The sequence below is a fragment of the Eptesicus fuscus genome, chromosome 21, assembly GCF_027574615.1.
Source record: "Eptesicus fuscus isolate TK198812 chromosome 21, DD_ASM_mEF_20220401, whole genome shotgun sequence".
NCBI lineage: Eukaryota > Metazoa > Chordata > Mammalia > Chiroptera > Vespertilionidae > Eptesicus > Eptesicus fuscus.
The window spans coordinates 49,710,144-49,781,026 of record NC_072493.1 but is presented as its reverse complement, the minus strand read 5'-3'; the positions used below and the strand labels follow the sequence as shown (position 1 = coordinate 49,781,026).

The window sequence follows — 70,883 nt, the reverse complement described above, 5'->3', positions numbered from 1 at the left end:
CATCCTCTAGCTCCCTCACCACCCCACCTCAGAAAAGATACCAGGCCTTGGTCCAATCAAAGTCATTCTCTCCTTCTGTTCCAGTTGATGCTGTGTATTCCCCCACAATTAAGGGCAAATAATCTTGTAGATAATACCTCTGCTCTGGATCTCACATGTAGACCACACCCCTCTTCAATACAGTGGGTGTCATGAACATAGGCAGGGAGAGATGGTGTGCATAAGGAGACTGTGAGTGACCTGACACTGTGCTTGACATGCAATCACCTTGTTGTCCCCCGATTCAGGGTATCACAAGGTTACGGTATCATTGTTCAACCTTTTGAACCCAATCCCAGGATATTGAGACCAACACTCTGCACTACCTGCTGCACATGTTCTTTGAACCACACTTCTCTCACAGCTGCATTCCCAGAGGCACAACTTCAAAGGGAACACAAATGTGCTGTGATGAGCAGTTTATTTCCTAATCATCTTCTTTCCCAGAATTCCAATGCACTTCATCGGTAATGTATTTCCCTCTCCCCTCTCCATGCCAGTGGAGATTTCCAAGCCCAGAGGACACTGAGGTGTGCTACCTCCTTCCTATTGATCACTGTAACAGCCCTCACCAACAACAGGCAGGTGTGCACATAAATTTCACCGAAGCTCTGGACCAGGAATGTAGCACCTGAACACACCCTCTTTTCAGGAATTAATGAGAAATTCACCATATCATATTTCCAGACATCACCGGGAATGGACTCAAACTCTATTCCCTCTTATGTCAATGTCAGGGCCCTTTAACTATGAAGGCAAATGTCTACTCCAAGGGCACGTCACTCTTTCTCCCACACTCATCTCACACCTGCAATCCCACAGCCCCCATGGTGATCTCCTTGACTTTCTACTCATTACTCAGCATGTGTGGTGTAGTGACTGCTTGGAAAATTCAAACAGGATTAAGTTCTACACCAACTCTGAGAGTCCACTCTCATTGAGGCAGCCTTGAATCCTGCTATGGAGGCCTCCCGCCCTGATTGGGTTTTCCTTCAACCTCACCAACTGAGAACCACATCAGATCTCAGATATCCAGACGCCACCTCCACTGGTGCTGCACCTGATCTCCCCTCACCAGTCACAGCCTTCAGCACTCAAGTCCCATCACCTAAGGCCCTCTACCCGACGCCCAGTGAGTCTCACTGATGCCCACTCATGCCTCTAAGCTCGAGAGTCACATGGGGCTCTTTGGCCCCTTGAGTGTGGCTCTTCCACAAAATACCACATGCAGGCATCCACATATACTGCGATTGAAACTTCATGGCCCATGCACAGAAGTCTGTTTTCAGCTCTCAAAAGAAATTTCAATCGTACTGCTGATATTTGGCTCTGTTTACTAATGAGTTTGCTGACCACTGCGCTAAGCAAATCAGCCAGACTGAGGACAACACCCCAGACTAAGGCTCACAACACTATGCTGGTGTGTGTTTAACAAGTAAATAGGCAACAGCTGCAGTCTCATCGTGTTTGAATCACTCTTTGGTCTCCAATTAAAAGAAAGAAAGTAATCTACAACCCCAACCTGGTCCCTACATCCCCAACAACATTTTAGAGAAGTTTTTATTCTGAACGGCTCCTCAGAATCTCAGAGTCTCATGAACTGCTCCCTGAATTGTCAGAAACCCTAACAGGTAAAATATAGAAGTTTTGGTATCCCCAAATAACATTACTGTTCCTTATAGGAATATCTGCATCTCAGCTGATGGTCCTTACATACCTCAGGCTGCCAAATGCAAACCTTCACATCATCCCTGACTCTTACCTCTCTCTCAACCTCCAAATTAGGTAATCCAGGTGGCCACACCTAAAACACTAATGCAGAATTCAACTGCTTATTTCAGCTCCACAACCACCATCATGGGCCAGTTACCATCACATTCACCAAGGCTAACACAGCGGCTTCCATCCTAGTCTTATACCACCTCCACCCCATCTATATTATTCATGATGCTGCAGCCATGGAGAGTCCAATGAGACCTCCGTCACATGACTTGCGGCTACTGCTCCGAACCTCCCATTGTTCCCATCACCTGCAGAACACACTTCCAACATGTCACAATTCCTGTCCTTTGTTACCAGTTACTAATTTTAAAAAATAAAGAGACTCTTTCTGGTTCCTGAATGAGCAAAGTATTCAATCAAAGTTGTTACATATACAGGACGCTATGCCTGGAAAAACAAACAAACAAACAAAATAGACACTCACATGCCATTCCACTGGTTACCAACAAAAGGAACCATTCATATGATACTTGACCTGGACTTAGAATTCTGGGCTTGGTGTGTCACCAAGGTCCCCAGGTCCCAGGTGTAGAAGAGTGGCTGGATAGTTCCAGGACCCCACTACCTCAGAGGACACAAGAGTGTGAGGACCTGAAATCAGCACCACAACCCAGTCCCCCTAAGCGCTTCTGCATGTGCAGAAAACTTAGGGCCTGCACCCACGGCCTGGACCCAGGGGCTCAGGCTCCTCAGGGCCCTGGCCCAGCCCCGGGGCCGGGTGATGCCTGCATCCTTCAGGGCTTTCATAGAATTTCTCCTTCCCGTCCCTGAATACTATCCTCTCTCTTCTAGTCTGTTCTTCGTCTGGGAAGTTTTGAGAAAATTTAGAACCCTAACTCACACTTGGTCTCACTTTAGTTCACAGCCATTGATGGCAGCAGCTTCCTGAAAATGAAGTAAAACTCCTCACACAAAACTGAGCTTCATCTTCTTTGTTGCCTTTACGCATAAAACAGGCCAAGGTTTCCCCAAATCTCCCTCCTCAGTCGCACCACCACGGCCTCACAAGGTGGCTTTTCAGCCTGTCACCCTCTCCAACCGAGTCACACCATGAGGCACCTTCAAGCAACTCACTGTTCTGGTGGCCCTGAGACCTGGGCTGCCGGACGGGACAGGCACCCACACCCAAGACTGGTGGCCAGATGAGGTGAGGCTGGGTTGAAATTTGGAAGCAGAAAGTAGTTTGGGGGGCACGGAGTACTCAATCCCAGCCTGTTGTAACTCAACCAGCCTCAGACACTGCGGGGACACTGCCTCTGAGGCCTCGTGATTCTGGAGCCTCTGATTCTGTGAACACACTGCAAAGCTCAAATTCACCACCAAGTCAAGATCCAACCAATGAGCCCAGTGATCAGGCTCCTGTCCTGGGCTTTCATTGGATGAATCCAGCCTTCCTTAGCGCATGGCCCTTTGGGTAATGTAGCAATCTAGTCTCCCATGGGGCACTACGATCCCAATTACTCACTGCCCATTGCGAATATTGTTCTGGGGCATCCAAGTGACACTGGGAACTGGCAACATTAGGTTTTAGAGGCTGGTCAAAAGTTTCTGGGGAGTGTAGTCTACAAAACTAAACTCTTGTTTGGAACCATTATTTCAGAATCTGCAACGCTTAGAATGCTCCCTCAGGTGAAAAGTATATTTCAATTATTCCTGAAGACTACAAATGTAATGGATAAATATATGTAAAAGCATTTTAACTGACTTTTAATGTGAGAAGAAGGAGAGTAATACAGATTAGCTGCCTCTGACATGACCCCTAATGGGATGCAGCTCATTACCGTAGCAGGTGTCCTCAAATAAGCACTGAACTGGCAAACATTCCGTGCATAGCACTACGATCAACAAACTGAGCCACTCAAGACTGGCTATCATTCTTTTAACCTGAAAATATGACATTATTAAGAGAAAAAGCAGGCTATGAGAGAATATACATAATCTTATCCTACTCATTTAAAAAGAAAATTTAAAAGCACATGTAGGCCAACACATTGACATTTCCTACATTGTTTGTATGTCTGCGGTCAGTACACAATGTCAAGCTCAGCAGCTAACAGTTACTGAATGTTTTACTACAGGTGCCAGGCCTTGGATTCAAGGCTTTACCTTCATTATTGTTTCATTTAATTCTCTCTGCAACCTGAGATGGTTCAAACATCGATTTAATGGGGAGGAAATCCAAGCTCTGAGACACAATGAAAATTGACTGATTGTAGAGTTAATAAAGGCAGAGCTGGAAGTCAAACCCATGTGTCTCTAGCAGAGCTCTGGCTTCTAATGTTAGGCTCTGCTTCCTCCTAGAGGGTAGCATACGGGATGGGGTACCATTAGGACCGGCTAGATGTTATAATGTGTTACAATCAGTCCCAAATTTTAGTGGCTTAAAGTAAAGACGATATCTTTCTTGTTCATAGCACATGAATACCCTGGTTCTTCTGGAAGCAGCATAAAGAAGCATTGAACATGTGGTTCCTGCTGGGTGTTATCAGAGATGGACAGAGAGGGCGGCCATCTCACTGGTCCCAGACTCTTCTCTGAGAGGTGACAGGGTGGACTCCCACCACATTTCATTGGTCAAAGCATATCACTGGCTGCAGCCACCATCAGGGTGTCAGTAGCAGAACCTGACCTACTTGATGGGCCCCAGTAAGGTGACCCCGTGGTGCCAGCCTCTTTTGGGGGACTGTGCAGGGGCAACAGAGGGGAGTGGGAATTGGTAGGGAATGACAGTGGAAGTTAAGATGGTTTGCATCCTCCTCATCCACCGAGACTTTGTCCAAAAGCTGCCCCAAAGCCAATATTTACTGGAGTGAACTTCAGGAAAGGGAGTTTGGTCAGATGTCATTGGCAGAAAATTCAGAACCCACTTCTGACTGTGACCCTGGGTAAATAAATCCCTGCTGTCTCGCTTCCCCCACTGCGGAACCCACATGTTAAAAGAGCATATTGGGAAGAGGACAGGAGTGAACGAATCCTGGCACCTATATTAAATTCACATCAGTAACGACCTTGCCTCCAAGCCTCTTTGTCACTTGAAGTGCCCAGGTGAGTGCGCCATCAGGTGGGGCTGATTGGGAAAACGCTGACATTAACATCCATGGTGATCCTGTGTTTTCCTTTCATCCTGTGCAGGAACCGGTGCTAAATGTGGTCCCTTCAGGTTTTCCCCATCCCCACTGCAGAGAGCACTGAGTCTGTATTGCCTCGTGGCCCCATGCACACTCAGTAGATGACCATAGATTGGAGGTCCGGGAGTCATGGTCCCAGCAGCCCAGGCACCTTCCTCTATTAGGTGGCAGCTGAGATTTCCCAGGGTAAGGGGGTGACCTGCTCTCCAGGGATTAGGAACCCAATGGACCCTCAGTGCTCTCCAGGGCTATCCAGTTCCTCATTCGCAAAGGGAACTCAGGAGCCCAGGAACTTGCCCCCTATACTATCTCTCATATGCATCCACCCATTTATTCATTTCTAGGAAACTTGGATCCTCCATCATCCTCAAAGGCCTAGAGTCCTCCCAAAACAGCACCTCCACACTCTATAAAACAATTGTCCTTCAGTACTCAAAACCAATGGTTCCATGTGGCAAAGTAGTCACTTGAGTCACTGAGGAATGTGGGAAGTTGAAGCAGATGTCTTAAATGCTGCACAGTCCTCCTTCGGTTAAAATGATAAATTTATTTAAACAATTTGAAAAAGATTCTCAGCAGATAATTTCAAAAGGCAGATAAATACAGTACAAAGAAATGTATAAAAAATGTTCATCATAAAATATTACTCAGTAGATGGAATTTAGAGTTAACATGATATGCATTTCTGGGGTTACTATTTAAAAAGGTTAACCATTGTTTGCCCTTGCAGGGTAACAGAAAATTTGTGATTTTTATATACTGTGGCTTAGTGTAAGCCAAAGAGAATGACCATTTTGGGTCACAGTTCTGCATATCTTAAATGAAAACATTCACCTACACAACAGTGTGATAAGCAAAACATATGTCTATATAGAGAACTGAGTGCAAATATTCCCAGAAGAGTTATGTATAATACGCCAAACCTGGAAATAACAAAAAACAGAGCAACTAATAAACTGGTAATTCACAGAATCCAGTACTACTCGGCAATAAAAAAATTAACTCTTCACCCAAGCATTTGTATGGAATCTCAAATGATTGTGTGGCATGGAAGAAACCAGTATCTGTTAAAATGTACACATCAAATAGTGCCTATTAAACTATGAACAGTATGAACTATTCTATTTAAAGAATGGAAAATTCCTGAGTGCATGGAGGGCCAAGAAAGGCAAAAAGAGAGATTATAAGAGGCATGTAGGAAAACAGTGGGTGTGCCAAAAGAAGGTATAGAGTTATTGGTATGGAATATAACACAATAATTAATAATAATACAGGAATATACTCTGACCCAGCCAGTGTCCTCAGTTGGTTGGGTGTCATCCCATTCCTGGAGAGGTCTCTGGTTTGATTCCAGGTCAGTGAACATCCCTAAATGGATTTCCAGTTGTGGCGTGCAGGAGGCAGCAGATCTATGTTTACCTCTCTCTTCAATGGTCCTACTTTTTCTCTCCCAAAAAATGGATAAAATTATTTTCTAAAATAATTTCTTAAACAATCTCTGTTTTCCAGACATACAACTGTGATCACATTATTGCCCCACCCTGTGTGTGAGTTACAGGTGGTTTAAGTCACATGTGACAGTTTCACAGCTTTATCTCTAGGTCAGGGCTCACCAAATAGCACACACGAGAAAGGTGCCTTTTGTTGCAGGTCAGTTCTCATTTCCTGGGAGGACAAGCCTTGTCTCAGTGGCAGCAAATGCTGTCAAGCAGGGAAGACTATTGGCACTGGAATCAACAGGAATGCTGACTGGTTACAACAGACACATCCTGGGACTGATTACAGCGTTAACCTTCCTCTAGCTTTGAGGTCTTGCCTGTTGGGAAACAACCTTGAGATGAATATGCTAAGGGGCCAAAGAAAATCACAAAACCAGGAGTTTATTTTGTCTGCTAGTGATGCCAGCTTCAAGAAGTCGTGATGGAAGTTCTCTCAGAACATACAAGCCACAGGACATGAAAAAATTTGGATTTATGTCCAATAGAGGCACTTTTATCCAGCTTAACTACAGTGTCTACCATGAATCTGAAAACAGTTTTTATCTCCCAAACTAATTCCACCTCTGAGTCTTACAACAAATAACACCAGCCTATGAAATCACATACATCATGACACATGGCCTCTTCAGAGCACGTGGAGTGTAGTTCCATAAAACATCGCTGATACTTATGTAATACATACTGTGAACAGAGAATGTAATTCATATTGTTCACAGGAGCACAATAAAGGCCACCTGTTCAGGGCGACCATTGACCTCTACAATAAGAGGCACCAGACAGCACATTAGACCCACAAAGTCATGCACACTTTCTCTCAAGGCCTCGGTCGGCAATACAAAATCAACCAATATTGAACAGAGTGATTTTATGACATCAAGCTGTGCCTTCCAAAGTACAGTAAATTTGACATCACACCATAGTATTCACCTGTCCATGCTGACAGAACACAACTTTCCTTTCAATCATCCCAGGGAGAAAATAGAACCAATGAAATTAAAGTACAAAAAAAAAAACACAAACAAAAAACACACAGCTTTACATAGAGATCATAAACCACAGCAAAGGATAGCCAGAGGTTTGCAGTCTGATGAATTGGAACCTGAAACACTTCATCACAGCATAATGTGAGACCCACAATGTATCTGAAAGAGGTCGCAGTTCTTAGTGGATGAAGTGGGTTCCGGACAAAACCTGGATCAGGTCAATTCTCTGGTCAGAAATAAAGGAATGAAGATTCATCCAGGAGCTCAGAATATTCATCTTTTTCTCAAGCACATGCAGGGGTGGGGACAGATTCACACTCGTCAGGTGAGCCAGGGGATATGGGTGAAATATCTTCCAGACAAATTCTTCTACTGACATCAGTTTCTATTTCTAAGAAGACTAGCAAGTGCAATCTAGTTTCTGAAAGTGTCACTTATACCTTAAACTTAGGAGGCATCTAGCACAGTGTATGTTCTGATAAAGGGGTTTGCATTCAGGTAAATTGGGTAAAATTTTCTCCTCTGGGGTTGTTATTCTGAGTGAGAACGTAAAACATTCCCTGCACATTTAAAGCTTTTTTCCAGTGTGTACTCTCAAATGTTGAATGAGGAAAGATTTATAGCAAAAAGATTTCCCACATTGAATACACTCATAAGCCCCTTTGCCAGTGTGAACTCTGTGGTGTCGAATGAGATTAGAGCTGCTGCTGAAGGACTTCCCACAGTCACTACACTCATACGGCTTTTCTCCAGTGTGCATTCTCTGGTGTTGCATGAGATTGGAATTTTGCCTGAATGATTTTCCACATTCATTACACTTATAAGGTTTTTCTCCAGTGTGAACTCTGTGGTGGATAAGGAGGTAATTCTTGCGACGAAAAAATTTCCCACATTCACTACACCCATGTGGTTTTTCTCCATTGTGAACTCTCTTGTGGGTAAAGAGGTTTTGATTGCTCCCAAATGATTTTCCACATTCACTACATTTGTAAGGTTTTTCTCCAGTGTGAACTCTGTGGTGTCGAATGAGACTAGACCTACGACTGAAGGACTTCCCACAGTCAATACACTCATATGGTTTTTCTCCAGTATGAACTCTGCGGTGTCGAATGAGAGTCGAGCTACTGTTGAAGGACTTCCCACAGTCACTACACTCATATGGTTTTTCTCCAGTGTGAACAATCTTGTGTTTAGTGAGTTGAGAATTTCCATGAAAAGATTTCCCACATTCACTACATTTGTAGTGTTTTCCTCCAGTGTGAACTCTGTGGTGTTGAATGAGATTAGACCTATTGCTGAAGGACTTCCCACAGTCAATACACTCAAACGGTTTTTCTCCAGTGTGAACTCTCTTGTGGATACAGAGCTCATAATTGCGCCTAAATGATTTCCCACATTCACTACAGTTATATGGTTTTTCTCCAGTGTGAACTCTCTTGTGTTTAGTGAGTTGAGAATTTGCATGAAAAGATTTTCCACATTCACTACACTCGAATGGTTTTTCTCCAGTGTGAACTCTCTTGTGGATACAGAGCTCATAATTGCGCCTAAATGATTTCCCACATTCACTACAGTTATATGGTTTTTCTCCAGTGTGAACTCTGTGGTGTTGAAGGAGATTAGAGCTACTGCTGAAGGACTTCCCACAGTCACTGCATTCATAACGTTTTTCCCCAGTGTGAACTCTCATGTGGGTAAAAAGGTCATGTTTGCCCCTAAATGATTTCCCACATTCACTACATTTGTAAGGTTTTTCTCCAGTGTGAACTCTGTGGTGTTGAATGAGAGTCGTGCTACTACTAAAGGACTTCCTACAGTCACTACCCTCATATGGTTTTTCTCCAATGTGAACTCTCATGTGGATACAGAACTCATAATTACGCCTAAATGATTTCCCACATTCACTACATTTGTAAGGTTTTTTCCCAGTGTGAACTCTGTGGTGTTTCATGAGGGAAGACCTTTGATTGACAGCCTTCCCACAGTCAGCACATAGATAGGACTTTTCTCCAGTGTGAACTTTCCTATGTCTATTGTGGTTAAAGGTACATCTGAAAGCGTTCTCATATGTATTATATTCATATTTTACTTCTCCAGAGCTGAAGTCCTCATGTTGAACAAGGTTCTGGTTGGGGCTGTCAGCTTTGTCACATTCATCCCATTGGTGATGCCTTTTTCTATTGAGAAATTCCTCTGAAATCTCACTACCACTGTGTGACTCCTCAGTGTTGAGGGGGGCCTGGTGCTTGAGAAACCCTGACATGGCTGGGAAGTGTCCCCCAACCTCCTCAGTGGTGGAACACAGCTGTGATAAGTAGAAGATGAACCTGGTCACAAACGAGGCCCTGTCCACAATTCCTTTCCAGAGCTTCTCTCCATTGGCTTCCCCCTGTTGCTGATGAGGGTTTGCACTGAAACCGAAGTCTCTCACACATGCATTGGAGAAGAAGGCTTTCTGCTCAAAATCTGATGCTTGAGACTCCGTCAGGTGCAAAATCTCTTTGAACACAGAGAAACACCTCCTGCAGAGATGGGTCCTCTGGGTTGCTGGAGTTGTCTTAGAAACACTGACCTGTGAGTCTCCTTCTATTGATACACTCTGCTCAGAACACACCTCCTCATCATCCGTTTTATGCCCACAACCTGAAAACAGAAAAATCGTGATGAAATGAATGTCGACTACGGTGACAGGGAGAAGTCTCATTACAAAAGTGTGTCGCACATAACATGTTGGTGCCATGAAATTGTCAGACAGTAAAATATCTGAAGGAGATATTGATAAGATGCTGCTCTGAAGATCAGGGCCTCTGAAGATCACCATACAGGGAAGACCTCAAACAAAACATGAAGCAATCATGGCAAGCACCACATGGAACAGATCCTGGATCATCTGCTCAAGAGTCTGCTAATAGTGTTCAACAAGGCTTGTCTGATGGTGACATGCGCCAACTGTTCAGAAAGTTGGCTACAACTTATTCCAGCTAAAATTCAAGAAACGAGAATTTTGTGTCAACGTAGAGTGAAACACTCTGTGAACCTCAAAGCACATATGCCGGCCAATATTTAAAAATACTGCAGCCCTAACCGGTTTGGCTGAGTAGATACAGCATTGGCCTGGGGACTGAAGGGTTCCAGGTAGATTCCGGTCAAGGGCATGTACCTTGTTTGCAGATACATCCTCAGTACGGAGTGTGAAGGAGGCAGCTGATTGATTTTTCTAACTTTTCTATCCTTCTCACCTTCTCTCTGTAAAAAATTCAGTTAAATATATTTTTAAAAAAAAAGAAAGGAAAAAACTGCATATAGAGTAGTTCAGAGGAACACGTGATGGAAAAGGGAAGATGGTGATGGTGGCCAGAACCCAGGAAGGCACAGATTAAAAGATATGTCAGGGAAGTGTTAAACATGGGAATTTAAAGGTAGAAAAGAGCTGCTGCCAGTCGAACCTCAACCGAAACTTGTTGGACATGAACACATTCCTGGTATGATCTAAACACCATCCTTATGTCATACCTCCCCCAGCTGCAACTCAGGAGGGCCAGGCAACCCTATGTCATCCTGTATGTTCACCTTGTGAAAAAACAGGGTTCTCCTTGCACCTTCCACAGTACAAGCACATAGAACAACAATATTCTGAGTTGTATTGAAACACAACAGAGGTGAGTAGCCAGCACTGACCTGAGTAAGACAGCATGCAGTAGAATTCAGGGAACAGAATATTACAAACAATGGAAGGAGGTCTTACAAGAACCGCCCATGGTTCATGCAAGTAAAGACCATCACCTGGCACAGGCAGTCACAAAGAGCCTTTAGCTGGAGGAATGGTGCAGAAGTGGAAGCCATGCATGTGGACATAGACAAGCTTGGGCCCATTAAGCTTTTTGCAACAATCATGACTCCCAGACACTTCCTGCACCATTTGAGGCAATGGGTGTGAGGGATATCATGGAGTCCTTTGCTCAGGTCTCTCCAAAACTCAGCACTCGCAGCCACAGTACAATTGACAGGGCAATGAGGAAAACAGGTACAGCCCATGGTTTGGCTGTGAAAGCTACATCCTGGCAAGAAAGGAAGAGAGGACGTCACCTCAGGACACTAGGAGAGATGTGAAGGTCTTACCTACAGATGAGACCAGGGCAAAAGCTTCTACCATCATCTTGCAGTAGAGAAGTCTCTGAGCCTCATCAAGGAGCCGCCACTCCTCCTCAGAGAAGGTGATGGCCACGTCCTCAAAGTTCATCTCCTGTCACAATTGGCACAGTTCAGTCCATCATGAGCACTTCTCCTAGGATTTCATGTTCATAAAATTCCCTAACGTCCACATCCATCTGCTCCCTCACCACCCCACCTCAGAAAAGATACCAGGCCTTGGTCCAGTCAAAGCCATTCTCTCCTTCTGTTCTAGTTGATGCTGTGTATTCCCCCACAATTAAGGGCAAATAATCTTGTAGATAATACCTCTGCTCTGGAACTCACATGTAGACCACACCCCTTTTCAATACAGTGGGTGTCATGAACATAGGCAGGGAGAGATGGTGTGCATAAGGAGACTGTGAATGATTTGACACTGTGCTTGACAGGCAATCAGCTTGTTGTCTCCCGATTCAGGGTTTCACAACATTATGGTATCATTGGTCAAACTTTTGAACCTAATCCCAAGGTGCTGAAGTCATCACTTTGCACTACCTGCTGCACATAATTCTTTGAACCACACTTCTCTCACACAGCTGCATTCCCAAAGGCACAACTTCAAAGGTAATATCAATGTGCCATAATGACCACAGTTTATTCCCTAATCATCTTCTTTTCCAAAATTCTACCCCACCACCTCTGTAATGTAAATCTCTCTTACCCTTCTGCCCTCTCCATGCCAATGGATATTTTCAAGCCCAGAAACATTGATGTATGCTACCTCCTTCCTATTGATCACTGTAACAGCCCTCAACAACAAAAGGCAGGTGTGCACATAAAGCTCTGGACAAGGAATGTACCACCACAACATGCCCTCTTTACAGAAATTCATCTGACATTCCCCATATCATATTTCCAGACATCACCAAAGATGGACTCAACCTTAATTCCCTCTTATGTCAATGTCAGGGCTCTTTAATTATGAAGACACATGACTACTCCAAGGGCACATCACTCTTTCTCCCACACCTATCTCACACCTGCAATCCCACAGCCTCCATGGTGATCTCCCTGCCTTCCTTCTCATTACTCAGCATGTGTGGTGTAGTGACTGCTTGGAAAAATCAAACAGGATTAAGTCCTACACCAACTGTGAGTGTTCACACTCACTGATTGAAGCAGCCTTGAGTTCTGCCATGGAGGCCAACCTCCCTGATTCTGTTTTCCTTCAACCTCAGTTACCGAGAACCTCATCAGATCTCAGATATCCAGACGCCATTTCCACTGGAGCTGCACCCGATGTCCCTTTACCAGTCACAGGCTTCAACCCTCACATCCCATCACCTAAGGCCCCTTAGCCCATGCCCAGTGAGTCTCACAGATGCCCATTCATGCCACTCAACAAATCTGCCAGACTGACGACAACACCCCAGACTAATGCTCACAACACTATGCTGGTGTGTGTTTAACAAGTAAATAGGCAACAGCTGCAGTCTCCTCTTGTTTGACTCACTCTTTGGTCTCCAATTAAGAGAAAGAAAGTAATCTACAACCCCAACCTGGTCCCTACATCCCCAACAACATTTTAGAGAAGTTTTTATGCTGAACGGCTCCTCAGAACTTCAGAGTCTCATGAACTGCTCCCTGAATTGTCAGAAACCCTAACAGGTAAAATATAGAAGTTTTGGTATCCCCAAATAACATTACAGTTCCTAATAGGAATATCTGCATCTCAGCTGATGGTCCTTACATACCTCCAGCTGCCAAATGCAAACCTTCACATCATCCCTGACTCTTACCTCTCTCTCAACCTCCAAATTAGGTAATCCAGGTGGCCACACCTAAAACACTAATGCAGAATTCAACTGCTTATTTCAGCTCCACAACCACCATCATGGGCCAGTTACCATCACATTCACCAAGGCTAACACAGCGGCTTCCATCCTAGTCTTTTACCGCCTCCACCCCATCTATATTATTCATGATGCTGCAGCCATGGAGAGTCCAATGAGACCTCGGTCACATGACTTGCCCCTACTGCTCCAAACCTCCCATTGTTCCCATCACCTGCAGAACACACTTCCAACATGTCACAATTCCTGTCCTTTGTTACCAGTTACTAGTTAAAAAAAAAAAAACTCTTTCTGGTTCCTGAATGAGCAAAGTATTCAATCAAAGTTGTTACATATACCGGACGCTATGCCTAAAAAAAAACACAATCACATCCCATACCACTGGTTGCCAACAACAGGAACCATTCATATGACACCAGACCTGGACTTAGAATTCTGGGCTTGATGTGTCATCAAGGTCCCCAGGTCCCAGGTGTAGAAGAGTGGCTGGATAGTTCCAGGACCCCACTACCTCAGAGGACACAAGAGTGTGAGGCCCTGAAATCAGCACCACAACCCAGTCCCCCTAAGCGCTTCTGCATGTGCAGAAAACTTAGGGCCTGCACCCACGGCCTGGAACCAGGGGCTCAGGCTCCTCAGGGCCCTGGCCCAGCCCCGGGGCCGGGTGATGCCTGCATCCCTCAGGGCTTTCATAGAATTTCTCCTTCCCGTCCCTGCCTGCTATCCTCTCTCTTCTAGTCTGTTCTTCGTCTGGGAAGTTTTGAGAAAATTTAGAACCCTAACTCACACTTGGTCCCACTTTAGTTCACAGCCATTGATGGCAGCAGCTTCCTGAAAATGAAGTAAAACTCCTCACACAAAACTGAGCTTCATCTTCTTTGTTGCCTTTACGCATAAAACAGGCCAAGGTTTCCCCAAATCTCCCTCCTCAGTCGCACCACCATGGCCTCACAAGGTGGCTTTTCAGCCTGTCACCCTCTCCAACCCAGTCACACCATGAGGCACCTTCAAGCAACTCACTGTTCTGGTGGCTCTGAGACCTGGGCTGCAGGACGGGACAGGCACCCACACGCAAGGCTGGAGGCCAAATGAGGTGAGGCTGGGTTGAAATTTGGAAGCAGAAAGTAGTTTGGGGGGCACGGAGTACTCAATCGCAGCCTGTTGTAACTCAACCAGCCTCAGACACTGCGGGGACACTGCCTCTGAGGCCTCGTGATTCTGGAGCCTCTGATTCTGTGAACACACTGCAAAGCTCAAATTCACCACCAAGTCAAGATCCAACCAATGAGCACAGTGATCAGGCTCCTGTCCTGGGCTTTCATTGGATGAATCCAGCCTTCCTTAGCGCATGGCCCTTTGGGTAATGTAGCAATCTAGTCTCCCATGGGGCACTACGATCCCAATTACTCACTGCCCATTGCGAATATTGTTCTGGGGCATCCAAGTGACACTGGGAACTGGCAACATTAGGTTTTAGAGGCTGGTCAAAATTTCTGGGGAGTGTAGTCTACAAAACTAAACTCTTGTTTGGAACCATTATTTCAGAATCTGCAACGCTTAGAATGCTCCCTCAGGTGAAAAGTATATTTCAATTATTCCTGAAGACTACAAATGTAATGGATAAATATATGTAAAAGCATTTTAACTGACTTTTAAAGTGAGAAGAAGGAGAGTAATACAGATTAGCTGCCTCTGACATGACCCCTAATGGGATGCAGCTCATTACCATAGCAGGTGTCCTCAAATAAGCACTGAACTGGCAAACATTCCGTGCATAGCACGACGATCAACAAACTGAGCCACTCAAGACTGGCTATCATTCTTTTAACCTGAAAATATGACATTATTAAGAGAAAAAGCAGGCTATGAGAGAATATACATAATCTTATCCTACTCATTTAAAAAGAAAATTTAAAAGCACACATAGGCCAACACATTGACATTTCCTACATTGTTTGTATGTCTGCGGTCAGTACACAATGTCAAGCTCAGCAGCTAACAGTTACTGAATGTTTTACTACAGGTGCCAGGCCTTGGATTCAAGGCTTTACCTTCATTATTGTTTCATTTAATTCTCTCTGCAACCTGAGATGGTTCAAACATCCATTTAATGGGGAGGAAATCCAAGCTTTGAGACACAATGAAAATTGACTGATTGTAGAGTTAATAGAGGCAGAGCTGGAAGTCAATCCCATGTGTCTCTAACAGAGCTCTGGCTTCTAATGTTAGGCTCTGCTGCCTCCTAGAGGGTAGCATACGGGATGGGGTACCATTAGGACCAGCTAGATGTTATAATGTGTTACAATCAGTCCCAAATTTTAGTGGCTTAAAGTAAAGAAGATATCTTTCTTGTTCATAGCACATGAACACCCTGGTTCTTCTGGAAGCAGCATAAAGAAGCATTGAACATGTAGGTTCCTGCTGGGTGTTCTCAGAGATGGACAGAGAGGGCGGCCATCTCACTGGTCCCAGACTCTTCTGTTAGAGGTGACAGGCTGGACTCCCACCACATTTCATTGGTCAAAGCATATCACTGGCTGCAGCCAACATCAGGGTGTCAGTAGCAGAACCTGACCTACTTCATGGGCCCCAGTAAGGTGACCCCGTGGTGCCAGCCTCTTTTGGGGGACTGTGCAGGGGCACCAGAGAGGAGTGGGAATTGGTAGGGAATGACAGTGGAAGTCAGGATGGTTTGCATCCTCCTCATCCACCGAGACTTTGTCCCCCAGCTGCCCCAAAGCCAATATTTACTGGAGTGAACTTCAGTAAAGGGAATTTGGTCAGATGTCATTGGCAGAAAACTCAGAACCCACTTCTGACTGTGACCCAGGGTAAATAAATCCCTGCTGTCTCGCTTCCCCCACTGCGGAACCCACATGTTAAAAGAGCAGATTGGGAAGAGGACAGGAGTGAACGCATCCTGGCACCTATATTAAATTCACATCAGTAACGACCTTGCCTCCAAGCCTCTTTGTCATTTGCAGTGCCCAGGTGAGTGCGCCATCAGGTGGGGCTGATTGGGAAAACGCTGACATTAACACCCGTGGTGATCCTGTGTTTTCCTTTCATCCTGTGCAGGAACCGGTGCTAAATGTGGTCCCTTCACGTTTTCCCCATCCCCACTGCAGAGAGCACTGAGCCTGTATTGCCTCGTGGCCCCAGTGTTACCGGGAGGCCATGCACACTCAGTAGATGACCATAGATTGGAGGTCCGGGAGTCATGGTCCCAGCAGCCCAGGCACCTTCCTCTATTAGGTGGCACCTGAGATTTCCCAGGATAAGGGGGTGACCTGCTCTCCAGGGATTAGGAACCCAATGGACCCTCAGTGCTCTCCAGGGCTATCCAGTTCCTCATTCGCAAAGGGGACTCAGGAGCCCAGGAACTTTCCCCCTATACTATCCCTCATATGCACCCACCCATTTATTCATTTCTAGGAAACTTGGATCCTCCATCATCCTCAAAGGCCTAGAGTCCTCCCAAAACAGCACCTCCACACTCTATAAAACAATTGTCCTTCAGTACTCAAAACCAATGGTTCCATGTGGCAAAGGAGTCACTTGAGTCACTGAGGAATGTGGGAAGTTGAAGCAGATGTCTTAAATGCTGCACAGTCCTCCTTCGGTTAAAATGATAAATTTATTTAAACAATTTGAAAAAGATTCTCAGCAGATAATTTTAAAAGGCAGATAAATACAGTACAAAGAATTGTATAAAAAATGTTCACCATAAAATATTACTCAGTAGATGGAATTAAAAGTAGAGCAAGTTAACATGATATGCATTTCTGGGGTTACTATTTAAAAAGGTTAAAAATTGTTTGCCCTTGCAGGGTAACAGAAAATTTGTGATTTTTATATACTGTGGGTTAGTGTAAGCCAAAGAGAATGACTATTTTGGATCACAGTTCTGCATATCTTAAATGAAACATTCACCTACACAACAGTGTGATAAGCAAAACATATGTCTATATAGAGAACTGCGTGCAAATATTCCTAGAAGAGTTATGTATAATATGCCAAACCTGGAAATAACAAAAAACAGAGCAACTAATAAAATGGTAATTCACAGAATCCAGTACTACTCAGCAATAAAAAAAATTAACTCTTCACCCAAGCATTTGTATGGAATCTCAAATGATTGTGTGGCATGGAGGAAACCAGTATCTGTTAAAATGTACACATCAAATAGTGCCTATTAAACTATGAACAGTATGAACTATTCCATTTAAAGAATGGAAAATTCCTGAGTGCATGGAGGGCCAAGAAAGGCCGAAAGAGAGATTATAAGAGGAAGGTAGGAAAACAGTGGGTGTGACAAAAGAAGGTATAGAGTTATTGGTATGGAATATAACACAATAATTAATAATAATACAGGAATATACTCTGACCCAGCCAGTGTCCTCAGTTGGTTGGGTGTCATCCCATTCCTGGAGAGGTCTCTGGTTTGATTCCAGGTCAGTGACCATCCCCAAATGGATTTCCAGTTGTGGCGTGCAGGAGGCAGCAAATCTATGTTTATCTCTCTCTTCAATGGTCCTACTTTTTCTCTCCCAAAAAAATGAATAAAATTATTTTCTAAAATAATTTCTTAAACAATCTCTGTGTTTTCCAGACATACAACTGTGATCACATTATTGCCCCACCCTGTGTGTGAGTTACAGGTGGTTTATTTACATGTGACAGTTTCACAGCTTTATCTCTAGGTCAGGGCTCACCAAATAGCACACACGAGAAAGGTGCACTTTGTTGCATGTCAGTTCTCATTTCCTGGGAGGACCAGCCTTGTCTCAGTGGCAGCAAATGCTGTCAAGCAGGGAAGACTATTGGCAGTGGAATCAACGGGAATGCTGACTGGTTACAACAGACACATCCTGGGACTGATTACAGGGTTAACCTTCCTCTAGCTTTGAGGTCTTGCCTGTTGGGCAACAACCTTGAGATGAATATGCTAAGGGGCCAAAGAAAATCACAAAACCAGGAGGTTATTTTGTCTGCTAGTGATGTCAGCTTCAAGAAGTCGTGATGGAAGTTCTCTCAGATCATACAAGCCACAGGACATGAAAAAAATTTGGATTTATGTCCAATAGAGGCAATTTTATCCAGCTTAACTACAGTGTCTACCATGAATATGAAAACAGTTTTTATCTCCCAAACTAATTCCACCTCTGAGTCTTACAACAAAGGACACCAGCCTATGAAATCACATACATCATGACACATGGCCTCTTCAGAGCACGTAGAGTGTAGTTCCATAAAACATCGCTGATACTTATGTAATACATACTGTGAACAGAGAATGTAATTCATATTGTTCACAGGAGCACAATAAAGGCCACCTGTTCAGGGCGACCATTGACCTCTACAATAAGAGGCACCAGACAGCACATTAGACCCACAAAGTCATGCACACTTTCTCTCAAGGCCTCGGTCGGCAATACAAAATCAACCAATATTGAACAGAGTGATTTTATGACATCAAGCTGTGCCTTCCAAAGTACAGTAAGTTTGACATCACACCATAGTATTCACCTGTCCATGCTGACAGAACACAACTTTCCTTTCAATCATCCCAGGGAGAAAATAGAACCAATGAAATTAAAGTACAAAAAAAAAAACAACACACAAAAAACCCCACTTTTACATAAAGATCATAAACCACAACAAAGGATAGCCAGAGGTTTGCAGTCTGATGAATTGGAACCTGAAACACTTCATCACAGCCTAATGTGAGACCCACAATGTATCTGAAAGAGGTAGCACTTCTTAGTGGATGAAGTGGGTTCCGGACAAAACCTGGATCAGGTCAATTCTCTGGTCAGAAATAAAGGAATGAAGATTCATCCAGGAGCTCAGAATATTCATAATTTTCTCAAGCACATGCAGGGGTGGTGACAGATTCACACTCGTCAGGTGAGCCCGGGGATATGGGTGAAATATCTTCCAGACAATTTCCTCTACTGACATCAGTTTATATTCATGAGTAGATTAGCAAGTGCAATCTAGTTTCTGAAAGTGTCACTTATACCTTAAACTTAGGAGGCATCTAGCACAGTGTATGTTCTGATAAAGGGGTTTGCATTCAGGTAAATTGGGTAAAATTTTCTCCTCTGGGCTTGTTATTCTGAGTGAGAACGTAAAACATTCCCTGCACATTTAAAGTTTTTTTCCAGTGTGTACTCTCAAATGTTGAATGAGGAAAGATTTAGAGCAAAAAGATTTCCCACATTGAATACACTCATAAGTCCCTTTGCCAGTGTGAACTCTGTGGTGTCGAATGAGATTAGAGCTGCTGCTGAAGGACTTCCCACAGTCACTACACTCATACGGCTTTTCTCCAGTGTGAACTCTCTGGTGTTGCATGAGATTGGAATTTTGCCTGAATGATTTTCCACATTCATTACACTTATAAGGTTTTTCTCCAGTGTGAACTCTCTGGTGGATAAGGAGGTGACTGTTGCACCGAAAACATTTCCCACATTCACTACACCCATATGGTTTTTCTCCAGTGTGAACTCTCTTGTGGGTAAAGAGGTTTTGATTGCTCCCAAATGATTTTCCACATTCACTACATTTGTAAGGTTTTTCTCCAGTGTGAACTCTGTGGTGGTGAATGAGATTAGACCTATTGCTGAAGGACTTCCCACAGTCACTACACTCATATGGTTTTTCTCCAGTGTGAACTCTCTTGTGGATACAGAGCTCATAATTGCGCCTAAATGATTTTCCACATTCACTACAGTTATATGGTTTTTCTCCAGTGTGAACTCGCTTGTGATTAGTGAGTTGAGAATTTCTATGAAAAGACTTCCCACATTCACTACACTCATATGGTTTTTCTCCAGTGTGAACTCTCTTGTGGATAAAGAGGTCATAATTGCGCCTAAATGATTTTCCACATTCACTACATTTGTAAGGTTTTTCTCCAGTGTGAACTCTGTGGTGTTGAATGAGATTAGACCTATTGCTGAAGGACTTCCCACAGTCAATACACTCATATGGTTTTTCTCCAGTGTGAACTCTCTTGTGGATACAGACCTCATAATTGTGCCTAAATGATTTCCCACATTCGTTACAGTTATATGGTTTTTCTCCAGTGTGAACTCTCTTGTGTTTAGTGAGTTGAGAATTTCCATGAAAAGATTTCCCACATTCACTACACTCGAATGGTTTTTCTCCAGTGTGAACTCTCTTGTGGATAAAGAGCTCATAATTGCGCCTAAATGATTTCCCACATTCACTACATTTGTAAGGTTTTTTCCCAGTGTGAACTCTGTGGTGTTTAATGAGGGAAGACCTTTGATTGACAGACTTCCCACAGTCAGCACATGGATAGGACTTTTCTCCAGTGTGAACTCTCCTATGTCTATTGTGGTTAAAGGTACATCTGAAAACATTCTCACATGTATTATATTCATATTTCACTTCTCCAGAGCTGAAGTCCTGATGTTGAACAAGGTTCTGGTTGGGGCTGTCAGCTTTGTCACATTCATCCCATTGGTGATGCCTTTTTCTATTGAGAAATTCCTCTGAAATCTCACTGCCACTGTGTGGCTCCTCAGTGTTGAGGGGGACCTGGTGATGGAGAAACCCTGACATGGCTGGGAAGTGTCCCCCAACCTCCCTACTGGTGGAACACAACTGTGATAAGTAGAAGATGAACCTGGTCACAAACGAGGCCCTGTCCACAATTCCTTTCCAGAGCTTCTCTCCATTGGCTTCCCCCTGTTGCTGATGACGGTTTGCACTGAAACCGAAGTCTCTCACACATGCATTGGAGAAGAAGGCTTTCTGCTCAAAATCTGATGCTTGTGACTCCGTCAGGTGCAGAATATCTTTGAACACAGAGAAACACCTCCTGCAGAGATGGGTCCTCTGGGTTGCTGGAGTTGTCTTAGAAACACTGACCTGTGACTCTCCTTCTATTGATACACTCTGCTCAGAACACACCTCCTCATCATCCGTTTTATGCCCACAACCTGAAAACAGAAAAATGGTGATGAAATGAATGTCGACTATGGTGACAGGGAGAAGTCTCATTACAAAAGTGTGTCGCACATAACATGTTGGTGCCATGAAATTGTCAGACAGCAAAATATCTGAAGGAGATATTGATAAGATGCTGCTCTGAAGATCAGGGCCTCTGAAGATCACCATACAGGGAAGACCTCAAACAAAATATGAAACAATCATGGCAAGCACCACATGGAACAGATCCTGGATCATCTGCTCAAGAGTCTGCTAATAGTGTTCAACAAGGCTTGTCTGATGGTGACATGCGCCAACTGTTCAGAAAGTTGGCTACAACTTATTCCAGCTAAAATTCAAGAAACGAGAAGCTTGTGTCAGCGTAGAGTGAAACACTTCTGTGAACCTCAAAGCACATATGCCTGCCAATATTTAAAAATACTGCAGCCCTAACTGGTTTGGCTGAGTAGATACAGCATTGGCCTGGGGACTGAAGGGCTCCAGGTAGATTCCGGTCAAGGGCATGTACCTTGGTTGCAGATACATCCTCAGTACGGGGTGTGAAGGAGGCAGCTGATTGATTTTTCTAACTTTTCTATCCTTCTCACTTTCTCTCTGTAAAAAATTCAATTAAATATATTTTTTTAAAAAAAGCTAAGGAAAAAACTGTGTATAGAGTAGTTCAGTGGAACAGGTGATGGAAAAGGGAAGACGGTGAAGGTGGCCAGAACCCAGGAAGGCACAGATTAAAAGATATGTCAGCGAAGTGTCAAACACGGGAATGAAAAGGTAGAAAAGAGCTGCTGCTAGTGGCACCTCAACCGAAACTTGTTGGACATGAACACATTCCTGGTATGATCTAAACACCATCCTTATGTCATACTACCCCAGCTGCGACTCAGGAGGGCCAGGCAACCCTATGTCATCCTGTATGTTCACCTTGTGAAAAAACAGGGTTCTCCTTGCACCTTCCACAGTACAAGCACATAGAACAACAATATTCTGAGTTATATTGAAACACAACAGAGGTGATTAGCCAACACTGACCTGAGTAAGACAGCATGCAGTAGAATTCAGGCAACAGAATATTACAAACAATGGAAGGAGATCTTACAAGAACTGCCCATGGTTCATGCAAGTAAAGACCATCACCTGGCACAGGCAGTCACAAAGAGCCTTTAGCTGGAGGAATGGTGCAGAAGTGGAAGCCATGCATGTGGACATAGACAAGCTTGGGCCCATTAAGCTTTTTGCAACAACCATGACTCCCATCACTTCCTGCACCATTTGAGGCAATGGGTGTGAGGGATATCATGGAGTCCTTTGCTCAGGTCTCTCCAAAACTCAGCACTCGCAGCCACAGTACAATTGACAGGGCAATGGGGAAAACAGGTACAGCCCATGGTTTGGCTGTCAAAGCTACATCCTGGCAAGAAAGGAAGAGAGGACGTCACCTCAGGACACTAGGAGAGATGTGAAGGTCTTACCTACAGATGAGACCAGGGCAAAAGCTTCTACCATCATCTTGCAGTAGAGAAGTCTCTGAGCCTCATCAAGGAGCCGCCACTCCTCCTCAGAGAAGGTGATGGCCACGTCCTCAAAGTTCATCTCCTGTCACAATTGGCACAGTTCAGTCCATCATGAGCACTTCTCCTAGGATTTCATGTTCATAAAATTCCCTAACGTCCACATCCATCTGCTCCCTCACCACCCCACCTCAGAAAAGATACCAGGCCTTGGTCCAGTCAAAGCCATTCTCTCCTTTTGTTCTAGTTGATGCTGTGTATTCCCCCACAATTAAGGGCAAATAATCTTGTAGATAATACCTCTACTCTGTTACTCACATGTAGACCACACCCCTTTTCAATACAGTGGGTGTCATGATCATAGGCAGGGAGAGATGGTGTGCATAAGGAGACTGTGAGTGACCTGACACTGTGCTTGACAGGCAATCAGCTTGCTGTCTCCCTATTCAGGATATCCCAAGATTATGGTATCCTTGATCAAACTTTTGAACCTAATCCCAAGTGCTGAAGTCATCTCTTTGCACTACCTGCTGCACATAATTCTTTGAACCACACTTCTCTCACACAGCTGCATTCCCAAAGACACAACTTCAAAGGTAACATAAATGTGCCATAATGACCACAGTATATTTCCTAATCATCTTCTTTTCCAAAATTCTACCCCACCACCTCTGTAATGTAAATCTCTCTTACCCTTCTGCCCTCTCCATGCCAATGGATATTTTCAAGCCCAGAAACATTGATGTAGGCTACCTCCTTCCTATTGATCACTGTAACAGCCCTCAACAACAAAAGGCAGGTGTGCACATAAAGCTCTGGACAAGGAATGTACCACCACAACATGCCTTCTTTACAGAAATTCATCTGACATTACCCATATCATATTTCCAGACATCACCAAAGATGGACTCAACCTTAATTCCCTCTTAAGTCAATGTCAGGGCTCTTTAACTATGAAGATACATGACTACCCCAAGGGCACATCACTCTTTCTCCCACACCTATCTCACACCTGCAATCCCACAGCCTCCATGGTGATCTCCTTGCCTTCCTTCTCATAACTCAGCATGTGTGGTGTAGTGACTGCTTGTCAAAATCAAACAGGATTAAGTCGTACACCAACTGTGAGTGTTCACACTCACTGATTGAAGCAGCCTTGAGTTCTGCCATGGAGGCCAATCTCCCTGATTCTGTTTTCCTTCAACCTCAGTTACCGAGAACCACATCAGATCTCAGATATCCAGACGCCATTTCCACTGGAGCTGCACCCGATGTCCCTTTACCAGTCACAGCCTTCATCCCTCACGTCCCATCACCTAAGGCCCCTTAGCCCACGCCCAGTGAGTCTCACAGATGCCCAATCATTCCACTCAGCAAATCTGCTAGACTTACGACAAAACCCCAGACTAAGGCTCACAACACTATGCTGGTGTGTGTTTAACAAGTAAATAGGCAACAGCTGCAGTCTCATCTTGTTTGACTCACTCTTTGGTCTCCAATTAAAAGAAAGAAAATAATCTACAACCCCAACCTGGTCCATACATCCCCAACAACATTTTAGAGAAGTTTTTATTCTGAACTGCTCCTCAGAATTTCAGAGTCTCATGAACTGCTCCCTGAATTATCAGAAACCCTAACAGGTAAAATATAGAAGTTTTGGTATCCCCAAATAACATTACAGTTCCTAATAGGAATATCTGCATCTCAGCTGATGGTCCTTACATACCTCCAGCTGCCAAATGCAAACCTTCACATCATCCCTGACTCTTACCTCTCTCTCAACCTCCAAATTAGGTAATCCAGGTGGCCACACCTAAAACACTAATGCAGAATTCAACTGCTTATTTCAGCTCCACAACCACCATCATGGGCCAGTTACCATCACATTCACCAAGGCTAACACAGCGGCTTCCATCCTAGTCGTTTACTGCGTCCACCCCATCTATATTATTCATGATGCTGCAGCCATGGAGAGTCCAATGAGACCTCGGTCACATGACTTGCCCCTACTGCTCCAAACCTCCCATTGTTCCCATCACCTGCAGAACACACTTCCAACATGTCACAATTCCTGTCCTTTGATACCAGTTACTAATTTAAAAAAAAAAAAACTCTTTCTGGTTCCTGAATGAGCAAAGTATTCAATCAAAGTTGTTACATATACAGGACGCTATGCCTGAAAAAAAAAAACACTCACATCCCATTCCACTGGTTGCCAACAACAGGAACCATTCATATGACACTAGACCTGGACTTAGAATTCTGGGCTTGGTGTGTCATCAAGGTCCCCAGGTCCCAGGTGTAGAAGAGTGGCTGGATAGTTCCAGGACCCCACTACCTCAGAGGACACAAGAGTGTGAGGCCCTGAAATCAGCACCACAACCCAGTCCCCCTAAGCGCTTCTGCATGTGCAGAAAACTTAGGGCCTGCACCCACTGCCAGGACCCATGGGCTCAGGCTGCTCAGGGCCCTGGCCCAGCCCAAGGTCTGGGTGATGCCTGCATGACCTCGGGGCTTTCACAAGATTTCTTCTTCCCGTCCCTCACTCCTGTCCTCTCTCTTCTAGTATGTTCTTTGTCTAAGAAGTTTTGAGACAAGTTTAGAACCCTAACTCACACTTGGTCCCACTTTAGTTCACAGCCATTGATGGCAGCAGCTTCCTGAAAATGAAGTAAAACTCCTCACACAAAACTTAGCTTCATCTTCTTTGTTGCCTTTACGCATAAAACAGGCCAAGGTTTCCCCAAATCTCCCTCCTCAGTCGCACCACCACGGCCTCACAAGGTGGCTTTTCAGCCTGTCACCCTCTCCAACCCAGTCACACCATGAGGCACCTTCAAGCAACTCACTGTTCTGGTGGCTCTGAGACCTGGGCTGCAGGACGGGACAGGCACCCACACCCAAGGCTGGAGGCCAAATGACGTGAGGCTGGGTCGAAATTTGGAAGCAGAAAGTAGTTTGGGGGGCACGGAGTACTCAATCCCAGCCTGTTGTAACTCAACCAGCCTCAGACACTGCGGGGACACTGCCTCTGAGGCCTCGTGATTCTGGAGCCTCTGATTCTGTGAACACACTGCAAAGCTCAAATTCACCACCAAGTCAAGATCCAACCAATGAGCACAGTGATCAGGCTCCTGTCCTGGGCTTTCATTGGATGAATCCAGCCTTCCTTAGCGCATGGCCCTTTGGGTAATGTAGCAATCTAGTCTCCCATGGGGCACTACGATCCCAATTACTCACTGCCCATTGAGAATATTGTTCTGGGGCATCCAAGTGACACTGGGAACTGGCAACATTAGGTTTTAGAGGCTGGTCAAAAGTTTCTGCGGAGTGTAGTCTACAAAACTAAACTCTTGTTTGGAACCATTATTTCAGAATCTGCAACGCTTAGAATGCTCCCTCAGGTGAAAAGTATATTTCAATTATTCCTGAAGACTACAAATGTAATGGATAAATATATGTAAAAGCATTTTAACTGACTTTTAAAGGGAGAAGAAGGAGAGTAATACAGATTAGCTGCCTCTGTCATGACCCCTAATGGGATGCAGCTCATTACCATAGCAGGTGTCCTCAAATAAGCACTGAACTGGCAAACATTCCATGCATAGCACTACGATCAACAAACTGAGCCACTCAAGACTGGCTATCATTCTTTTAACCTGAAAATATGACATTATTAAGAGAAAAAGCAGGCTATGAGAGAATATACATAATCTTATCCTACTCATTTAAAAAGAAAATTTAAAAGCACACATAGGCCAACACATTGACATTTCCTACATTGTTTGTATGTCTGTGGTCAGTACACAATGTCAAGCTCAGCAGCTAGCAGTTACTGAATGTTTTACTACAGGTGCCAGGCCTTGGATTCAAGGCTTTACCTTCATTATTGTTTCATTTAATTCTCTCTGCAACCTGAGATGGTTCAAACATCGATTTAATGGGGAGGAAATCCAAGCTTTGAGACACAAAGAAAATTGACTGATTGTAGAGTTAATAAAGGCAGAGCTGGAAGTCAAACCCATGTGTCTCTAACAGAGCTCTGGCTTCTAATGTTAGGCTCTGCTGCCTCCTAGAGGGTAGCATACGGGATGGGGTACCATTAGGACCAGCTAGATGTTATAATGTGTTACAATCAGTCCCAAATTTTAGTGGCTTAAAGTAAAGACAATATCTTTCTTGTTCATAGCACATGAACACCCTGGTTCTCCTGGAATCAGCATAAAGAAGCATCGAACATGTAGGTTCCTGCTGGGTGTTATCAGAGATGGACAGAGAGGGCGGCCATCTCACTGGTCCCAGACTCTTCTGTTAGAGGTGACAGGCTGGACTCCCACCACATTTCATTGGTCAAAGCATATCACTGGCTGCAGCCAACATCAGGGTGTCAGTAGCAGAACCTGACCTACTTGATGGGCCCCAGTAAGGTGACCCCGTGGTGCCAGCCTCTTTTGGGGGACTGTGCAGGGGCACCAGAGAGGAGTGGGAATTGGTAGGGAATGACAGTGGAAGTCAGGATGGTTTGCATCCTCCTCATCCACTGAGACTTTGTCCCCGAACTGCCCCAAAGCCAATATTTACTGGAGTGAACTTCAGTAAAGGGAATTTGGTCAGATGTCATTGGCAGAAAACTCAGAACCCACTGCTGACTGTGACCCTGGGTAAATAAATCCCTGCTGTCTCGCTTCCCCCACTGCGGAACCCACATGTTAAAAGAGCATATTGGGAAGAGGACAGGAGTGAACGAATCCTGGCACCTATATTAAATTCCATCAGTAACGACCTTGCCTCCAAGCCTCTTTGTCACTTGCAGTGCCCAGGTGAGTGCGCCATCAGGTGGGGCTGATTGGGAAAACGCTGACATTAACATCCATGGTGATCCTGTGTTTTCCATTCATCCTGTGCAGGAACCGGTGCTAAATGTGGTCCCTTCAGGTTTTCCCCATCCCCACTGCAGAGAGCACTGAGCCTGTATTGCCTCGTGGCCCCAGTGTTACCAGGAGGCCATGCACACTCAGTAGATGACCATAGATTGGAGTTCCGGGAGCCATGGTCCCAGCAGCCCAGGCACCTTCCTCTATTCGGTGGCAGCTGAGATTTCCCAGGGTAATGGGGTGACCTGCTCTCCAGGGATTAGGAACCCAATGGACCCTCAGTGCTCTGCTGGGCTATCCAGTTCCTCCTTCGCAAAGGGGACTCAGGAGCCCAGGAACTTGCCCCCTATACTATCCCTCATATGCACCCACCCATTTATTGATTTTCAGGAACCAGGATCCTCCATCATCCTCAAAGGCCTAGAGTCCTTCCAAAACAGCACCTCCACACTCTATAAAACAATTGTCCTTCAGTACTCAAAACCAATGCTTCCATGTGGCAAAGGAGTCACTTGAGTCACTGAGGAATGTGGGACGTTGAAGCAGATGTCTTAAATGCTGCACAGTCCTCCTTCGGTTAAAATGATAAATTTATTTAAACAATTTGAAAAAGATTCTCAGCAGATAATTTTAAAAAGCAGATAAATACAGTACAAAGAATTGTATTAAAAATGTTCACCATAAAATATTACTCAGTACATGGAATTAAAAGTAGAGCAAGTTAACATTATATGCATTTCTGGGGTTACTATTTTAAAAGGTTAACCAGTGTATGCCCTTGCAGGGTAACAGAAAATTTGTGATTTTTATATACTGTGGGTTAGTGTAAGCCAAAGAGAATGACCATTTTGGGTCACAGTTCTGCATATCTTAATTGAAAACTTTCACCTCCATAACAGTGTGATAAGCAAAACATATGTCTATATAGAGAACTGAGTGCAAATATTTCCAGAAGAGTTATGTATAATACGCCAAACCTGGAAATAACAAAAAACAGAGCAACTAATAAACTGGTAATTCACAGAATCTAGTACTACTCAGCAATAAAAAAAAAATTAACTCTTCACCCAAGCATTTGTATTGAATCTCAAAATGATTGTGTGGCATGGAAGAAACCAGTATCTGTTAAAATGTACACATCAAATAGTGCCTATTAAACTATGAACAGTATGAACTATTCCATTTAAAGAATGGAAAATTCCTGAGTGCATGGAGGGCCAAGAAAGGCAGAAAGAGAGATTATAAGAGGAAGGTAGGAAAACAGTGGGTGTGACAAAAGAAGGTATAGAGTTATTGGTATGGAATATAACACAATAATTAATGATAATACAGGAATATACTCTGACCCAGCCAGTGTCCTCAGTTGGTTGGGGTGTCATCCCATTCCTGGAGAGGTCTCTGGTTTGATTCCAGGTCAGTGAACATCCCCAAATGGATTTCCAGTTGTGGCGTGCAGGAGGCAGCAGATCTATGTTTACCTCTCTCTTCAATGGTCCGACTTTTTCTCTCCCGAAAAATGGATGAAATTATTTTCTAAAATAATTTCTTAAACAATCTCTGTGTTTTCCAGACATACAACTGTAAGCACATTATTGCCCCACCCTGTGTGTGAGTTACAGGTGGTTTAAGTCGCATGTGACAGTTTCACAGCTTTATCTCTAGGTCAGGGCTCACCAAATAGCACACACGAGAAAGGTGCCCTTTGTTGCAAGTCCGTTCTCATTTCCTAGGAGGACCAGCCTTGCCTCAGTGGCAGCAAATGCTGTCAAGCAGGGAAGACTATTGCCATTGGAATCAACAGGAATGCTGACTGGTTACAACAGACACATCCTGGGACTTATTACAGGGTTAACCTTCCTCTAGCTTTGAGGTCTTGCCTGTTGGGCAACAACCTTGAGATGAATATGCTAAGGGGCCAAAGAAAATCACAAAACCAGGAGGTTATTTTGTCTGCTAGTGATGCCAGCTTCAAGAAGTTGTGATGGAAGTTCTCTCAGATCATACAATCCACAGGACATGAAAAAATTTGGATTTATGTCCAATAGAGGCACTTTTATCCAGCTTAACTACAGTGTCTACCATGAATCTGAAAACAGTTTTTATCTCCCAAACTAATTCCACCTCTGAGTCTTACAACAAAGGACACCAGCCTATGAAATCTCATACATCATGACACATGGCCTCTTCAGAGCACGTGGAGTGTAGTTCCATAAAACATCGCTGATACTTATGTAATACATACTGTGAACAGAGAATGTAATTCATATTGTTCACAGGAGCACAATAAAGGCCACCTGTTCAGGGCGACCATTGACCTCTACAGTAAGAGGCACCAGACAGCACATTAGACCCACAAAGTCATGCACACTTTCTCTCAAGGCCTCGGTCGGCAATACAAAATCAACCAATATTGAACAGAGTGATTTTATGACATCAAGCTGTGCCTTCCAAAGTACAGTAAGTTTGACATCACACCATAGTATTCACCTGTCCATGCTGACAGAACACAACTTTCCTTTCAATCATCCCAGGGAGAAAATAGAACCAAGAAAATTAAAGTACAAAAAAAACCCACCTTTACATAAAGATCATAAACCACAGCAAAGGATAGCAAGAGGTTTGCTGTCTGATGAATTGAAACCTGAAACACTTCATCACAGCATAATGTGAGACCCACAATGTATCTGAAAGAGGTAGCACTTCTTAGTGGATGAAGTGGGTTCCGGACAAAACCTGGATCAGGTCAATTCTCTGGTCAGAAATAAAGGAATGAAGATTCATCCAGGAGCTCAGAATATTCATAACTTTCTCAAGCACATGCAGGGGTGGTGACAGATTCACACTCGTCAGGTGAGCCAGGGGATACGGGTAAAATATCTTCCAGACAATTTCTTCTATGACATCAGTTTCTACTCCTGAGTAGATTAGCAAGTGCAATCTAGTTTCTGAAAGTGTCACTTATACCTTAAACTTAGGAGGCATCTAGCACAGTGTATGTTCTGATAAAGGGGTTTGCATTCAGGTAAATTGGGTAAAATTTTCTCCTCTGGGGTTGTTATTCTGAGTGAGAACATAAAACATTCCCTGCACATTTAAAGCTTTTTCCAGTGTGTACTCTCAAGTGTTGAATGAGGAAAGATTTATAGCAAAAAGATTTCCCACATTGAATACACTCATAAGTCCCTTTGCCAGTGTGAACTCTGTGGTGTCGAATGAGAGTAGAGCTGCTGCTGAAGGACTTCCCACAGTCACTACACTCATACGGCTTTTCTCCAGTGTGCATTCTCTGGTGTTGAATGAGATTGGAATTTTGCCTGAATGATTTTCCACATTCACTACACTTATAAGGTTTTTCTCCAGTGTGAACTCTCCGGTGGTTACGGAGGTGATTTTTGCGCCGAAAAAATTTCCCACATTCACTACACCCATATGGTTTTTCTCCAGTGTGAACTCTCTTGTGGGTAAAGAGGTTTTGATTGCTCCCAAATGATTTTCCACATTCACTACATTTGTAAGGTTTTTCTCCAGTGTGAACTCTGTGGTGTCGAATGAGATTAGACCTATTGCTGAAGGACTTCCCACAGTCAATACACTCATATGGTTTTTCTCCAGTGTGAACTCTCTTGTGGATAAAGAGCTCATGATTGCGCCTAAATGATTTCCCACATTCACTACAGTTATATGGTTTTTCTCCAGTGTGAACTCTCTTGTGTTTAGTGAGTTGAGAATTTCCATGGAAAGATTTCCCACATTCAAAACACTGGAATGGTTTTTCTCCAGTGTGAACTCTCTTGTGGGTAAAGAGGTCACAATTGCGCCTAAATGATTTTCCACATTCACAACATTTATATGGTTTTTCTCCAGTGTGAACTCTGTGGTGTTGAATGAGAGTCGAACTAATGCTGAAGGACTTCCCACAGTCACTACACTCATATGGTTTTTCTCCAGTGTGAACTCTCTTGTGGATACAGAGCTCATAATTGTGCCTGAATGATTTTCCACATTCACTACAGTTATATGGTTTTTCTCCAGTGTGAACTCTGTGGTGTCGAAGGAGAGTCGAGCTACTGCTGAAGAACTTCCCACAGTCACTGCACTCATATGGTTTTTCCCCAGTGTGAACTCGCATGTGGGTAAAGAGGTCATGATTGCCCCTAAATGATTTCCCATATTCACTACAGTTATATAGTTTAACTCCAGTGTGAACGCTCTTGTGTTTAATCAGTTTAGAATTTTCATGAAAAGATTTCCCACATTCACTACACTCGAATGGTTTTTCTCCAGTGTGAACTCTCTTGTGGATAAAGAGGTAATAATTGTGCCTAAATGATTTCCCACATTCACTACATTTGTAAGGTTTTTTCCCAGTGTGAACTCTGTGGTGTTTAATGAGGGAAGACCTTTGATTGACAGACTTCCCACAGTCAGCACATGGATAGGACTTTTCTCCAGTGTGAACTCTCCTATGTCTATTGTGGTTAAAGGTACATCTGAAAGCGTTCTCACATGTATTATATTCACATTTCACTTCTCCAGAGCTGAAGTCCTGATGTTGAACAAGGTTCTGGTTGGGGCTGTCAGCTTTGTCACATTCATCCCATTGGTGATTCCTTTTTCTATTGAGAAATTCCTCTGAAATCTCACTGCCACTGTGTGGCTCCTCAGTGTTGAGGGGGACCTGGTGCTGGAGAAACCCTGACATGGCTGGGAAGTGTCCCCCAACCTCCCTACTGGTGGAACACAGCTCTGATAAGTAGAAGATGAACCTGGTCACAAACGAGGCCCTGTCCACAATTCCTTTCCAGAGGTTCTCTCCATTGGCTTCCCCCTGTTGCTGATGAGGGTTTGCACTGAAACCGAAGTCTCTCACACATGCATTGGAGAAGAAGGCTTTCTGCTCAAAATCTGATGCTTGTGACTCGGTCAGGTGCAAAATCTCTTTGAACACAGAGAAACACCTCCCGCAGAGATGGGTCCTCTGGGTTGCTGGAGTTGTCTTAGAAACACTGACCTGTGATTCTCCTTGTATTGATACACTCTGCTCAGAACACACCTCCTCATCATCCGTTTTATGCCCACAACCTGAAAACAGAAAAATGGTGATGAAATGAATGTCGACTATGGTGACAGGGAGAAGTCTCATTACAAAAGTGTGTCGCACATAACATGTTGGTGCCATGAAATTGTCAGACAGCAAAATATCTGAAGGAGATATTGATAAGATGCTGCTCTGAAGATCAGGGCCTCTGAAGATCACCATACAGGGAAGACCTCAAACAAAATATGAAACAATCATGGCAAGCACCTCATGGAACAGATCCTGGATCATCTGCTCAATAGTTTGCTAATAGTGTACAACAAGGCTTGTCTGATGGTGACATGTGCCAACTGTTCAGAAAGTTGGCTACAACTTATTCCAGCTAAAAGTCAAGAAACGAGAAGCTTGTGTCAGCGTAGAGTGAAACACTTCTGTGAACCTCAAAGCACATATGCCTGCCAATATTTAAAAATACTGCAGCCCTAACCGGTTTGGCTGAGTAGATACAGCATTGGCCTGGGGACTGAAGGGCTCCAGGTAGATTCCGGTCAAGGGCATGTACCTTGGTTGCAGATACATCCTTAGTACAGGGTGTGAAGGAGGCAGCTGATTGATTTTTCTAACTTTTCTATCCTTCTCACTTTCTCTCTGTAAAAAATTCAGTTAAATATTTTTTCAAAAAAAAGAAAGGAAAAAACTGCATATAGAGTAGTTCAGAGGAACAGTTGATGGAAAAGGGAAGACGGTGAAGGTGGCCAGAACCCAGAACCCAGGAAGGCACAGATAAAACGATAAGTCAGGGAAGTGTCAAACATGGGAATGAAAAGATAGAAAAGAGCTGCTGCCAGTGGAACCTCAACCGAAACTTGTTGGACATGAACACATTCCTGGTATGATCTAAACACCATCCTTATGTCATACCTCCCCCAGCTGCAACTCAGGAGGGCCAGGCAACCCTATGTCATCCCGTATGTTCACCTTGTGAAAAAACCGGGTTCTCCTTGCACCTTCCACAGTACAAGCACATAGAACAACAATATTCTGAGTTGTATTGAAACACAACAGAGGTGAGTAGCCAGCACTGACCTGAGTAAGACAGCATGCAGTAGTATTCAGGGAACAGAATATTACAAAAAATGCAAGGAGGTCTTACAACAACCACCCATGGTTCATGCAAGTAAAGACCATCACCTGGCACAGGCAGTCACAAAGAGCCTTTAGCTGGAGGAATGGTGCAGAAGTGGAAGCCATGCATGTGGACATAGACCAGCTTGGACCCATTAAGCTTTTTGCAACAATCATGACTCCCAGACACTTCCTGCACCATTTGAGGCAATGGGTGTGAGGGATATCATGGAGTCCTTTGCTCAGGTCTCTCCAAAACTCAGCACTCGCAGCCACAGTACAATTGACAGGGCAATGGGGAAAACAGGTACAGCCCATGGTCTGGCTGTGAAAGCTACATCCGGAGAAGAAAGGAAGAGAGGACGTCACCTCAGGACACTAGGAGAGATGTGAAGGTCTTACCTACAGATGAGACCAGGGCAAAAGCTTCTACCATCATGTTGCAGTAGAGAAGTCTCTGAGCCTCATCAAGGAGCCGCCACTCCTCCTCAGAGAAGGTGATGGCCACGTCCTCAAAGTTCATCTCCTGTCACAATTGGCACAGTTCAGTCCATCATGAGTACTTCTCCTAGGATTTCATGTTCATAAAATTCCCTAACGTCCACATCCATCTGCTCCCTCACCACCCCACCTCAGAAAAGATACCAGGCCTTGGTCCAATCAAAGTCATTCTCTCCTTCTGTTCCAGTTGATGCTGTGTATTCCCCCACAATTAAGGGCAAATAATCTTGTAGATAATACCTCTGCTCTGGAACTCACATGTAGACCACACCCCTTTTTAATACAGTGGGTGTCATGAACATAGGCAGGGAGAGATGGTGTGTATAAGGAGACTGTGAATGATTTGACACTGTGCTTGACAAGCAATCATCTAGTTGTCTCCCGATTCAGGGTATCACAACATTATGGTATCATTGTTCAAACTTTTGAACCTAATCCCAAGGTGCCGAAGTCATCACTTTGCACTACCTGCTGCACATAATTCTTTGAACCACACTTCTCTCACACAGCTGCATTCCCAAAGGCACAACTTCAAAGGTAACACAAATGTGCCATAATGACCACAATTTATTTCCTAGTCATCTTCTTTTCCAAAATTCTACCCCACCACCTCTGTAATGTAAATCTCTCTTACCCTTCTCCCCTCTCCATGCCAATGGATATTTTCAAGCCCAGAAACATTGATGTATGCTACCTCCTTCCTATTGATCACTGTAACAACCCTCAACAACAAAAGGCAGGTGTGCACATAAATTTCACTGAAGCTCTGGACCAGGAATGTACCACCAAAACATGCCCTCTTTTCAGAAATTAATCTGACATTCCCCATATCATATTATCCAAACATCACCAGAAATGGACTCAAACTCCATTTCCTCTAATGTCAATGTCAGGGATCTTTAACTATGAAGGCACATGACTACTCCAAGGGCACATCACTCTTTCTCTCACAACTCTGTCACAACTGCACTCCCACACCAGTAGCCCCCCATGGTGATCTCCTTGACTTCCTATTCATTACTCAGCATGTGTGGTGTAGTGACTGCTTGGAAAAATCAAACAGGATTAAGTTCTACACCAACTGAGAGTTCACACTCAATGAAGCAGCCTTGAGTTCTGCTATGAAGGCCTCCCTCCCTGATTGAGTTTTCCTTCAACCTCACCTACTGAGAACCACATCAGGTCTCAGATATCCAGAGGCCACCTCCACTGGTGCTGCACCTGATGCCCCTTCACCAGTCACAGCCTTTAGCACTCAAGTCCCATCACCGAAGGCCCTCGACCACATTCCCAGTGAGTCTCACAGATGCCCATTCATGCCCCTAAGCCAGTGGTCAGCAAACTCATTAGTCAACAGCGCAGCAAACCACAGCCCTAGGCAGTTTGCCAACCACTGCCCTAAGCAATTCAACCAGACTGAGGACAACAGCCCAGGATAAGGCTAACCACAATATTCTGGTGTGTGTTTAACAAGTGAATATGCAACAGCTGAAGTCTCTTCTTGTTTGACTCACTCTTTGGTCTCCAATTAAAAAGAAAATGATCCACAACCCCACCCAGGTCCATACATTCCCAACTACATTTTAGAGAAGTATTTATCCTGAACTGCTCCTCAGAGTTCCAGGAGCTCATGAACTGCTCCCTGAAATATCAGGAACCTTAACAGGTAAAATTTAGACGTTTTGGTATCCCCAAATAACATTACAGTTTCTAATATGAATATCTGAAACTCAGCTTATGGTCCTTCCATACTTCCATCTGCCAAATGCAAACCTTCACATCATCCCTGCCCCTACCTCTCTCTCTGCCTCGAAATTAGGTAATCCAGAATGCAACTGCTTGTTTCAGCTCCACAACCACCATCATGGGCCAGTAACAGAAAAGTGATCAAGACTATCACAGCGGCTTCCATCTTAGTCTTTCTACCGCCTCCATCCCATCTATAGGTCATCATGCTGCAGCCACAGGGAGTCTAATGAGACCTGGATCAGGTCCCATCGGACTCCATTGCTCCAAATCTCCCAACACCTGTAGATCAGTTTTCCAAATTGTCACAAAGTTGCTCAAGGCCTGACTCCTGTCCCATTGTTACCATTTCCTAATTAAAAGAAAAAAAGGGATATGATAGGGTTTCTGAATGAGCTCCATCTTCACTCAGAGCCTTTGCACACATAGGAACCTATGCCTGGAAAATCCTCTCACATTCCATTCCACTGGATTCCAACAACAGGGACCATTCATAGGACCCTAGACCTGGACTTAGAATTCTGGGCTTGGTGTCTCATCAAGGTCCCCAGGTCCCAGGGCTGGAAGAGTGGCTGTACGATACGAGGACCCCACTACGTCAGAGGCCACAAGTGTGAGAGGCCCTGAAATCAGCTCTATAACCCAGTCCCCTAAGCGGCTCTACACCTGCAGGAACCTGTGGGAACTAAAAGCGTGTTGAGAGCCTGGCACCCACCGCCAGGACCCAGGAGCTCAGGCTGCTCGGTTACCTTGCCCAGCTCCGGGGCCGGGTGATGCCTGCATCCTTCAGGCTCAGGCCTCAGTGCAGACCCTACAAGATACCTTATCATATACAGGATTTCTCCTTCCTGCCCCTCACTGCTATCCTCTCTCTTCTAGTATGTTCTTCCTCTGAGAAGTTTTGAGAAAAGGTTAGAGCCCTAACTCACACTTTGTCCCTCTTTGGTTCACAGCCATTGATGGCTGCAGCTTCCTGAAAATGAACTAAAACTCCTCACACAAAACTTTGCTTCATTTTCTTTGTTGCCTTTAGACATAAAACAGACTGGGTTTCGCCAATCCTCCCTCCTCAGTAACACCACCAAGGCGTCACACGGTGGCTTCTCAGCCTGTCACCCTCTCCCACCCAGTCACACCATGTAGCACCCCAAGCAACTCACTGTTCTGGCAGCGCTGAGATGTGGGCTGCAGGACGGGACAGGCACCCACACTCGAGCCTGGAGGGTGAATGAGGGGAGGCCGGGTGGACTCTGGAAGCAGAAAGTAGTTTTGGAGGCATGGAGGACTCAATCGCAGCCTTTGTGACTCAACCTGCCTCAGACACACAACTGCACTGCAGGGACACTGCCTCTGATGCCTCGTGACCCAGCACTGGAGCCTCAGATTCTGTGAACACACTGCAAAGGTCAAATTCACCACCAGGAGAAAGATGCTGGAAGTCAAGCTCCAACCATTGAGCACAGGGATAATGTGCCTCTCCTGGGCTTTCATTGGATAAACCCAGCCTTCCTTAGCGCATGGCCCTTTGGGTAATGTAGCAATCTAGCCTCACATGGGGCACTAGGATCCCAGTCACTCACTGCCCATTGCGAATATTGTTCTGGGGCGTCCAAGTGGCACTGCGAACTGACAACTTTAGGTTTTAGGATCTGTCACAGGTTCCTGGGGAGTGTTGTCTATAAAACAATTCTTGTTTGGAAACATTATTTCAGATTCCAGAACACTTAGAATGCTCCCTCGGGTGACAAGTGTTATTTCTATTATTCCTGAAGACTACAAATCTAACTGGATAAATATATGTAAAGGGATATTAATTGACTTTTACACAGAGAAGAAGGAGAGAATGGCTGCCTCCTACATGACCCCTGATGGGATGCAGCCCATAACCACCTGGATTTCTAATTTGGATGCAGGTGCCCTCAAATAAGAACTGAACCAGCAATCTTTCTGCGCTTGGGACTAAGCTCAACAAACGGAGCCAGTTCAGCCTGGATTTTTTTTTAACATCAAAATATGACATTATTAAGAGAAAAAGGAGGCTATGAGAAAATATACACGATCCTATCCTATTTGTTTAAAATGAAAATTTGAAAAAATACCTAGGTCAATGCAATGACAGTTCCCACACTGTCTATATGTCTGTGGTCAGTACACATTGTGACCTAAAGGAGCTAACAGTTACTGAACGTTTACTGGAGGGGCCAGGCCCTGGATTCAATGCTTTACCTGCATTATTATTTCATTTAATCCTCTTTTCAACCTGAGATGGTTTAACCATCTATTTTATGGGGAGGAAATCCAGGCTCAGAGACTCAATATACAGTAAATTGAGTCATTGTAGTTAATAAAGGCAGGGCTGGAAGTCAAACCCATGTGTCTCTAACAGAGCTCTGGCTTCTAATGTTCGGCTCTGCTGCCTCCTAGAGCATAGAATAGGGGATGGGTTACCATTAGGACCAGCTGGATGTTATAATGGGTAACAATCAGCACAAAAGCTTTAGTGGCTTACAGTAAAGAAGGAATCTTTCTTGTTCATAGCACATGAACACCCTGGTTCTCCTGGAATCAGGATAAAGGAGCAGCCCACATGTAGGTTCCTGCTGGGTATTCTCAGAGATGGACAGAGAGGGCGGCCATCTCACTGGTCCCAGACTCTTCTGTTGGAGGTGACAGGCTTGACTCCAAACTCATTTCATTGGTCAAAGCATATCACTGGCTGCAGCCAACATCAGGGTCAGTAGCAGAACCTGACCTACTTGATGGGCCCCAGTAAGGCGACCCCATGGTGCCAGCCTCCTTTGGGGCTGCTCAGGGACAACGGAGAGGAGTGGGGACTGGTAGGAAATGAGAGTGGAAGTCAGTCAGGGTGGTTTGCTTCCTCCTCATCCACCGAGACGTTGTCCCCCAGCTGCCCCAAACCCAAGATTCATCCGAGTGAGCTTCAGAAAAAGGAGTTTGGTCAGATGTCATTGGCAGAAAACTCAGAACCCACTGCTGAGGGTTAATCTGGGTAAATCCCTGCTGCCTGGGTGCCCCTCTGTGGTGGCGTGAAGACCACATGTTAAGAGAGTTGACTGCGAAGGTTACTGGACCCCAAGCATTCCAGCCTCCATGTTCTCTTATAGTCACAGCTGTCACTACCCTGCCTCCAAGCCTCTTCGTCATTTGCAGTGCCCAGGTGAGTGCGCCATCAGGTGGGGCTGATTGGAAAAACGCTGACATTAACTTCCATGGTGATCCTGTGGTTTCCGTTCATCCCGTGCAGGAACCTGAGCTAAATGTGGTCCCTTCATGTTTTCCCATCCCCACTGCAGAGAGCACTGAGCCTGTTCTGTCTCCTGCCCCAGTGTTACCAGGTGACCATGCACACTCAGCAGATGACCAGACATTGGAGGTCTGGGAGTGATGCTCAGAGCAGCCCAGGCACCTTCCTCTATTAGGTGTGAGCCGAGATTTCCCATGGGAAGGGGTGACCTGCTCTCCAGGGATTAGGAACCCAAAGGACCCCCAGCCCTCTTCAGGGGCTTCCAGTTCCTTATTTGTGAATGGGACTCAGGAGCCTAGGAACGTTCCCTTTAGCTCTCCCTTATATGCACCCACCCATTTATTCATTTCCAGGAAACCAGGATCCGCCCCTCCTCCTCGAAGGTCTAGATCCTGCCAGAACAGCACCTCCACACTCGATAAGTCCTTTCTGACATCAGAGTCTTCCCCAAGTGCCCACATTTCCCCAGCCTAAGGTTCCATGAACTGACCCTTCACTTCATCCATCCCTGAGGCCTGAGACGAGACCCCCAGGGGGACAACAAAGGCTGGATGAGCTGGACAGAAGGGGCTCAGCCTGGAGGTCAGGGAAGAACATATTTACCTTCCCTGAAATCAATAAAAATATCTTTTGAATATATGATTTATATGAGTTGTACTTAAATGAAACTTTAAAAAAGGTTTAAAAATTGAGGGGTTCCAAATGTTTTACTGTGTTATTATGGAAGCTCTGGAGCATGTTTGTTGCAACTGCATCAGTATGTTGGAAATAAAATACAAGGATGAGCTACTGAAATATCTTATCATGTGCATATTCACTGCTATCTCTCTTTGGCAGTTTAAAGCTGATCATGGTGAGAGTATTTATGCAAGGGAATTGACAGATACCACAAACCTACACTTCACTTAATGTATTAATAAATGCTTAGACTTAAGAGTGGCTCTGAACTTTCACAATGCAGATTATATTTTAAGTATATGGTATAATATTGCCTCAGTTGTACATAGCATTAAAAATGAATAAAACAATTTCCCTTCAGGATTCAAACCCAATGGTTCCATATGGCAAAGGAGTCACTTGAGTCACTGAGGAATGAGGGATATTTAAGCAGATTTCTTAAATGCTGCACAGTCCTCCTTAGGTTAAAATAATAAATTTATTAAAACAATTTGAAAAAGATTCTCAGCAGACATATTCACAAAACGGATAAATACAGTGCAAAGAATGTATTAAAAATGTTCACCATAAAGTATTCCTTGGTAGATGGAATAAAAACAAGAACAAGATAATATTATCTGCATTTCTGGGGTTAATATTCTAAATGATTAACCATTGTATGTCCTTACAGAGTAGCAGAAAATTTGGGATTTTTATTTACTGTGGGTTAGTGGTAAGCCAAAGGGAATGACCATTTTGACTCACAGTTCTGCATATCTTAAATGTAAAACATTCACCTACACAACAGTGTGTTAAGTAAAACATATGTCTATACAGAGAATTGAATGCAAATATTCCCAGAAGAGTTATGGATAATACCCTAAACTTGGAAATAACAAAAAACATAGATCAATTAATAAACTGCTTATTCACAGAATACCGTACCACTCAGAAATAAAAAAAATAACTCTTCACACAAGCATTTGTATTAAATCTCAAAATGACTGTATGGCATGGAGGAAACCGGTATTTGTAACAAAACAAACAAACAAAACTAGATTTCAAATAGTTCAAAATTATGAACAGCATGAACTATTCTATTGTAATGACTGGAAAATTCCTGAGTACATGGAGGGCGAAGAAAGGCTGAACGAGATTTTAAGTGGGCCGTAGGAAAATAGAGGGTGTGGCAAAAGAAGGTATGGAGTTGTTGGTATGGAAAATAATACATTAATTAATAATAAATAGGAATAAACTCTGCCCCGGATAGTGTCCTCAGTTGGTTGGGTGTGATCCCATTTACTGACAGGTCTCTGGTTTGATTCCCGGTCAGTGAACATCCCCAAATGGATTTCCGTTTTGGCGTGCGGGAGGCAGCAGATCTGTGTTTATATCTCCCTTCGAGCCTCTTACTCTTCCTCTCCCCCCAAAAAAGAATAAAATTATTTTCTAAATATCTTTTCAAAAAGAATAATCTCTGTATTTTCCAAACATACAACTGTAAGCACGTTATTGCCCCACCCTGTGTGTGAGTTACAGGTGGTTTGTGTCACATGTGACAGTTTCAGCTTTATCTCTAGGTCAGAGCTCACCAAATAGCACAGTGTCAGCAAATGTTGTCACGTTGGAAGACTATTGCCATTGGAACCAACAGGAATGCTGGCTGGTTACAAAAGACACATCCCGGGACTGATTACAGCATTCTCCTTCCTCTAGCTCTGAGGTCTTGCCGGTTGAGCAACAGCCTTGAGATGAACACCCTAAGGGGCCAGGGCAACTCAAAAATCGGTGAGATTATTTTCTCTGCTAGTGACGCCAGCTACAGGAAATAGTGATGGAGGTCCTCAGAAAGTTCTCACAGATCATATAAGCCACAGGACACGAAATGTTTGGATTTCTGTCCAGAAGAGGCACTTCCTATCTGTTTTAACAGCAGTGTCTGCCTTGACTATGAAAACACTGTTTATGTCCCAAACTAATTCCACCTCAGAGTCTTACAACAAATGACACCAGCCTATGAAACCTCATACATCATGACACATGGCCTCTTTAGAGTGTTTGGAGTGTAGATCCACAAAACATTACTGACAGTTATGTAATACATAGTGCGAACAGAGAATGTAATTCATATTGTTCACAGGAGCACAATAAAGGCCACCTGTTCAGGGTGACCATTGACCTCTACAATAAGAGGCACCAGACAGCACATTAGAACCACAAAGCCATGCACACTTTCTCTCAAGGCCTTGGTCCGCAATGCAAAATCAGCCAATATTGAACAAAGAGTGATTTTCTGGCATCAAGTTGTGCCTTCCAAAGCACAGTAAGTTTGAGATCACACCATAGTGTTCACCTGTCCATGCTGAAAGAACAAAACTTTCCTTTCAATCATGGCAGGGAGAGAATAAAACCAACAAAATGAAAGGTACTCAAGAAAAAACTACCTTACATAAAGATCATAAACCAGAGCAGAGGACAGCAAGAGGTTTGCAGGCTGATGAATTGGAACATGAAACACTTCATCACAGCCTATGTGAGACCCACAATGTCCCTGAAAGAGGTAGCACTTCCTGGTGGAGGAAGTGGGCTCTGGACAAAACCTTGCCCAGGTCAAGTCTCTGGTCAGAAATAAAGGAATGAAGATTCATCCAGGAGCTCAGAATATTCATAATTTTTTCAAACACAACCCCAGAGTAAGCAGGGGTTTTGACTGATGCAAACTCTTAAGGTGAGGCAGGAGGTAGGAGTGAAATATCTTCACACAAATTCTTCCAATGACATAAACCCCGTTGTAGTCCTGAGTAGATTAGCAAGTGGGATCCAGTTTTTGAAAGTGTCACTTATACCTGAAACTTAGGAGTCATCTAGCAGAGTGTATGTTCTGAAAAACGGGTTTGCATTCAGGTAAATGGGGGTAAACGCTTCTCCTCTGTTGTTGTTATTCTCAGTGAGAAAGTAAAACATACCCTGCACAATTAAAGCTTTTCTCCAGTGTGTTCTCTCAAGTGTTGAACAAGGAAATATTTGTAGCAAAAAGATGTCCTGCATTCAATACACTCATAAGGCCCTTTTCCAGTGTGAACTCTGAGGTGTCGAATGAGAGTAGAGCTTGTGCTGAAGGACTTCCCACCTTCACTACACTCATACAGTTTCTCTCCAGTGTGAACTCTCTGGTGGATGAGGAGGTGATGGTTTTGCCTAAAAGATTTCCCACATTCACTACATTTGTAAGGTTTTTCTCCAGTGTGAACTCTGTGGTGGATAAGGAGATAACTCTTCTGTTTAAAAGATTTCCCACATTCACTACACGTATATGGTTTTTCTCCAGTGTGGACTCTGTGGTGTTTAGTGAGGTGAGAACTTTGATGAAAGGACTTCCCACATTCACTGCACTCATAAGGTTTTTCTCCAGTGTGAATTCTGTAGTGTTTAATGAGGCTAGATTTGTCACTGAAGCACTTTCCACAGTCACTACACTGATATGGTTTTTCTCCAGTGTGAACTCTCTGGTGGATGAGGAGGTGATGGTTTTGCCTAAAAGATTTCCCACATTCACTACACTTATATGGTTTTTCTCCAGTGTGAACTCTGTGGTGGATAAGGATATGACTCTTCTGCTTAAAAGATTTCCCACATTCGCTACACTTATATGGTTTTTCTCCAGTGTGAACTCTGTGGTGGATAAGGCGATAACTCTTCTGCTTAAAAGATTTCCCACATTCGCTACACTTATATGGTTTTTCTCCAGTGTGAACTCTGTGGTGGTTAGTGAGGGAAGACCTTTGATTGAATAGCTTCCCACAGTCAGTACACCAATAGGACTTTTCTCCAGTGTGAACTCTCCTAGGTCTATTGAGGTTAAAGGTATATCTGAAAACTTTCTCACATGTATTATGCTCATACTTCACTTCTCCAAAGCTGACGCCCTGATGTTGAACAAGGTTCTGGTTGTGGCTGGCAGCTTTGTCACATTCATCCCATTGCTGATGCCTTTTTCTATTGAGAAATTCCTCTGAAATCTCACTGCCACTGTGTGGCTCCTCAGTGTTGAGAGGGGCCTGGTGCTGGAGAAGCTCTGAGATGGCTGGGAAGTCTCCCCCAACCTCCCTACTGGTTGAACGCAGCCCTGACAAGGAGAAGCTGTACTTTGTCACAAATGAGGCCCTGTCCACAGCTCCTTTCCAGGGCTTCTCTCCACTGGCTTCCCTCTGTTGATGGGGAGGGTTTGCACCAAAACAGAAGTCTCTCACACATGCATTAGTGAAGAAGGCTTTCTGCTCAAAGTCTGCTGCTTGTGACTCAGTCAGGTGCAGAATATCTTTGAACACAGAGAAACACCTCCCGCAGAGATGGGTCCTCTGGGTTGCTGGAGCTTTCTTAGAAGCACTGACCTGTGACTCCCCTTGTACAGATACACTCTGCTCAGAACAGGCCTCCGCATCATCCGTTTTATGCCCACAACCTGAAAACACAAAAATGGTGATGAAAAGAATGTCGACTGTGGTGACAGGGAGAAGTCCCATTACAAAAGTGTGTCACACATAACATGTTGGTTCCATGCAATTGCCTTTCAGTAAAATATCTGAAGGAAATATTGATAAGATGCTGCTGTGAATATCTGGGCCTCTGAAGATCACCATACAGGGAAGACCTCAAACAAAATATGAAACAACCATGGCAAGCACCACATGGAACAGAAGCTGGATCATCTGCTCATGTGTCTGCTAACAGTGTTCAACAGGGCTTGTCTGCTGGTGACATGGGCCAGCTGTGCAGAAGGTTGGCTACATCTTATTCCACGTAAAATTCAAGAAAGAAGAAGCTTGTGTCAGGATCTAGTGAAACACTTCTGTGCACCTCATAACACATATTCATGTCAATATTTAAAAATACTGCAGCCCTAACTGGTTTGGCTCAGTGGATACAGCATTGGCCTGCAGACTGAAGGGCTCCAAGTTCGATTTCAGTCAAGGGCATATATCTTGGTTGTTAGCACATCCCCAGTAGGGGGTGTGCAGGAAATAGCTGATTAATGTTTCTAACTTTCTATCCCTCTCCCTTTCTCTCTGTAAAAATCAAAAAAATAATATATTTAAAAATAGAAAATACTGCAGATAGAACAGTTCAGAGGAACAGGTGATGGTAATGGGGCAAAATGGTGAAGATAGCCAGAAACCAGGAAGGCAAAGATTAAAAGATAAGTCAGGGAAGTGTCAATCATAGGAATGAAAAGGTAGAAATGAGCTGAAGCCAGTGGCACCTCAACCTAAACTTGTTGGATATGAGCACTTTCTTGGTATGATCCAAACACCACCCTTATGTCACACCTCCCCCCAGTTGCAACTCCAGAGGGCCAGGCAACCCTTTAGATCATCTGCATATTCACCCTGTGAAAAAAACAGGGTTCTTCTTGAACCTTCTACTGTATAAGCACATAGAACACAAATATTCTGAATTTCATTGGAAGACAACAGAGGTGAGTAGACAGCACTGACCCCGAGCTAGACAGCATGCAGTAGTATTCAGGGACAGAATATTACAAACAATGGAAGGAGGTCTTTCAAGAACCGCCCATGGTTCATGCAAGTAAAGACCACCACCTGGCACAGGCAGTCACAAAGAGCCTTTAGCTGGAGGAATGGTGCAGAAGTGGAAGCCATGGATGTGGAAATAGACACCCTCCCAGAGAGAAAGAAAGTGCAAGCTGGTCCTATTAGGATGTTTGCAACAATCATGACTCCCAGACACTTCCTGCCCTATCAGAGGCTATGAGTGTGAGGGATATCATGGAGTCCTTTGCTCAGGTCTCTCCAAATTACTCAGCACTCGCAGCCACAGCACATTTAACAAGACAATGGAGAAAACAAGTACAGCCCATGGTCTGTCTGGCTGTGGGAGCTACATCTGAGAAGAAAGGAAGAGAGGACGTCACCTCAGGACACTAGGAGAGATGTGAAGGTCTTACCTACAGATGAGACCAGGGCAAAAACTTCTACCATCATCTTGCAGTACAGAAGCCTCTGAGCCTCATCAAGGATCTCCCACTCCTCCTCAGAGAAGGCGATGGCCACGTCCTCAAAGTTCATCTCCTGTCACAATTGGCACAGTTCAGTCCATGATTAGTTCCTCTCCTAGAATCTTATGTTCATAATGCTCCGCAACATCCACATTCATCTGCTCCCTCAACTCCTCTCATCAGAAAAGATACCAGGCCTTGGTCCCATCAAAGTCATTCTCTCCTTCTGTTCCAGTTGATGCTGTGTATTCACCCAACAATAAGGGCAAATAATCTTGTAGATGTTACCTCTTCTCTGGAACTCACATGTACAAAAAACAACAACACCCCATTTCAATACAGTGGGTGTCATGAACATAGGGGAGGGAGAGATGGTGTCCATGAGGAGACTGTGAGTGACCTGACACTGTGTTTGACAGGCAATCGCCTTGTTGTTCCCAGATTCAGGGTATCACAAGGTTATGGTATCATTGTTCAACCTTTTGTACCCAATCCCAGGATGCTGAGGCCATCACTTTGCACTAATTCCTGCACATAGTTCTTTAAACCACACTTCTCTCACACAGCTGCATTTTCCAGAGGCATAACATCAAAGATAACACAAATGTCCTGTGATGAGCAATTTATTTCCTAACCATATTCTTTTCCAAAATTCCACCCCATCACCTCTATAATGTATTTCTCTCTTACCCTTCGCCCCTCTCCATGCCAATGGATACTTTCAAGCCCAGAAGACACAGATGTATGCTTTCTCATTCCTATTGATCACTGCAACAGCCCTCAACAACAACAGGCAGGTGTTCACATGAAGCTCTGGACCAGGAATGTACCACCACAACATGCCCTCTTTACAGAAATTCATCTGACATTCACCATATCATATTTCCAGACATCACCAAAGATGGACTCAACCTTAATTCCCTCTTATATCAATGTCAGGGCTCTTTAACTATGAAGACACATGACTACTCCAAGGGCACATCACTCTTTCTCCCACACCTATCTCACACCTGCAATCCCACAGCCTCCATGGTGATCTCCTTGACTTCCTTCTCATTACTCAGCATGTGTTGTGTAGTGACTGCTTGTCAAAATCAAACAGGATTAAGTCCTACACCAACTCTGAGAGTCCACACTCATTGAAGCAGCTGTGAGTCCTGCTATGAAGGCCTCCCTCCCTGATTGAGTTTTCCTTCAACCTCAGTTACTGAGAACCACATCAGATCTCAGATATCCAGACGCCAACTCCACTGGTGCTGCACCTGATCTCCCTTCACCAGTCACAGCCTTCAGCACTCAAGTCCCATCACCTAAGGCCAGCTAGCCCATGCCCAGTGAGGCTCACAGATGCCCATTCATGCCACTCAGCAAGTCAGCCAGACTGACGACAACACCCCAGACTAAGGCTCACAACACTATGCTGGTGTGTGTTTAACAAGAGGCAACAGCTGCAGTCTCATCTTGTTTGACTCACTCTTTGGTCTCCAATTAAGAGAAAGAAAATAATCTACACCCCAACCTGGTCCCTACATCCCCAACAACATTTTAGAGAAGTTTTTATTCTGATCGGCTCCTCAGAACTTCAGAGTCTCATGAACTGCTCCCTGAATTGTCAGAAACCCTAACAGGTAAAATATAGAAGTTTTGGTATCCCCAAATAACATTACAGTTCCTAATAGGAATATCTGCATCTCAGCTGATGGTCCTTACATACCTCCCGCTGCCAAATGCAAACCTTCACATCATCCCTGACTCTTACCTCTCTCTCTACCTCCAAATTAGGTAATCCAGGTGGCCACACCTAAAACACTAACGCAGAATTCAACTGCTTAATTCAGCTCCACAACCACCATCATAGGCCAGTTATCATCAAATTCATCAAGATTATCAGAGCAGCTTCCATCCTAGTATTTCTACCGCCTCCATCCCATCTATATTTCATCACGCTTCAGCCACAGGAATTCTAATAAGATTTCCCTCCATTTCTCCCATCACCTACAGAACACACTTCCAAGTTGTCAAAAAACTCTCAAGACCTGACTCCTGTCCCACTGTTACCATTTCCTAATTACAAGGGGGGGAAAAGGGACACCGTCGGGTTTCTGAATGAGCTCCATCTTCACTCAGAGCCTTTGCACACATAGGAACCTATGCCTGGAAAATCCTCTCAATCCCATTCTACTGGTTGCCAATAACAGGGACCATTCATAGGACCCTAGACCTGGACTTAGAATTCTGGGCTTGGTGTCTCATCAAGGTCCCCAGGTTCCAGGTGTAGAAGAGTGGCTGTACGATCCCAGAACCCCACTACCTCCGAGGCCACAAGAGTATGAGGCCCGGAAATCAGCTCTACCACCCAGTTCCCTAAGCAGCTCCGAACCTGCAAGGACCTGTGGAAACTAAAGGCGTGTTGAGGGCCTGGCACCCACCACCAGGACCCAGGGGCTCAGGCTACTCAGGGCCCTGGCCCAGCTCCGGGGCCGGGCGATGCCCGCATCCCTCAGGCTCAGGCCTCAGTGCAGACCCTACCAGTTGCCTCATCACCTACATGACTTCTTCTTCCTGCCCTCACTGCTGTCCTCTCTCTTCTAGTATGTTCTTCTGAGGAAAGGTTAGAGCCCTAATTCACACTTTGTCCCGATTTTTTTCACAGCCATTGATGGCAGCAGCTTCCTGAAAATGAAGTAAAACTCCTCACACAAAACTTTTATTCATCTTCTTTGTTGCCTTTACGCATAAAACAAGCCAAGGTTTCCCCAAATCTCCCTCCTCAGTCGCACCACCACGGCCTCACACGGTGGCTTCTCAGCCTGCCACCCTCTCCGCCCAGTCACACCATGTGGCACCCTCCAGCAACTCACTGTTCCGGCGCTGAGACGTGGACTGCAAGACAGGATGGGCACCGACACTCCAGAATGAAGGGTGAATGAGGGGAGGCCGGGTGGACTCTGGAAGCAGGAAGTGGTTTGGGGGACACGGAGGAATCAATCTTGGCCGGTTGTGACTCAACCTGCCTCAGACACACAACTGCTCTGCGGGGACACTGCCTCTGAGGCCTCCTGAGCCAGCACTGGAGCCTCTGATTCTGTGAACACACTGCAAAGGTCAAATTCACCACCAGGAGAAAGACCCTGGAAGTCAAGCTCCAACCAATGAGCACAGGGATAAGGCGCCTCTCCTGGGCTTTCATTGGCTAATCCCAGCCTTCCTTAGCGCATGGCCCTTTGGGTAATGTAGCAATCTAGCCTCGCCTGGGGCACTAGGATCCCAGTCACTCACTGACCATTGCGAATATTGTTCTGGGGCGTCCAAGTGACACTGGGAAGAGACGACTTTATGTTTTTGAGCTGGTCACAGGTTTCTGGGGAGTGTTGTCTACAAAACAACTCTTGTTTGGAAACATTTCAGATTCCGGCACACTTAGAATAATGGTCCCTCAGGTGAAAATTGTTATTTCAATTATTCCTGAAGACCACAAATGTAAGTGGATAAATATATGTAAAAGTATTTTAACTGACTATTGAAGTGAGAAGGAGAGAAACACAGATTAGCTGCCTCCTACGTGACCCCTAATGGGATGCAGCCCATTACCACAGCAGGTGTCCTCAAATAAGAACTGAACTGGCAATCTTTCTGTGCATGGGACTACGCTCAACAAACTGAGCCACTCCAGTGTGGCTTTCTTTTTTTTTTAACATCAAAATATGACATTATTAAGAGAAAAAGCAGACTATGAGAGAATATACATAATCTTATCCTACTCATTTAAAAAGAAAATTTAAAAGGATACATAGGCCAACACGTTTACATTTCCTACATTGTCTGCATGTCTGTGGTCAGTACACAATGTGACGCTCAGCAGCTAACAGTTACTGAATGTTTTACTACAGGTGCCAGGCCTTGGATTCAAGGCTTTACCTTCATTATTGTTTCATTTAATTCTCTCTGCAACCTGAGATGGTTCAAACATTGATTTAATAGGGAGGAAATAAAGGCTCTGAGACTTAAGGAAAATTGACTGATTGTAGAGTTAATGAAGGCAGGGTTGGAAGTCAAACCCAGGTGTCTCTAACAACAGAGCTCTGGCTTTTAATATTAGGCTCTGCTGCCTCCTAAAGGGTAGAATAGAGGATGCATTCCCATTAGGAAAGGCTATGTGATAATGGGTAACAATCAGCCCAAAAGCTTAAGTGACTTAGAATAAAGAAGGCATCTTTCTTGTTCATAGCACATGAACACCCGGGTTCTCCTGGAATCAGGATAAAGAAGCAGCTAACATGTAGGTTCCTGCTGGGCGTTATCAGAGATGGACAGAGAGGGTGGCCATCTCACTGGTCCCAGACTCTTCTGTTAGAGGTGGCAGGCTGGACTCCCATCACATTTCTTTGGTCGGAGCATATCACTGGCTGCAGCTAACATCAGGGTCAGTAGCAGAGCCTGACCGACTTGATGGGCCCCAGTAAGGTGACCCCATGGTGCCAGGCTCTTGTGGGGATGTCCTGGAACAAAGGAGAGGAGTGGGGTTGGTAGGAAATGACAGTGGAAGTCAGTCAGGATGGCTTGCTTTCTCCTCCTCCACCGAGACATTGTCCCCCAGCTGCCCAAAACCCAAGATTCATCCGAGTGAGCTTCAGAGAAAGGAGATTGGACCTAACTGGTTTGGCTCAGTGGATAGAGCATCGCTCTGCAAACTAAAGGTCCCAGGTTCGATTCCAGTCAAGGGCATGTATCTGGGTTAAAGGCATATCCCCAGTAGGAGATGTGCAGGAGTCAGCTGATCTATGTTTCTAACTCTATCCCTCTCCCGTCCTCTCTTTAAAAAATCACTATATATATATATATATATATATATATATATATATATATATACACACACACACACACAGAACAATATATATATATATATATATATATATATATATATACACACACACACACACAGAACAATATATATATATATATACTTACTATGTATATATAGTTCCGGGGCGTCCAAGTGACACTGGGAACTGACTACTTTATGTTTTTGAGCTGGTCACAGGTTTCTGGGGAGTGTTGTCTACAAAACAACTCTTGTTTGGAAACATTTAAGATTCCGGCACACTTAGAATAATGGTCCCTCAGGTGAAAATTGTTATTTCAATTATTCCTGAAGACCACAAATGTAAGTGGATAAATATATGTAAAAGTATTTTAACTGACTTTTAAAGTGAGGAAACACAGATTAGCTGCCTCCTACATGACCACTAATGGGATGCAGCCCATAACCACAGCAGATTATATATATATTCAATAATATATTTTGATTATACATATATTATTGATTATATATATATATATATATATATATATATATATATATAATCAATAATATATTTCTCTTAAAAGAAGAGGAATGATGTAAAGTTATTTTAAAAAAGAGTTTGGTCAGATGTCATTTGCAGAAAACTCATTCCCCACTTCTGAGTGTGACCCTGAGTAAATCCCTGCTGCCTGGGCTCCCCACTGTGGTGCATGAAGAAAGACCACATGTTAAGAGAGTTGACTGGGAAGGTTACTGGACCCCAAGCATTCCAGCCTCCATGTTCTCTTATAGTCACAGCTGTCACTACCCTGCCTCCAAGCCTCTTCGTCATTTGCAGTGCCCAGGTGAGTGCGCCATCAGGTGGGGCAGATTGGAAAAACGCTGACATTAACTTCCATGGTGATCCTGTGGTTTCCGTTCATCCTGTGCAGGAACCTGAGCTAAATGTGGTCCCTTCATGTTTTCCCATCCCCACTGCAGAGAGCACTGAGCCTGTTCTGTCTCCTGCCCCAGTGTTACCAGGTGACCATGCACACTCAGCAGATGACCAGACATTGGAGGTCCGGGAGTCATGGTCCCAGCAGCCCAGGTACCTTCCTCTATTAGGTGTGAGCCGAGATTTCCCATGGGCAAGAAGTGACCTGCTCTCCAGGGATTAGGAACCCAAAGGACTCCAAGCCCTCCACAGGGGTATCCAGTTCCTCGTTCGCAAAGGGGACTTAGGGACTTGGGAATCTTTCCCCTTCAGCTCTATCGCATATGCACCCACACATTTATTCATTTCCAGGAAACCAGGATCCTCCCATTCTCGAAGGCCTAGAGTCCTCCCAAAATGGCACCTCCACACTCGATAAGTCTTTTCCGACATCAGAGTCTTTCCCAAGTCCCCATATTCCCCAGCCTAAGGTTCTATGAACTGACCCTTCACTTCATCCATCCTGGGGCCTGAGATGAGACCCCCAGGGGGGGGGTCACCAGATGCTGAAAGAGCAGGGACAGTAGTGGCTCAGCCTGTAGGTCAGGGAAGAACATATTGCCTCTCCATCACACCTCGGGAGATTGCCTATGCAGCTGCCTGTTGCCGGGGTGCACAGCCACACAGACTCTCAGGGAAACATACAGACAACAGAAGCAGGGACACACTCAGGTACAGAATACTCACAGCCTATGGTGGGCGCTCAGGTGCAGAGCTTATGGCCAGGCTCACAGGGACCCACTCTGTAGACACCAGTAACATACACACAGCTACACACAGATGAGAAAACACAGGGTCCATCAACATGTACCACAGGGTATATCCACACACAATGGACACACACACACACACACACACACACACCTGGGAAGACGACACAAAGAGGACACAAACAGATACAATTAAGAACACTCAAAGGGGAAGCAAATTCACACATACAACCAACACGCAACATGCAAAACAAACACTCCCCCAAATGCCGAGTCATACTAATTCAGTCTTTAAGGAATTAGTAAGAATTGAGGTGCTGCCCTGGCCATGTGGCTCAGTCTCTTGGAGCTTCATTTCATACGCCCATTCAAATGAACATGCAGGTTTGATTCCTGGTGAGGGCACATGCCTAGGTTGGAGATACCACCCCTGGTTGGATCATTTATGGGAGGCAACCAATCCATGTTTCCTCTCACGACCATGTTCCTTTTGTACCATTGCTCCCTTTCTCAAATCAAGGAACCTATCCTCCGGTGAGATTTAAAAAAAAAAAAAAAGCAATCCAAGGTTTTGAGTTTTGAAGAACATAGTGTTAACTATGGAGCCATCGCTCTAGAACAGTTATCAGAATACTCTGACCTCAGAAGTCTGTCTTCTTTCCCATAAGAGACTAAGAGAATCAGTAGCAGGCATCTCAGAAAACCCCACACTCTTATCGTCATAGACATGATCCCCACCTTGCATTTATTTAAGCACTAAAATCCGATGATTTCTGAATAAAGTCATGTTTCTTTTTTGCATGTAGTTTAGCCTTTGAGTGATGAACTTACCTTTCCCATGGCAGCAGCTGTTGCTGAGGGATCCCTCATAGCTTGGGGCACGGGCATGGGCACAGCTCATGGGGAACGAGGAACTGAGCTTTCCCTGGAGAAACCACACTTCTAATGTCTAACAACACGGCCAGGGGAGCGGGAAGCACAAGTCAGCCAACTCCCAGTCCTTCCTAAAGCAGAGCCTCCCTTCGAGCCCACGAGGAGACTGATGTAGGATTTGTAAAGATGGCTTTTGGAGACGGATGTATTGCAAACGTCCAAGGCTCCTCATCATCTCAAATATCTCATCTATTGCATATTCTGCCCCATTATTATGTCCTTTGGCAATATTTAATATATATATATATATTGATTTCAGAGAGGAAGGGAGAGGGAGAGATAGAAACATCAATGATGAGAGAGAATCATTGATTGACTGCCTCCTTCTTGCCCCCAAAGGGGGATTGAGCCACAACCCTGGAATGTGCCCTTGACTGGAAATCAAACACAGGACCCTTCAGTCTGCAGGCTGACGCTCTATCCACTTCGCCAAACCAACTAGTGCTGGCAGATTTTTGAAGTTCTGTGGAAGGTTACCATCATTACTGTCTCCTTGTAAATTTCTGTATTTGTCATTTTCCTTGCGGTGAGTATACTAAAGTACCTTACAGAAACACTTTAATCATAAATAGGCAAAAATATTTAATCCACTGGGCTCTTTGTTTGCATTCAGTAGTTTCCCGCTGGGCAGGGATTTTGCTGAAGGTTCCCCACATAAGCTCTTGCAAAGGCAGCCTGGGGCTCAAGGCAAACTGTGAGGCCTCCTGAGAGGGAGGTCAAGTCCTCCCACAGAGGCCACAGCCCAGCCATGACCCCCACTTTCTGATCCTGGTTGGCCAAACCAACCAAGCTGACTTCCCAAATGAGCAGTGATGCTCCCCACAGGCTGCCATCTGGAGCCTGTCACCCCTTCCCAGACTCCCACAGGGAGACCCCACTGACCACCCCTGGCCTCACTTCCCCCGGCCCCCTTGTTTGTGGGCTGTCCTTCACTAGAACAACCATCCACCTGATTCAAGTTCTCAGAACTAGAGCTTCCCCTCAGCCCTCCCACTCAAGGACCCTGCCCCCTGTGCTGACAGGAAGCACCTTCACCAACCTGTCTGAGGCCGCCAACCTCTCAGTTCAATCAACCACACACCCCAGCATCACATTATGCCCCAGTCCAGAGTCCATCAGCTCACTATAGGGGAAGGGGTCTGCTCTGCACAAACCATTAGCAAGGTGGGTGTACCTACCAGAATGCACCCTGCAATGTGTTCTCATGTTGAGACCAACCCTCTCCTGCTGGGAAGGCTTGTATTTCAGAATGTTCTCACAATTGAAAATACACAGCACCATTTCCTTGAAAACCCATGCAACCTCCAGGATGGCAGGGAAGTTGGGGGAGGAGGGTGTGTGCTTTATCTTTAATAAAATCAAAGTAGAAAACTATCCCAAAAATGCAAAAATAGACTCAAAGAATACCAGTGGGACTCAGGGATGTGAGTGTGGGCTGGCCAGGAGCAGATTTTCCTAAGGTGAACTGATGTGGGGCCCAAAGCATCAGGGAATTCTCCCAGATAAAGTAGATTCAGTTGCAGCAGGCCAGGGACCTGGGGATGGGAGAGCAGGCTGGAGAGACCTCTGGATGGAGACAGCAGAGCCCTGGCCAGCTCCTCTCAGGCGGACACAGAACCCCAATCCCTCCCAGGGGCCTGCCTGGGGCTCCTCTCTGCCAGCTTCTGGGCAGGACACAGCGTGGCCAGCTGCAGGGAGAACATCCCGGGCAAAGGCAGGAAACAGTAAGGGAAGGTGGGCTGTGCAGGCAGAGCCCCATCTTAGCGAAGAAGGGTGGGTGGGTTTTGTTTTGTTTTGTTTTGTTTTGTTTTTGAGAGAGTGGGAGCGGAATGAGAGAGAAACACAATGACTGGAAGCCTCCCACACCAGCCGAAATGGTGGGCTGGGGTTCAAACCTGCAAAATACAACCAAAGAGTCATGCGGTCTTTATTTCAATGCCTGGGGCAGTAACTCAAAGGAAATTGGACAAAGAAGGATTCTCTGCCATCAAGCTATCCTTCCTGAAGCACAGAAAGTTTGAAATCCCACAATATCCGTTAACTCTACATGCTGACACATCACAATTGTGCTTTCAAAGCAACCCAGGCAGTGACTAGAACCAACAGAACTAAAGGTACAAAAGCAAAATCACAATTACAAAAACATTATACCAGAAGAGTGTAAAGCAATCAGTTTATAACAATTCATCACAGTAACAGGTGAGAACCACAATGTCCCTGAAAGAGGTAGCACTTCTTAATGCTTTGGGCGAATGCTGGGTCAGTTCAATTTCCTAGTCAGAGTAAGGACTGAAGATCCTGCAAGGTGAGAACACAGAATTCCTTTCCCTGAGCACCAGGGGTGGTGACTGATGCACACTGTTCAGCTGAGCCAGGTGGTAGAGGAGGTCACTTCAGCCACAAATACTTGCAGTGACACCAATGAGGTGGAGTCCTCGGCAAGTTAGCAAGTGCAATGTAGATCCTTCAAGCCTTAAATTGTACCTCATACTTATGAGGAATTTCGCACAGTGTATGTTCAGATAAGAGGGGTTTATACTCAAGTAAGTGGGTTCAAGTCTCCTTCAGTGTTGTAGAGTGCGAAAGATAAAAATACCCTGCACATTTAAGGCTTTTCTCCAATGTGAACTCTCAGATGTCTGACAAGGCTAAGTTTGCAGCTAAAACATTTCCCACATTCACTACACGCATATGGCTTTTCTCCGGTATGAACTCTGGAGTGTTGAATGAGGGTAGACTTTTGCCTAAAGAACTTCCCACAATCACTACATTCAAAAGGTTTTTCGCCTGTGTGGATTTTCTTATGTTCGGAGAGGTGACAGCTTCTCCTGAAGGACTTCCCACAATCAGTACACTCATATGGTTTTTCTCCAGTATGAACTCTCTTGTGGTCAAGGAGGTTAATATTGTAGCTAAAAGATTTCCCACAATCAGTACACTCATCCGGTTTTGCTCCACTGTGAACTCTCTTGTGGGTAATGAGGTGATTATTGGTCCTAAAAGATTTCCTACATTCACTACACTCATAAGGTTTTTCACCCGTGTGAAATCTGTGGTGTAGAATAAGTGAATTCCTTTGCCGGAAGGACTTTCCACAAGCACTACACTCATACGGCTTTTCTCCGGTGTGAACTCTGTGGTGTTTAGTGAGGTTCCCCTTTAGTCTAAACAACTTCCCACAATCACTACATTCAAAAGGTTTTTCTCCGGTGTGAACTCTCCTGTGGTTAAGGAGTGAATTATTGATCCTAAAAGACTTCCCACAATCAGCACACTCATAGGGTTTGTCTCCACTGTGAACTCTCTTGTGGTTAAGGAGGTTAATATTGCTGCTAAAACATTTCCCACAATCAGCACACTCATAGGGCTTTTCTCCAGTGTGAACACGGTGGTGTTCAGTGAGTTGAGAGCTTTGCCTGAAGGACTTTCCACAATCACAACACCGATATGGCTTTTCTCCAGTGTGAACTCTCTTGTGGTTAAGGAGGTTACTATTGTTCCTAAAAGATTTCCCACAATCAGTACACTCATAGGGTTTTTCTCCAGTGTGAACACGGTGGTGTACAGTCAGTTGAGACCTTTGCCTGAAGGACTTTCCACAATCACAACACTGATATGGCTTTTCTCCAGTGTGAATTTTCTTGTGGTTAAGGAGCACATTATTGCTCCTAAAAGATTTCCCACAGTCAGTACACTCATAGGGCTTTTCTCCAGTGTGAACACGGTAGTGTTCAGTGAGGTGAGACCTTTGCCTGTAGGACTTCCCACAAACAGCACACTCATAGGGCTTTTCTCTAGAGTGACTTCTTCCAGATGGAATGAGGTTCAAGCTTCCTCTAAAAACTTGCCCACATTTGTAACTGTCAGAGTTCACTTCTCCAGAGCAGGCACCCTGATGCTGAAAAACTTTATGGTTGTGGATGCCAAATATTTCACAGTTACAAGTCTGCTGAAGACTTTTTCCACCAAGATATTCCTGTGAAATCTCCCTGCCACTGTGTGGCTCCTCAGTGGTGAGAGGGGCCTGGTGCTGGAGAAGCTCTGAGATGGCTGGGAAGATGTTCCCAACCTCCCTACTGATTGAAGGCACCCAAGGTAAGTAGAAGCTGCACCGGGTCACAAACGAGGCCCTGTCCACAGCTCCTTTCCAGAACTTCTCTCCACTGGCTTCCCTCTGTTGCTGATGAGGGTTTGCACTGAAACAGAAGTCTCTCACACATGCATCAATGAAGAAGCCTTTTTGCTCAAAGTCTGCTGATTGTGACTCACTCAGGTGCAGAATATCTTTGAACACAGAGAAACACCGCTTACACAGATGGGTCCTCTGGGTTGCTGAAGCTGTCTTAGGAGCCCTGACCTGTGGTTCTCCTTGAACAGATAAGCTCTGCTCAGGACAGACCTCCTCATCATCCGTTTTATGCCAGCAACCTGAAAACAGAGAAATGAGGAGGAACTGATTGTTACCTGTGGTGACAGGGGAAGTCCCATTGCTATAGCATTTTTCACCTAATACATGGGTTCTATGCAATTGTCTGAAAATAAGAGATGTGCAGGAAGGATTAAGAAGAAGTTGCTATGAAGGTCTGAGCCTCTGAAGGTCCCAAAACAGGGAAGACCTCGCCAGAAACATGACACACACATGACAAGGACCACGTGGAAGAGAAGGTGCATCTCCAACTCAGTCTTCTACTAACAGTGCTCAGCAGGGCTGGTCTGCTGATGACAGGGGCAAGCTGTGAGGAAGGTTGGTTATGTCTTATTCCAAGTAAAATTCAATAAATGAGTAGCAGGGGGTCGAGGACTACTTAAGTATGTATGTGCACCTCATAACACATGTGCAGGTCCATGTAGGAGAATACTGCAGAGGAAGCAGTACAGAGGGACAGGTGATACAAAAAGGTGAAGGTAGCCAAATACCAGGAAGTCACAGATGAAATGCAAGTCAGCAAAGTGTCAAGAATGGGAAAGAGAAGGCAGAAATGGGGTGCAGCTAGTGGCACCTGCCCCTAAACACTGTTGGAAATTAGCTGGTGCCTGGTACCATCTGACCACCACAATATGTCACACCTTCCCCCAGCATGTTGTTACTCAGCATGGCCAGACCTCCTCTGAGACCATCTTGAATGTTCACCCTGTGAGGAATCCAGGTTTCTCCCTGATCTTCTACTCCCTAAAGATCGATGTATATTGCCGAAACCGGTTTGGCTCAGTGGATAGAGCCGTCGGCCTGCGGACTGAAAGGTGTATAAACCCTAAATATTCCAAGTATTTTTTTTAAATATATTTTTATTGACTCTTTACAGAGAGGAAGGGAGAGGGATAGAGAGCTAGAAACATCGATGAGAGAGAAACATCGACCAGCTGCCTCCTGCACACCCCCTACCGGGGATGTGCCCGCAACCAATGTACATGCTCTTGACCAGAATCGAACCTGGGACCCCTCAGTCCGCAGGCCGAAGCTCTATCCACTGAGCCAAAACTGTTTCAGCTAAATATTCCAAGTATTAATGAAAGACAACGGAGGAGAGCAGCCTGCTTTGTCCCAGAGCATTTTGGCCCGCAACAGTCTTCAGCTAAGGTAATATTACAAACAACAACTGAAGAAGGGTCTTACAGCAATAGCCCATGGATCATGTAGGTGAAGAACATAACCTGGCACAGGCTGTCATAAAGCACCTTTCCCTAGAGGAAGGGGAAGAAGGGAATAAATGTGGGTATTGTCACCCTCCCAGGCAGAGGAAGAGTAAGATGGGACCCATTAAGCTGCCTGTGAGACTCCCGATTCCCAGACACTTTCTGCACTTTTTGAGGCAAAGGGTGTTATGGATGTTCTTAGAGTCCATTCATTGGTCAGGGCTCTCCACACAGCTCAGCTCCAGCAGTCACAGCACATTTGATAAGACAGGGGCAGAAATCAGCAGGACACTGGGACAATGTGAAGCTCTTACCTGCAGATGAGACCAGTGCAAACACTTCCAGCATCACCTCGCAGTACAGAAGTCTCTGAGCCTCATCAAGGAGCCCCCACTCCTCCTGGGAGAAGGCAATGGCCACGTCCTCAAAGTCCATATCCTGTCGTAATGGGCACAGTTCAGTCCATGATCAGCTTCTCTCCTAGGCTTTTACTTTCGTCATACTTCCCACTCCCCACATCACAAAAAACAGCAGGCCTTGCACCCAACAGAGTCACTCTCTCCTTATATTCCTACTGGTCCTGTGTCTTCCCCCAGCAATAGAGCAGATGCCCACATTAATTACACCTGACCTCAGGGCTCACATTTAGGCTCAACACCATGGGTGTCACCAACATAGGGTATGGATACATGCTGGCCTTGAAGAGAGAGGTGAGCGATTTGACACTGGTCTTGTGGGGGAACATTCTTGTTGTCCAACACATTCTCCCTCCACGACCCCAAAAAATGGCATCACTCGTCATACTTTTGATTCCAATCCCAGGGTGCTGAAGCCAACACTTTGCGCTGCCTGTTCCACATAATTCTTTATATCCCACTTCTCTCATACAGCTTCATTCCCAGAGTCACAGCTTCAAACACAACACATATACGCCATGAAGAGGAGGGGTTGTTATCTAATCACCTTCTTTTCAACATTCTAACTCATCTCCTCTGTAATGTATTTCTCTCTTACCCTTCTCCCTTCTCCAAACCAGTATTTTCTTTTTTTTTTTTTTAACTGTTCAACAACTCTTTAACACAGTAAAATGGACAAAAAATGCTGGCAGTGTCTGAAAAATGTGATGGATGTGTGTGCGTGCGTGCGTGTGTGCACGCAGAAAAGGCCTTCTCTCTAGGCCAGGATGATCCCTTGGTTCTAGGCTCACATCTTCAGATCTTCTCATCATGGTGGACCCTAGGCTGAGGTCAGCCTCCCCAACATACTCCTGAGGGAAGAATGGCTGTCTTTCGGGATAGAAGGGACCCTGACTGTGGGGAACGGGCTGTAAGCTGACACGGTCCTTGCACCTGTAGGGGCTAGCAAGGCTGGCACCTACCCGCACAGATTTCCCAGGCCTGTTTGGATGGCAACTAATCAGTATAACGAGAGCAGCCCCTGCCTACAGAGCTTTCCCAGGGTTTGTTCATATGACTGCTATCAGTAGGATAAGAGCTACTTTCATGGCTTACCAAGAAATATGTATCCAACTAGTGAGATTTATTGTAACAAGAAACCTGTCCTTCAACTGATCCCTCCAGTAGTGATTTTAGAGAAACAAAGAATGTTTTCCTTGTGAGTGATTCCCTGCTTAGTGTCTTATGTAAAAAAAGCTCTAACAAAAGTTGCCAGAGCTTCTCGAGAGCTGTGGACCTCCCGAATCCCACTGTCCTGTCTTTCTTTCTCTTCTCAAATCCCAACTCCCTACCTCAGCCCAGTTCAATCGTCAGGCTGGACCTGACACCTGACCTCAGCAATCCCGATTCTTCTGTCTCCCCAACTGACGTGGTTGCTGGGAGGGTGGGGGACAGGCCATGAGGGACTTGCACAGGAGGGGAACAGAACAGGGGTGAGGCGTATGGTGAGGACAGGGAGATCAGGGGAAAGCGCATCACAGCTGCAGGCGAAGGGGACCTCCAAAGGCAACTCCTCTTCTTCCTCATCCTTTCCCCACCTGCTGCTGGGCTGAGGGGTAAAATCCAGGCAGAGTTTAATACCCCACCAGCCCTAACTCCAGAGCTCTGACTGGGGGTAGGGAGTTCTAGAAAGGCCTGAGTTAATGAGTCAAGCTTGTGTTATACTGGAACATGACTGGACCCCCTGGTATACATAGGGATTCATGATCCAAAAGTGTGTCCCATATGTTCCCATAGGTCTCTGGGTTTGGTAGTATAAGCATGTATGTCCCTACTTGTATACCAGGAACTCAGTATCCACATATGTTGTATGTCTATCTTTTCACATGGGCTCCAGCAAGTGGATGTGGGTGGGCCTGCCCACTCCTGTCCACCCACAGGTACTCCTTCAGGCCTGGCTACTCAGGGGTCCTGGCCGAAGAGGTAGGTAGTGAGCTAAAGTCGGAGGCCCCGGGCATAGGCGCAAAGAGTGTAGGAGAGGGTGAGGAAGTCCTGGGTGCTGAAGATTGTGTCACACAGCGCAAAGGTCAAGGTAGATGGGATGACTCCCCGGCCATACTCCACCATCCATGTGTCTGGCCCCCACTCCACAGCCGTTGCCTCACCACTGTCTCCCCTGCGTAGAAGACCTCACTTTCGGTAGTGCCCTCTCTCCACTGGTGGAAGATGCCAGAGATTATGGTGTTCGAGATCTCAGCCCAATAGTGTCCAGAGTGGCCGCTAGAGTCAAGGGCGGTGCCGAACAGCAGCACGAACTCGGACAGCGAGGCATGCAGAAGGCACCTGGCGCCCATCCAGCCGCTCGCGTTCAGGAACGTCCACTGCAATTCCCCGTCGGGCAGCATGTGGCCTGGGTGCAGCCGCAGCTCCATGATGAGCAGAGAGAAGGCCAACTCGTGGTCCAAGCCCGCGTACTGCCGTGCCAGCTGCACGATCTCTTCGTCCCGGAAGACGAACCTCTGCGTGCGCAGCCCCAGCCAGACAGCCGCGGCGGCCAGTACCCACCGCCCACTGCATCCCTGTGGGCAGCGGACACCACTCGGCACAGAAGCCAGCTGGGCCTGAGGCTCTGCTTCCCACTGCCTCGCAGCCAGCAGCCAGCCATCCCCAGTACAGATTTTCAAGCCCCGGAGACACTGATGTATGCTATCCCATTCCTATTGCTCGTGGTATCAGCCCAACAGGCAGGTGTGCTCCTGTATGACACCAAAATGCTGGACCTGGCATGTAGCGCCACAACACCCGTCTTTTCAGGAATTATCCTAAAATTCCCCATGTTGTATCATCCAGTTATCACCAGAAATGGACTCAACCTTCATTCCCTCTTTGTCAACATCAGGGATCTGTGGCCATGAATTCACACTCCCTCTCCAAGAGCACATCACTCCTTCTCCCACACCCTCCCTCACACCTGCACTCCCACAGCCCCAGCTCCCATGGACATCTCCTAGGTCTTAGTCATTACTCAGCATGTGTGTTCCAGAGAATGCATGGCAAGTTCAAACAGTATCACATACTAACCTGACCATGATTGCCCACACCCAAGACACAGCCTTCAGTTCTGCTATGAAGGCCTCCCTCCCAACTTCTTTTTTCCTTCCACCTCACCTACTGAGAACCGCATCAGCTCAGTTACCCAGAGCCCACCTCTCCTGCTGCTGCACTTGATGTCCCTTCTCCACTCACAGCCCTCAGTCCTCAAGTCCCACTGCCTGTGGCCCTCTACCCCATGCCCAGTGAGTCTCCCAGATGCCCACTCAGGCCCATAAGCAAGTCAACCAAACTGGATGCAACACACCAGGCCACACAAAGGGTCACAAGAAATCCTGGTGAGTGTTTAGGAAGTAAATATGCACCAGCCACAGTCTCTCCTTTTTTAAATTACTCTTTTATCTCAAATTAATTAAAAAGGTGATCTACAGGTCCTCCCTGGTCCATACTCTCTACTATTTTTTTAAGTAGTCTTCATCTTGAACTACTTCTCAGAGTTCCAGATGGTTATGAACTGGTCTCTGAAATATCTCTTACCCTAATAGGAAAAAATAAAAGATTTTATATTCCTCATGGACATGACTGTTCCCACTATGAATTTCTCCATGTCAGTTGCTGGTGCTTCCATACCTGCAGGTGCTAAATCCAAACCTTCACATCATCTCTGATTCTTATCTCTCCCCCCATCCTCAAAATTAGAAAACCCAGGTGGCCACACCTAAATCACTGATCCCTAATGCAACTGCTTCTTCCACATCCACAATCACCACTGTGCTCCCGTCACCATCACTCACCAAGGCCATCACAGCAGCTTCCATTGTAGTCTTCCTACCCCCGTCCTCACACCCATACTGTGCATCATGCTGCAGTCACAGGAGTCTAATGAGACCTGGGACACATCACCTGCTGCTCTGCTCCAATTACCCCAATGACCCCTCCACCAGCAGAACAGAAATCCAAGTTGTCACAAAGCTCTTCTGGACTTGACTCCTGTCCCACTGTTTCCAGTTCCTATTTTTATAACATGGACACCAGCCAAAAGCGGTTTGGCTCAGTGGATAGAGCGTCGGCCTGCGGACTGAAAGGTCCAGGTTCGATTCCGGTCAAGGGCATGTACCTTGGTTGCGGGCACATCCCCAGTAGGGGGTGTGCAGGAGGCAGCAGATCGATGTTTCTCTCTCATCGATGTTTCTAACTCTCTATCCCTCTCTGTAAAAAATCAATAAAATATAAAACGTAAAATAAAATAAAAAGACCATAACTTTCTTTAAAAACAAAACAAAACATGAATACCTGGTCATCCCTGAATCACCTTAGTCTTCACTTAAAGCCTTTGCACATTCTGGAACCCATGCATGGAAGGGCCTATCACCCACCATTCCACTGGATGCCACAATCAGGTACCACTCATCTGACCCTTGACCTAGACTTAGGATTCTGGGCTTGGTGTCCCTTCAAGGACCCAAGGTCCTAGGTCCCCGAGAATAATGGTTGGACGGTCCCAGGACCCCACAACCTCAGAGGCCCCGATAGTGTGAGACCCTGACATCAGCCCCACAGACCAGCCCCCTGAGCGGCTCTGCACCTGCAGGAACCTGTGGAACTGAAGGTCTGTGGAGGGCCCGGCACCCACCGCCAGGACCCAGGGGCGCAGGCCCGAGGTCACGTGACCAGGAGAGGCCTGCACTCCTGCTGGGGGGCTGTGGTCACAGGGTCCCCCCCCCTGCTGTCCTCTCCCCTGTGGTCGGCTCCTCCTCTGGGCAGTTGTGGGGACGTTAGAGCCGCATCTCAGGCCGCGTCCCTCTGCGTTCACAGCGCCCAGCCCGTCCCCTGAGGAGGAAGGGACCCTCCTCCCGGAGCCGCCGCTCCTCCTCTCTGTCGCCTTTAGACACACACAGGCCTGGCTCTCCCCTCCCGGCTCAGCCCCCACGGCCTCCCCGGCGGCACCGCAGCCCGTCGCCCCCCCTCCCCCTGCGCCCCCCACGGGCACTCACTGCTCTGGGCGCTGCGGCCTGGGCTGCGGGGCTGAGCGGCGCCGGCCCCGAGGCGGGAGGGCCGATGGGGTGACGCTGAGGGAGCTCTGTCCGCGGAGAGGAGGCGGGGGGCACGGGGACCCCAATCCCGCCGGTTGGGGGTCAACCCGCCTCAGACACCCCTGCCCGGCGGGACGCGGCCTCCCACGGCTCCTCCTTCTGGCGATGGGAGCGCTGAACTCTGTGAGCCGGTGAACACCTTGAGGAAGTCAAAATGTCCGCCACGAAGAGGACTCCGGAAGTCCCGCCCTAACCGGATGCACTGGCTCCAAATGCTCTTCGTAAGCGCATTGCTTTCTGGGTAATGTAGTTTTCCCAACCGCCCAGGAGAGGGCCAGCTTTCCAGCCCAGGAACTTGAGGAACCAGGAGTTGTAGCTGCCTGTGGGGCTGGGGAAGGAGGGGATGGGACCAGGGGCCTGGTTACCCGGGACAGACTGACGGATCTCCCAGGGGAGGGGGGAGGACTGGAAGAGTACCCCCAAAATATATGCACAGAGGCGAAATGGGAGACATCGGTAATATAGTCAACAAAAAATACTATTTTTAAAATATTTCAAAAGAAGGTAGGCCAGCTGGTGGGTCTGAGTTGTTGAGTGACAACCTACGATCCAGGAGGTCCCGGTTGCATTCCTGGTCATGGCACATACATGGGTTTTGGGTTCAGTTCCCAGTGTGGGTGGGGATTTGCAGTAGGCAGCTAATCAGTGATTCTTATTATTGGTGTTTGTATCTCTCTCCATTCCGAGAGAGAGAGAGAGAGAGAGAGAGAGAGAGAGAGAGAGAGAGAGAGAGAGAGAGAGAGAGAGAGAGAGGGAGAGAGGGAGAGAGGGAGAAGGAGAGAGAGAGCGAGAGAGAGAGAGGGAGGGAGAGGGAGAGAGAGAGAGAGGGAGAGAGAGGGAGAGGAAGAGAGAGAGAGAGAGAGAGAGGGGAGAGAGAGAGAGAGAGAGAGAGAGAGAGAGAGAGAGAGAGAGAGAGAGAGAGAGGTACATTGCTAATTTGTCCATTATGGTGTCCCAGTCACAACCTGGCTTTGACTGGGGACAGGAGCGGGGACTTATGCCCCCAGCACTAACATCCGGCTGCCTTTGTGCATCCCCGCCCACAGCTGAGGTGAAGTTGCCTGCGTGTGTCCCCGTTCAGCACTGCTGTGAAGCTGCGTGGGTACAGGGGGAAGAGCTGGGGTTGACAGGGAACCTCAGGCCGTGCCCCCAGCCCTGTGAGGCTTGATGGGGGACCTCAGGCCACACCCCACACCCCAGCGCTGGTCCAGGACACCTCAGGCCTTGCCCCCCACCCCAGCTCCATGCTGAGGTACCTCAGACCACACACCCCACCCCGAGGGTCTTGACAGGGGACCTCAGGCCATGCCTCCAGCCAGGAACCAGGCGGGGGAACCTGAGTCCATGCCCCCGGACCTGGCCCCAGTCTGGGAGACCGGAGGCAGCGCACCCCTACCCAGCACCAGGCCTGGGAACCTGAGGTTACATCCCCTGCCCATATGGGCGTGATGGGGGTGGAGCCAGCCACATCTGCGTCTCACCCAACAGGCATAGGGCCTGTGGGGTCTGGGTCTCCTGCGTTTTCTAAGCGCGTGAGGGTGGTGGGCTGGGACTTGGCTCTGGGTCCCATGGCACTCCCCAGACTCCAAAAGGAAGGAGATTTTATATACATTTTACTAAATTCCTTTCATTTCTGACACTTCTATTATAGAGAAAGGGCAAATAGCGATATTAAAATATTTCTTCTATATAAATATAAACAATAGATGCAAAACTCTGGGGGGTGAGGGCATGTATGGGTGTGGGGTGGGGGGGTAATGGTAAGATATGTACACATATAATACCTCAATAAAAAAAAATATTTCTTCTAATTAATATCCTTTCAATGTGCACAAATTTCATGCACCAGGCCACTTGTGTGTGTGTGTGTGTGTGTGTGTGTGTGTGTGTGTGTGTGTGTAAAACCCCTTCCGTGTTAAGGAAAAGGGCTCAGCCAAGTCCCATACCTGTCAGCAGGTGCACTCCTCCCACAAGGTGGGGCTGTACCCTCAGACACTCTAGCACCACGTGTACAATGGATGGGGGCAGTTTTAGGTTTGTATCATGTTCTTCTCTCATTTTCCGCTACTGGGTTGGTGCTGGGGCCAATACAGTGACCTGCTGATGGCAGAGTCGCTTGCTTAGCTCAGCGGCTTGAGTGGGCACCGCTTAAAGGCCTCCAGACAGACAGGGCCTGCCCAGCCAGTGCAGATGTCCAGGTTGTGGGCTCCATCCCCAGGGGTGGCCTAAGGGAGGCAGCCAATCCATGATTCTCTCTCATTGATATTTCTATCTCTCCATTGCCCTTCCACTCAGATCAACATATGTTAGAAAAATAGACATGGCCTTATTGTGTTGCTTTTCTCAAAGGATGGATGTAGGTGGATGTCGTTGCAAAAAGGGTCTCTGCTGGTGTTTAGGGTGTGGGTTGAGCTGTGCTTTGGGAGTCCATACGGCCTTTCCGAGACGTGATAAACCTGCTCAGGGACCAGAGCTGCCGGCATCCTATCACTTGCTTTACAGCCCTGTGCTGTGCGTCACGTTGCTCACACTCCACTCAGAGTCCTCGGGTGTCTTCACCACGTCCGAGGTCACTGGGTCAGCAGGTCCTTCAGTGGCTGTAGGTCTCCCAGCTTCGGGGAGTCACTTCTCTGCAGCTGTGCTTTAGGAAGTGAGCAGTGCACGGGGGCCCTTCATCCTGGGGGAAGGAGGGTAGATGCATGGGGGCAGGGCCTGCCCAGAGGGTGCCGCGGGGCACATCCTCACTCCTCCCCTCTTCCTGCACTCGGACCCTGGACACCTCCCAGAAATGCCTCAAGGAGCTGCTGGGGGTAAAAATGGCCCTTGTGGTTTCGCAGGTCCAGAGGATGAACCTGAGCTGGGAGCTGGAGCAGCTGTCAGACGGTAGGAAATGGGAGACATCTATAATACTATCAACAACAAAAACTTAATACTATAGCCCAGCTGGTGTGGTTCAGTGGTTGAGCGTCAGCCTATGAACCACGAGGACATAGTTCTATTCATGGTCAGGGCATATACATGGGTTGCAGGCTCAATTCGCAGGGAGAGGGGAGGTACAGGAAGCAGCCTATCAGTGATTCTCTCATCATTGCTATTTCTCTCTCTATCTTTCTCTCTCTCTCTCTCTCTTCCTTCCTTCCTTCCTCTCTGAAATCAATTAAAAATATTTTTGGCCCGGCTAGCTCAGTCGGTAGAGCATGAGACTCTTAAAAATATTTTTGAATGTATGATTAAAATCAATTATACTTCAATCAAACTTTAAAATAGTTTTAACATTTGAGGGTCCCAATAATTGTACTGTGTCATTATGAAAGTTCTGGGGCCTGTGTGTTGCTACTGTGTCGATTTGTTGGAAATAAAGTACAATGACGTGCCACTGAAATATCTTATCATGACGATGTTCAATGCTATCATGTTGGCAATTTAAAACTGACTACGATGGAATATTTATCCCAGGGAAACTGATAAATACTGCGAAGCTGGACTTCATTTAATGCATTAATAAATGCTTTAATAAATGATTAGACTGAAGAGTGGCTCCGAATGTCACAAATGCAGAATAAATGTGTAAGCATATGATATAAGTTCGCTTCCGTTGTACATACATTAAAACTGAGTAAAACAACTTTCCTTCCAGGATGCAAAACCAATGCTTCCATATGGCCATGGAGTCACTGAGTCACTGAGGCATGAGGGAAATGTAAACAGATGTCTTAGGTGCTGCACAGTCCTCCTTCAGTTAAAATAATAACTATCTCTCTATCAATCTTCCTTCTTCTCTCTAAAAGCCATAACATTTTAAAATAAATAAATAAATAAATAAATAAATAAATAAATAAATGTGTGGAAAACAATGCTGCTTCCAGTATTCAAAGCCTATAGTTCCATATGGCAAAAAATTCATGGAGTCATTGAGGAATGAGAGAAATTCAAACATACATCTTAGATGATACACATGACACCTTTAGCTTAAAATAATGAATTTATTTAAACAATTTTAAAAAGAGTCTGAGCTGACATTTTAACAAAAGACATAAAGACAGTGTAAATCGATGCAAGAGAAAAACACTCACCATAAAAATTTCTTAGCTAAATGGAATTAAAACGAAGGTGAATTAACACTGTATTCATCTCCAGGGCTACTGTTTTAAAAGGTTAACCACTGCATGTGCTGCAGGGTAGCAGAAAAACTGGAATTTTCATATACAGTGGGTGAGTGGGAAGGTAAAAGGAATGATGCTTTTGGTGACAGTTCCCCCTATCTTAAATGTGAAATTTTCACCTACACTGCATCAGTTTGAGAAGTAAAACATACATCTATATAAAAGTGAAGACAATATTTATAATACCCCAAACCTGGAAATAACCGAAACCACAGATAGACCAATAGACAAGTTGGTTATCCATAGAGCACAGTGCTACTCAGCAATAAAAATTTTAACTATCCACATAAACATTAGTATTGAATCACAAAATAACTGTGTAGCAAGAAGGAAACCAGTATTTGTTAAAGACTACACAACTTATAATGCTTATAAACTTATGAACAATATGAATTATTTTATTGTAAAAAAAGGAAAATCCATGACTGCATGGAGGGCCAAGAAAAGCAAAAAGAGAAATTATAAAAGGGCAATAGAAAAATACAGAATGTGGCAAAAGTAGGTGTAGAGTTGTTTGTGTGGCAATTAATACAATAATTAATAATAATACAAGAAGGAAAAAAATAATAATAATACAAGAAGGAACGCTTCCCTGCCAGTGTGCCTCAGTTGGTTGGGCACCATCCCTTGCACTAAGTCACAGGTTCCATTCCTGCCTGGGTGCCCTATAGGTGGTGTGCAGGAGGCAGCAGTTAGCTTCTTCTTTTCCATATCCCCATTTCTCATTCTGTCTCCTTCCCTCTCTTTCTAAAAAGTCAATAAATTATTTTAAAGACATACAAAATACTTATTTTTTTAAAATGAGAATAAACTCTTAGTTTTGCATAGTCACATCTTTAAGCCTGCTTTTGCCCAACCTGTATGTGGGTGAGAGACACGATTATTTCACAAGTGATGGGTTTACAGCTTGATCCCTGTGTCCCAGCTCACAAAATAGTACACATGAGAAAAGTGCATGTTGTTACATTTCAGTATAAAGATACAGAAATAAAGCCTTACACATACTTTGAAATAAAGACCTACATATTCCTGTCTTGATAGGAAATTAAAATGTCAACCCTTTATGGGCTCTACCATCTCTCTCCTAATTTCCTGAGGACCAGCCTTGCCTCAGTGGCAGCAAATGTTGGCAAGCAGTGAAGACTACTGCCATTGGAATCAACAGGAATCACTAAAGACACACCCTGAGACTGATTATAGGCTTATCCTGCCTCTAGCTCTGAGGTCTTGCCTGCTGAGCAAACCTCAAGGTGAACATCTATATGGGTGAGGGGAATCCAAAATCTGACATTACTTTTTCTGCCAATTATTTCAGCCACAGGAGACAGTGATGGAGGTCCTGAGAGCGTCTGTACACAGAGAGCACACAAGCCACAGCCCACGACCATTTCTAGGTAAGGTTGAGAAGAGGCACTTTTTATCAGATTTACTGCAGTCTTTCCCACGCACTATGAACACAGTGTTTCTCTACTAACTGTGGTTCAATATAAACCTCAGTGTCTTAAAACAAGTCAACAGCCTATGAAATTTTATACATTTTGGCACATGGCTGCTTTACAGTATGTGCAGAAGAAGCCCCCTAAACATTATATGGGAAGAAGCCCCCTAAACATTGCTGAGAATTGTGAAATCCATACGGTGAACAGAGAATGTAATTTGTGTTGTTCACAGAGGCACTACAAAGGCCTCCATTTCTGGGTGACCATTGACATTACCAACAATAGAGGCATTAGGCTGAAAATTACAACCACAAAGTCATGCAGTCTTTCTTTCAAGATTTTAGAATGCAGAGTTAAATAAGGCTGTCTCCCGGCATAGACACAGCTGATCCTCACAGCCAATTGGACTGGAGGTCAAATCCTCCCAGTGTGCCAACAGCAATCAAGGCTTAACAACACCAAGACTTTGCACTCAGCCCACAAAGGGGGGTATCAAGAGCGACCACCTAGGGAGATTGGGGCAGCTGAGCGATAGGGAGGCAGCCAAAAGGTAGAGA

The 70,883-nt window shown here is 45.4% G+C and overlaps 5 protein-coding genes and 1 pseudogene across 5 annotated transcripts in view; all 6 read right to left on the bottom strand.

The window, feature by feature from the left end:
* LOC129147566 (zinc finger protein OZF-like) overlaps positions 1-9,382 on the bottom strand; it is a 17,638-nt gene extending 8,256 nt beyond the window's left edge. The window contains exons 1-2 of the mRNA XM_054710107.1: positions 9,303-9,382; positions 8,024-9,224 (exon numbers count right to left, since the gene is read on the bottom strand). Coding sequence (XP_054566082.1) covers positions 8,024-9,224; positions 9,303-9,382 — 1,281 coding nt within the window. The remainder of the gene's footprint in view (positions 1-8,023; positions 9,225-9,302) is intronic.
* Positions 9,383-11,227: 1,845 nt separating this feature from the next.
* On the bottom strand, positions 11,228-23,975 carry LOC129147565 (zinc finger protein 239-like). Its single transcript, XM_054710106.1, has 6 exons — positions 23,919-23,975; positions 22,872-22,991; positions 19,876-20,519; positions 19,677-19,791; positions 11,555-11,674; positions 11,228-11,341 (listed from the first exon to the last, which is right to left on the bottom strand). The coding sequence occupies exons 1-6, from the start codon at positions 23,973-23,975 to the stop codon at positions 11,228-11,230; spliced, it is 1,170 nt and encodes a 389-aa protein (XP_054566081.1).
* A 6,860-nt stretch (positions 23,976-30,835) lies between these two features.
* LOC129147564 (zinc finger protein 345-like) lies at positions 30,836-32,149 on the bottom strand. Its single transcript, XM_054710105.1, has 2 exons — positions 32,002-32,149; positions 30,836-31,917 (listed from the first exon to the last, which is right to left on the bottom strand). Exon 2 carries the CDS (start codon positions 31,907-31,909, stop codon positions 30,836-30,838), a length of 1,074 nt encoding a protein of 357 aa, XP_054566080.1. The 5' UTR covers positions 31,910-31,917; positions 32,002-32,149.
* A 10,938-nt stretch (positions 32,150-43,087) lies between these two features.
* Positions 43,088-46,198, bottom strand: LOC129147562 (zinc finger protein OZF-like). Its single transcript, XM_054710104.1, has 2 exons — positions 46,078-46,198; positions 43,088-44,238 (listed from the first exon to the last, which is right to left on the bottom strand). Exons 1-2 carry the CDS (start codon positions 46,196-46,198, stop codon positions 43,088-43,090), a joined length of 1,272 nt encoding a protein of 423 aa, XP_054566079.1.
* A 9,695-nt stretch (positions 46,199-55,893) lies between these two features.
* Positions 55,894-63,551, bottom strand: LOC129147561 (gastrula zinc finger protein XlCGF26.1-like). Its single transcript, XM_054710103.1, has 3 exons — positions 63,426-63,551; positions 59,500-59,623; positions 55,894-57,979 (listed from the first exon to the last, which is right to left on the bottom strand). Exons 1-3 carry the CDS (start codon positions 63,447-63,449, stop codon positions 56,157-56,159), a joined length of 1,971 nt encoding a protein of 656 aa, XP_054566078.1. The 5' UTR covers positions 63,450-63,551; the 3' UTR covers positions 55,894-56,156.
* On the bottom strand, positions 61,543-62,584 carry LOC129147755 (sigma non-opioid intracellular receptor 1-like; annotated as a pseudogene).
* Positions 63,552-70,883: the final 7,332 nt, after the last annotated feature.

What these genes read in the sequence shown, in the direction of transcription:
- LOC129147565 (XM_054710106.1), bottom strand. Translation starts at nt 23,975, where the DNA reads ATGCTGAGTTATGAGAAGGAAGGCAAGGAGATCACCATGGAGGCTGTG. An exon ending in ATCTCATTCGACACCACAGA is followed by an intron (nt 11,675 to 19,676) that starts GTTCACACTGGC and finishes CAATTGTGACAG; the next exon opens with GAGATGAACTTTGAGGACGT. An exon ending in CTTTTGCCCTGGTCTCATCT is followed by an intron (nt 11,342 to 11,554) that starts GTAGGTAAGACC and finishes CAAATGGTGCAG; the next exon opens with GAAGTGTCTGGGAGTCATGA.
- LOC129147564 (XM_054710105.1), bottom strand. Translation starts at nt 31,909, where the DNA reads ATGCGAGTTCACACTGGGGAAAAACCATATGAGTGCAGTGACTGTGGG.
- LOC129147562 (XM_054710104.1), bottom strand. Translation starts at nt 46,198, where the DNA reads ATGAACTTTGAGGACGTGGCCATCGCCTTCTCTGAGGAGGAGTGGGAG. An exon ending in TGCCCTGGTCTCATCTGTAG is followed by an intron (nt 44,239 to 46,077) that starts GTAAGACCTTCA and finishes TCTCCTTGTCAG; the next exon opens with GGCTGCGTTCAACCAGTAGG.
- LOC129147561 (XM_054710103.1), bottom strand. Translation starts at nt 63,449, where the DNA reads ATGGAAGCTGCTGTGATGGCCTTG. An exon ending in AAGCTGCTGTGATGGCCTTG is followed by an intron (nt 59,624 to 63,425) that starts GTGAGTGATGGT and finishes CCATTACGACAG; the next exon opens with GATATGGACTTTGAGGACGT. An exon ending in TGCACTGGTCTCATCTGCAG is followed by an intron (nt 57,980 to 59,499) that starts GTAAGAGCTTCA and finishes CTCTGTTTTCAG; the next exon opens with GTTGCTGGCATAAAACGGAT.